Below are 72,089 nucleotides of genomic sequence, written 5' to 3'. Positions count from 1 at the left end.
CGTCAGGTTTCCTCTTGGCCGCGACCTTCCCGACGGGCCTGGGGGCTGACGGTGGGGTTGACTCTCCCCCAGCCTTCTCTTGCTGTTTCTTCTTGGCCGCAGCGGCAGCTCGAACCCTTTGTTTAGCTGACTCCATTTCTGCGAAAAATAAGGGTTAGAAAGAGACAGCGTCAGGATAAAGGCAAGAAGTTAAAAGACACTCACGACAACGAGAATAAGCGTTCAATTTGCAAGCTTCCTCCGTCGGTTCAGGACTCCCACAATATAAGTGAAGGGTATCTAACGTGATTAGATCCCGACACTTCCTCTCGTCCAAAGGAATGGCCGTCACTCGACGAATGAAATCCTCTTGCTCCTCGGTAATACGTGGACGATTGTTAGCTGCAATAAAAAGTGACGGGTTAGGATAGCAAAAAAAGTAGACGAGGTGAGAAAGGTTGACGGGATTAACCTGAATCTCTAACGTAAGCCCATGTGTTATCAAAACCATTGGGCATTGACTCCCACTCCTCTTGACGACATACCCAATTTGTTCCTTCTACAAAGAAGTATCTGCCCTTCCACTTCCTATTGGAGTCAGGCATATCTGACACTAACTTCAACTCCTTTTCCCTCACTGCAAAATGATACACTCCTTTTGACGAGGAAATGTGCTGAGGACGATAACACCAAAAGAACTCGTCCAAGGTCAGCTGACGGTTCCCACCACTCAGACGGCCCCATAAGATCTCGGCACCAATGAAGGTTCGCCAAGCATTGGGGGCAATCTGGCTGACGGATATCCCGAGGAAGTTAGCCAGCTGACGGTGTAATGCCGTCAGCGGCAGCCTTAGCCCTGCCGCGAACATGGCATCATACATGCCGACGTCCGCTGTTCGTCTCGAGTAACACCTCTCACCCTCCTCAGGAAGATGGATGGGAATGTCGTCTGGTATTTGGTAACGGGACCGCAAACTTTTGAAAACATTCTCCGACATCGTCGGGAGAAAATTGTTGACGGACCACTCTGAGGGTAAGATGAAGGGACGGTCATCACCAGAGGATCCCGAGGTGCTCTCTAAGGCTTCCTCGTCGCCGTTACTCTCACCCCCGTCATTGATACTTGCCTTTCCACGAACCCCCTAGTCTTCATCGGCTATCCCTTCTTCATCACTGCTCACCTCACTTCCTCTAGAACTCTCTACTTCACCGTCAGAAGGACCTGACGATTCTCTTTCTGACGACCAGGATAGGCCCTCCGCGAGCTCACGACCTGATTGGAAAACTTCGTCATAACCCGCTCCGTCGCGGATCGATGACTGATCACTCGGCGTCTCCCTAGACATCTGACTACCTACAAACGACGGGTTTTTTCTAAGATCCTAGGCAGACGACTTCACTAAAGGGCGTCACTAGGAAAAGTAAAAAGTAAAGTAACGAAAACTTACGTGTAGAAGGACGGTCTCAAGAAGCTGACGGCTGCACGATTGATGGCGTGATAAGATTGGCAGTGACGAATTCGTTCTTTCAAGATGAACAAGGCGAAAAAAGTGGGAAAAATGTAAATAGTGAAGTATATATAGGAGAGAGGAGGCTCGAAAGACGAAGCGGCACGCCCGTCCAGACGCGGAGCCAATCAGTTTATGCCATGTGTCCCACCATTTAATGAAGATGGCACGAATTACCATGCATGAACCATTTCCCCAATAACGATAACTCCATGACCCGTCATCCATAGTTGACGGGGTAATGGAGTGGGGGGCAGTTGATAGTGACGATTTCTACAGGCCGTCAATAAGTTAAGGAGGCTGACGAGAGCATACAACCCGTCAGCCTAGTCTCATTAGGATGCCTCCTTTTGGCATTCAAGGCCATACCCCTTACGTAGCGACGTTAAGCTGACGGACCACGCTGACGGATCAGGGCTGACGACCTTGGCTGTAAGGGTCCTTGACTGACGTTCTTTGTGGAGACATACATAAGCTGACGACAGTGTAAGAGGTACACGTGGGCTGACGACCTTGGCAGGTAAAAGCTGAAGGAGTAATCCAACCTTCATTTTTAGCCTATCTTGACTTCTGCTTATGTGAATATAAGGAAAGTTCTTGCGCTACACGTTCGACTTTAGTCAAGAAGATTCCTATAAGGAAAGGGCTCAATACAATAGGCAAAGATCCACGAATTACTCTTTTAAAAGGAAAGTTCTTCTTCACCAAGGCGCTTATTTCGGCCACATACCACTATATATACCCCAAAACCCTCATGACCCAAATGTACGCACAATTATCTCAACTCTGGCACTCTAGGGTTGTTTAAAAGACTCTAACTTGATCGTCGGAGGGTTTTTGGCCGGCACCACACCGGTGCTCTCTGTCGATCATCTATTTTCTCTTCGCAGGTGTTGCTTCAATCGGAGGAGTGCTTGCAGCTTACTGGTGATTTCTTCGGCATCATCACATTAAAATAACTTATTAAGCATCCAATAGACCATAACACCATCAAACTTTCAACTTACAAAAACAGAATCACAAGTTCAGCCCATAAAATCAGATTTGAGAACAAAGAAGGGAAAGCAATTAAACTATCAAAATACTCTAAAATCAAATAAGGTTTTAATTACTTTCCCACAAATTTGAAGCTGAAACTTTAGTTTTAGGCTCTTAATTCCTTCTTTAGAGTGTAATTTATTGATTTGTGAGAGAGGGAGAGAGATATGTTGCTGTGTGAAAGCGAAGAGAGAAGAAAACAAAGAAACAAAGAAAGATGACCCAAGAACCTGTTTTGGACCAGCAAAGAAAGATAAGAGAATTGACCTTGAGGGGGGTGTACGTGTATAGCAAAGGGGATAGTAGGTTGGTGGCTCACCTAACCATTTTTAAAAAAATTCCTTTCTACCCCTTAAAAGCTTATATTTCAAGAAAAGCCCAAAGAACAAGATAACTTTGCATATATATCCTTAACTTTATAAAACTCATTTCTAAAACATTAAAAGAGCATATATATTTAATAATATCACACCATCAAAGTTTTTATGCACTTAAATTAAAACGATATCAAGCATATAAACCCATAAATTAATTATGCCATTAAGTTGGGATGTTACACTAAATTTTCTCAAATTTAAAATTCCTTTATACCAACATATCTCATTTTGCTAATCTAGTTCAAAATATCCAATTTTTTAAGTGAACCATGTTTAATACATTATCTTTTAAATAAATAAATTATACAAGTTTCTAAAAATATTATCATTAATTAATTTTTTTTAAATGTGTATATATATGTGGGGGGGGGGGGGAGCCCGAGGAGAAGGAACCATCAACAGGACCCACCCGAAGTATATAATTGGGCCAACTATTCATCAAATTAGGCCCAGCCTAATCTAGACAACCTAAGTACTTGGTGAACAAGGAAGGCCGAGGGTTTCAACCCTCCTGAGGAGTCTGAGGAACAATTGCTACTCGAGAGACAGGAAGAGGGCCACAAGAGTTGAGTTTGAAAGGCCGAGGAGAACCAAGATGGTGCGCAGAAAAAAAGAAAGAAAACTTCTAGATCAAGCATTCATTACCTCCGCATTCAATACCCTACAACAACTTACTCTGCCGCATTAATGGTAGAATTAATGATCCCTGAATAGTGTCTTCACAGCCTGTAACCTACTCTACCACCACTAGTAAGGCAATAATGTGACAAGTATTCAAAAAAAGATCAACAGTCCTCCAAGTAAAAGGTTGGGATGCAATCCAAATGGCTATAAATAGGAAGGAAGATCATCCTTGAAGGAGAATTGGAAAAAGTTCAGAGAGAAAGAGACCTGTGTAATATCAAGAAGTGTATTTCTCAAGTAACGATTGCTCCTCAACCAGCTAGAGAAAGGAATTAAATAAGAATATCTTTTTTCCTACTTCATTTTTATCAAGTATTATCATTCTTGCTAATTCCATTTCTTTAATTATTAAGCCGTAGTCCTAAGGAATCAACAAGTTGGCCTTAACTACTCATTTCTACAAATTAGTTGTATTGGACCCCTATCTCAGCCTATTCTTAGCGAGTTGGGCTTGGTTTTTCAAATTCACCGGCACACACTTTTACATGTGCTGTATTTATTTATAAACGTATTTGTTTTATTAAATCTGTCCAACGTGGAAAAAGGTCATGTACTCATACTTAATCCATTAAGCTTCTTATTTCCAATCTTCTTGATATCATATAAATAATTTCCAAAGTAGTTTTTAATTCAAAACTAATTCATCATTTTGAAATTCACCGACACCGGCAAAAAATATATATTAAGAGATAACAGGAACTAGGAACTCAAATATTTGGATTGTTAGATGGTGTTTCCATTCAAAGCAACCCTAAGAAAGAAGCAAACAAGCGTTAGAAAAGGGTAATAGAGAGGTAATGGAATGTTGATGTTAGATTGTAGAAGCTTAAGGGATTTATACAAAGATATCTCTGGTATAAAAAAAATAATGTATTGAGCTGCTGTCTATAGACTGGTTATGTGTATATTGGAATTGCTAAGACTTCGGTTTTTCCTAATGATGTAACTCTTGGTGCCTAAAAAAGGGAGTAAAAATAAGCACACCAACTATTTGGCATTGAATGTATGTGAACTACTTAGCCTATATATTGCCACATCAAAGATCCGGAGTCAATACTTGAGCCTCATATTTATTTCGGGTCCATATATTGTAAGAAATACGTATAAGATACATTCCCATAATATGAGAAGCATGCTTTATGCATTATCTAACTAGTTTAATTATATGGTTTTTCACTTATGGTTTGACATTTATATAATTCCTATGTTCTTTTCCTTTTGGGTTTTACATTTTTTTCTTTCAATCTTACACAGTTCTTCTATTTCTTTCATAAAAAAAACTCTATCTATTAAAATACTTGTTATTGTATAGCCAACCAACTCGTTAAAATGAAAGGATTCGAACAAAAATCCTTTTTTACAACCATGAAAAGGGGCTTTCTAGATTTTGTTTCTAATTGAATTGTGGGAATACAATAATCTCAGACCAAGTATAAATATTTTTAATCAAAATTTGTAGATAATATTATTACATACTAATAATTTTTTTTTTCAAGTCCCACATGCATGAATGAAGCATCAACAGTTTGGTCATCAATTATGAACTAATAACTTCCAAAGAGGGCATTCTGTACTGTGCCCACTGGGTAACTACCAAGGACACGTACAAATTTTGTGAATTCCTGCCAAAATAAGAGAATGTTTCACTAATCAATCAATCCTTTTAATTACCTGTTTCATAGTTTTGACCATAATGTTATATAAAGGTGAAGTGAAGAGAGATTTTATACAAGGGAAAAGCATATCATGAGTCATGACATACGAACTGACCTGCAGATGTAGCAGCGCCTGTTGGGCACGAGGCTCTGCCATTGAAGCTTCAAAGTCCATGTAAAACATTCTCTCCATGTACCTTCCACAGGAAAACAGTTACCACTTTAGCATTGAGGGTCTATAGCTATAAACAATACAAAAGGAAATCTCAAACGAGTCAATGCTGAAAATGTTGGAGCTTGGATTTAACTTTAGGGAAAGACAAAATTCATATGCACATATTTGCGAGCACTTTATATATATATATATAATTTACTTGAGCAATATAAAATATAAATCATTCTTAAATATTATATTAATGTAAAAGAACTCACAAAGATATAATATTTACTATATTTTGTTTATTTGTTGAGGATTTTTATTTTTGGCATGAATATGCCCCTTCTTCTAAAATCAAAATTTTCCTTATAATTTGTAATTAATCTCAAATTTTATTGCTTAAACACAAATTTTTATGAAAAAGAATAAGTTATTACAATTTTTCTTTTTCATATAACTTTTGATAGATAGATGTGAAATCTCTCTCACACACACATTGTGAGAGATATGCTACATGCACCTAATACATAAAATGCCACATGTATCATATGCATTTCAAATAGAGGTTTATAAAATTTAATTCAAATTATTAGATTAATTCATTTCAAAACAGAAATGGTCATTTCCCAAATTTATGGAAGAAAACAAGAAGGTAAATATTATGGATATATATATATATATATATATATATATATATATATATATATATATGTAGAGTAAAAATATTTATTGTTGTTTTCCATGATGACAATGATTCTTTTATTGATTACTTTTGGCACTACCAACCAGGCTACTTTCGGTATCAAAGGCCGGTTTGATTCCTTCACGATATTACGCTCCTAATGCCCCTCACGGTTCTTGATATGAATAATAAAAAGTCACTATTCACTTTGTACTATTCACTGCTTTATTTACCTATATAAGGGGGGTTGTCCCTTATTGATAAACTCAGAATGATTTTAATGAAAAGAATATTCCTACTAAAGCTCGTCCTATTCAAATGAATATTGAATCTGTTAAATTTTGTAAAACTGAAATTATTGATTTACTTAAGAAAAGACTGATTAGGAATAGCAAATCTCCTTGGTCTTGTGCTGCTTTCTATATCCAGAAAAATGCTGAGCTTAAGAGAGGTACCCCTCGCCTTGTGATTAACAACAAACCTTTGTACAAAGTCTTATATATATATAAAAGGTAAATATTAATGGAATATTATTGATAAGTTAAAATAAATTAATAGATATCAAATCCCAATATTGCAATTGCAAATTCCAATTCAAAAGATAATAAAACTCACTTGATGCTTCCTTCATTAGAACCATCAACCATCAAAATGATGCTGATTATGTGGGTGTCTGTCAATCTGAAATTTCTCAGAAGCAAATCAAGTCAATCAAAGTCTATTGATACAATTTTAGAAATAATAATAATAATAATAATAATTGCAATTATAAAAGTTACCAATTATTTATTTATTTAGTTTTTGGGCTTGTAGTTACCTTTGTTAAATTAATGTTTCCGAGAGCAAACACTGCCAAAGCTTTGAATAACACACCAGGACCTTATTTTAAAATAAAAATAATGCTTGTCTATGTGAACAAAATTAACAAATATCTCGTCAGTTCAATGACAGTTTAGACATATAAATATGCAACAAAAGTTTATACCTTATATGGCCTGTCATCAATTCCTGGAATTATAGGTTCTCTTGAGAGTATCAGAAAACGAGTAATATTATTGTCAACATCCTGGCCAGTATAAGGTGGGAACAATTTAGTCATGTTGTATTTGGCACATTTCATGACAGTTTGACAATCTTCATAGTTGACAATAACAATGGGAAGAGACAAAGTCTGATAAGGACATTTAACATAAGCATGATTTCTGCCAAAGTAGTTATTAATTATTACATCTAAGAAAATATCCATGTAGAAATTAGTAAGTAATTATTGCATGTATCATAAGTCAAGGCATGTTTCCCAATAATTTAGAACTAGGGTCAGCATGTACACATGCAGCTATATATATATATAGCTGCAATAGAGTGGAGCAAAAGATGGGTAGGCACCAGAGCAATACAAAAGGGATTATAAGCTGCAATAGAGTGGACCAAAAGATTTGCAGAATTGACTTAAGTGAGAAATGGAGCAAATTAAATTAAAATTTTAAGGAAAAAAAAAAGCAGCGGTGTTAATGTCCTCTATAATTGAGGAGATAGATCACTGAGGAACAACAACAGAGTTCTGGATGTGATCAATAACATTGAAACCATATCCTTTCAAAATGCTATGGTCTAATACTAAATTTGTTGGATTATACATTATTCTCGATTAATTAATTCAATTACCTAAATTGATTAATTAAGTTAAATTATGTGTAAATTGTGGAAGCACACACAAATCACCAAATAAACTAAGTGCATCAGAAGATAAATTGATACAGTAATTTGTTAACTAATGAAGAAAACCTCTCAGAAGACAAAAACCTCACCGAGTGGTTTTCATGTCACCACTCCCAAGAATCACTAATCAAGAATCAAACGGTTATAGATACAAGGAATCTTATAACTACTTTGGACTATCCCAAAGTATCAATCTATAATTGAACCTTCACTCCAATCCCCAATTGAACTTGATCTTGTAGAGACTTCTTTCTTTTTGCATAGATCCCAGTACATGATTAACTTATTTACACGAATCCAAGTACGTAACTAACTCCACATCAACCCTTTGATTGTAGTAGTTGATTTGCAACAGCTATACATAAAAAAACAAATAAGATTTTCAATGGTTGGTATTAGAAACTTTGCTTGGTTACGGAACCCAAATGCACTCTTTCTTCTGTAGGAGGAGGCTAGGGTTTCAATAAGAAAACCTTATGAAGTTTTTAGGGTTGAGGTTTTTCTTCTCTACCATCATATTTATATAGGAGCTTAATGGACCTTTTAAATAGGCTTTCCTATTTTTATTAGGTTTTCACAAGCCCAGAAACAATAGCCAATTAGAATCCAAATTGTGTAAACTATATTCTGAAATCTCGTAGCTTGATAGATTGAGAGGGATCGAGTTTCATCAAATCTCGATAGATCGACAAGTATTGAAGAGATATCGGAACCTGTAGATTTAGTTTTTCTTGAGTAGTCTTCATGTCTTTAATGAAGCCACTTGTCATGATAATCTTGAACTCACTTAGATCTATCTAATTATAAGTAAAGTGCGATTTGTCATAAATTATGCCAATATATAAAAAATATGACCCTGACAATTTAATTAGGAGACAATAACAAGACCAATTTTAGTTTCAGCCGAAAGGGCTGTACACTATGAACATAGTATATGTGGGACAAAATATTTTGGTTCTCCTCATGATGAACTCACTCTTTTTTTCTCTCTTCTCATCCAAACATTTGGCTATTGCAAAGAAAAGTGTTTGGTTAACACTTTATTGTGCTCCAAAGTCATGTGGTGGCAATGGTTTGATTGTGACATGAGTCTTAAAGAGTCGAAGTGGAGATGTTTGGTGATGAGTGATGACAATGCTTTTTTAGATTGGTCTATGGTTATCAGCTGTTTGTTTGATTTATATGCCCGAGTCTTACAAATCTGAAGAGAAGGAAGTCTTACCTGGATCTTTTCAGCGAGTATGTCAAAGCCCATATATTTTTGCCGCTCTAGCACTTGCAACAGCTCCAGAATCTCTTAGCCCAGTTGAAGCCACCTTCTTTCCAAATAATCTATTCATCAGAGAATGCATACAGATTTAAAAGAAATTCAAATACAATTTATATGGAATATACTGAACTAGCATAGATAACCTGAGCAGCAATGGCAGTTTATCAGCAATAATTCTGACAACACCTAGCTTGCTTAGCGTCATATCACATTGAGCAAGAGCCTGCAAGTGACGACATTCTTAAAACAGCAACAGATCGAGAGAACTGTCGGGAACTTTGTCTTCCATCACAAATGAGGTTAATATTTGTGTAATACAAACAGCTTTATTCCATAAGGCAGCATATAAATCAAAAAAATGAGATGGCTAAAGTTTTGTATCAATAGCTTTTAACTAACTTTTAGTATTTTTACCACTACTTTCCATCCTATTTGACTGTTAATCATAAAAAGACTAGCGGAACCCAAATTAGTGGGACTAAGATTTTGTTGTTGTATACAAGGGATATAGCTTAGCTCCAGTGCTCTAATGCATTGGAACTAACATGATGTGGACATGTGACAAAAATCAAACATGTGTCTATATCGTGTTAGCTTTAGTATATTGGAACTAAATCTTACCTATATACACTAACTAATAAATCATGTTATGGATATTACAAATTTTATTACATTAAACATACAAAATGATGTGTCAACTTTTAAAACAATCAAAAATTTTAATTTTGAAATTTATTTATTATGTTATTGATGTAGCACTAATCACAATGTTTTATTTATTTATAATTTTATAGTTAGAAATGAGGGAATTTGAACCCCAAATATCTCTTCTAGAGACACTAAGAATTGCCAACCTGTTAAACTATATGGTTTTTGACAAGAATTTTCCTATTTGAGCAACATATATCCTAAAGCTTTTGCCACAGATGAAAGTGCCTAGCATTCATGTCGCTCGTACAGAACAGGCACGTTACATTCTCCTTCACAACAAAATTCTAGGAAGAAAGACAATGAAAAAGAAACAAAATAATCACTGACCTGAGGATGGCTCATAACACTTACTATCTCCAGCATTGTTACGCCGGACAGTCCTAGAAGGCAATGGTTAATTTGCAATTTCACCTCCCCGACTATGTTTAGCTTATGGGAAAGGAGCAAGTCGTAGTGACTGTAAATGCTTCCACCAATAGAATTCTCGATGGGAAGAACTGCTTTATCCACTAACAACATTTCAACAGCCTGTGAAATATTGAATATCAAGTTAACAATAATAGGTAAACAACTCATCAAGATACATCTTCAGCTTTAAAAAAATAAAAAGTAATGCTAATGATATTGTAAGTTTCACTTCATTACATAATTTTTACAAATGGACGGTATCTCCAATCACATCATATATTTATTTATTAGGTTGAATTAATATCAATCATATTCACAAGCCAGTGTATGTGCATTTTATAATGAAATTGTAATTACTTTAAGGAAAAAGTTTAGTTACAAAATTTGTTGCAGCCTAAAATTACAATCTTACTCAATAAAATAAACAGTATTATATATTTTGAAAATCTAACCGTTGAATTGCACATTTTGTACGCTTTTAATACACATGTCAAATTTTTTGTCAATCGGATATTATTTGCTATATAATTTATAAACTTATATTTTATGTATAATTTTAAACTACAAAAACTTGTAATTTAAACAATTTATTTAGGACATAGTTATTGGTTTTTAATTTTCTAGAAATTTCGCAAGCATGGAGAATGTAAAAAGAATGTGATTCAATGGTGAATTTGTCAAAATTCACCTCCAGTTAAAAGATATTGAGTAAGGTTATAGCATAAGGCTACGACCAATTTTGTAGCTAAACTTTATCCTTATTTTAATTATTTTATTTTAAAAAATCAAGACCAATAAACATTAAAAAAAATTAATGAATTGAACACCAATAAAAGTGCGTAATAATTAACATGTATTCATCAAAACAAATACATTATTCATGTAACATTTATTCAAACCTTAAGTGTTTCTTCAAACGTTCTACATGAGACAGTCTCACATTTGGGAAATGCCTTCATAGCGGCAGCCTCACTATATGCTCATGGTATTCCCTACATATCGGAAAGTACAACCCATATGAGAGCACAACAATATTACTACACACAACAAATTTCATAATTTCACGAGAAATGAAAATAATAAGAAATTTCATACAATATGTCTCTTTAATAATTGTAAAAAATATTATGAAATTTGTTCTCTTTTAATTTATTGATATGAGAAATGATAATAAGAAGAAATCAAGAATGCTATAGCCATTTGGGAGAAGAATTGACAAAAAGTGTGTACCTGATGGGCAACCATTACTTTTAAATCATTGCTTGTAGAAGATGAATAGTCATATGCACTGAACCGTTCTTCAACTTTTTCGTATATAAGCCATGAGATTACAAAGGAAAACGGAAAGAGAAGAACTTAGTAAAAAACGATCACTTGCATGAAGCAGAGTACCTTTTTACCGAAAACTTGGTCAAAATGAACTTTTGCCCTTTCTTTTAAAAAATTCAGTATAATGCCTCACGTCTAAAACTAATTAGAGAAATGTCCTTATTTTGAAATTCAATTTTCTAAAAATCGAATTTCAAATGTAAAACTTGATTTTTGGAATATCGAGTTATAGCGAACGTGGAGTTAAGAAAAATTGAGTTTTTTAATTTTTTAGTTTGTTATAACTCAATTATCCAAAAATCGAATTTCAAAACATGGGCATTTTCCTAATTAGTTTCAGATATAGAGAATTTTACTGAAAAGTTTTGGCAAAAGAGACAAATGCTCATTTTCTCCCCGAAAACTTATTTGTCAAGATTGATTTAAGTATAGTTATATCTAGACAAAATCATATTCTAAAAAGTCGTATATAAAATCATAAATAGATAAATTAAAAGGCCAAAAGAAAAAACTCGTAAAAAACATATTCCACAACTTAAGCCACTCAAAACCCACACAATCCAGGTTTGTACTTAAAAAAATTTGCAATCTATGAATAGTATGCAACCTTACTGTTCATAGATTGTAAAAAAAAAACAAATTGTTATTTTAATATGTGGTTGTGTGTGAAGAGAAAAGGTGAGTGAGGGAAAAAGAGAGAGAATAATAATTTTTATTATTTTATTAGGTAGTTTAGATTATTTTATTGAGTTGTATATAAAAATAAAAACTAAGACGTAGAATGAGTTGTAAAATAAATAAAGTAAGAGTAAACTACATAAATGGTCCCTATCCTTTACATTATATTTCAATTTAGTTCCTAACTTTTCAATTGTGTCAATTTAGTCCCTAACCTTTCAATGACGTGTTAATTTAGTCTCTGCCGTTATCTCTTGGATGGAAAAATCTGACGTGTCAAACAGCCTAAATATATAAATAAAAAATTGCCACGTCAACTGCTGCCTAGACTAACATATCAATTTTTTTTTTTTTTTTTTGGGTAGAGAACACGTAAGTTTTTTTTTTTTTTTTGAAAGCAACACGTCAGTTTAAAAAAAAAAAAACCCAAATCAAATCCTTTTAATTTGATTCAGAATTTTGTTATTTCATTAAACGTGTTGCTTTCAAAAAAAAAAAAAAATTGATATGTTAGTCTAGGCAGCAATTGACGTGGCAATTTTTTATTTATATATTTAGGCTGTTTGACACGTCAAATTTTTTCATCCAAGAGATAACGGCAAAGACTAAATTAACACGCTATTGAAAAGTTAGGGACCAAATTGACACAATTAAAAGGTTAGGGACTAAATTGAAATATAATGTAAAGAATAGCGACCATTTATGTAGTTTACCCATAAAGTAATATTTGAAAATATAAAATATGCTTTTTTTTGGCATTCTTGGATGCTAATGCTCTTAGACTTCATATTTTAATTTAAAAATTTTAAGCAATAAAATTTAATTTGTTTTTAATACAAGGGTTTTTTTTTTTTTTTTTGCAAGAGTGAGTCTTGTAGCTTAACCTATATTTAGATACTGTGATAAAGTTTCAATTTATTAGTAATATTGCTCTTTATCATCGGTTGGCCAACACATTATTTGATTTTTGGTGTATGATCATACCTTTTATTCCAGTGGAACAAACAAATGTACTTTAACTAAAAGAAAAGAACTGTCAAAATTTTTATTTTAAAATACAAAATATTTGGAGATTGAGTTAACTCACTAGGAAGAAGGTTCAAGGCCTTGTGATTCCCCTTGGACTCATTACCCTGAGTCTGCTCAATGGTCCTAGAAGACTCAACCCCAGGCACGTACGGTTTGTGATCTTCCACAGGAGAGGTATCTCTCTTAGCAAAAACACCAAGACAACAAAATTCCCATTTGCGAAACTTTTCCAAACGAAACCTCAGATTGAAAGCAAGCCCAGAATTCCTAGACAACCCCAAATCAGAACAAGTAGTTGTGGCACAGAACCTGATGGGTGCACCTTCAAGCGCCATTACAAAGAAACCAATACGGGAAACCAAGAACGCAAAGACTCACACAAATGTAAAGGTTGTGGGTTTTGTTGAGGTAAATTGATGATTGAAAGACAGACAAAGCTGCATTATTGAGGAGGTGGATGTGACAGCTAATTTTGTGAGTTTGGACCCACAAAACTGTTATAGTCGGTCGGTGTTTTGCACTGTGTGCTCAAAGCCTCAAATCAAACGAATCGGAATTATTACTATGAGAGAGAGAGAGAGAGCATGTGGAGTATATTTATACTAGGCTAAGGGTCCGTTTGGATAGAATTTATTGTTGAAAATTGAAAATACTGTAGCAAATAATTTTTAAATGTGTAAATAATGCTGCGGGACCCATTTTTAATAAAAAAATTGCTAAAAAAGTACATAAACAGTGCGTGCACAGTGCACGCACAGTACGCGCATAGTGCATGCACAGTGCATGCACTGCGCGCTTGTCCCTGCAGCAGAGAAAAAAAAAAAAAAAAAAAACCAAAACGTGAAAACTGAAACGTGAAAACGCAGCCACTGAATCCAAACGCCCTCTAAGAGTCAATGCATATTGCAGTGAGCATTATTTGGAAGTAAATTCCTGCACATGGCATAGCCCAATTAAGCAACGAGGTTCATGATCTCATGTATTGCAAAGTGCAAACTGACATGCATGATTGACATAGCCGATCACAACTCCATGCTCGGCCAGCCCGTCGAAAGAGAGTATATATCTCTTGATATTTATGGTCCGTTGGGATAGAACGTATTGCTGAAAACTGAAAACTGAAAACTGAAAATTCTGTAACAAAATAATTTTTAAATGTGTGAATAGTGCTGCGGGACCCATTTTTAATAAAAAATTGATGAAAAAGTATATGAATAGTGCCGCACAGTGTGCGCACTGCGCACATGTCCCCCCTGCAGCAGAAACAAAAAAAAAAAAAAAAGAGCAAAACATGAACGCGGAAATAATCTGAATCCAAACGCCCTCTTACTCACCCATCACACATTCCGATGAATAAAATTTTATATCATTCAGTTTTATGCTCTTTTGTCGGAATTGATCAACTACCCTCGTATGATATTTATTATATAGATAAAGATAAGAGTGATATTATAAAGTTTATTACAAAAACTTTACAAACTTTCATGTGTAATTCCCTTCCAAAAAAATAAAATAAAATAAGAGAAGACTTGTGTAACCAATCACACTAAAATAAAAAAATTAATATTCATTTATTGTGCCAATTAAATAGCACTCATCATAATTGTAAGTGCACAATTGCACCTGGACCCAAGAACAGTTATGGGCTCAGGCCCAATGAGCCTTAAACAATAAGAATTTGTAGAGTGTGGGCTTGAAACCCAGGTTAGAAGTATATGAAGATTAAATGACAAACTAAAGATCGCAAGTAATTGAAAACAACAAGGAATATTGTAACTGGGCCTCCTCGGACGTAAGTCATAGAGCTGTTCTTATATTATATCTCACCCTTTGTTTTTTTTTCTTTTTAGGTTACAAAAAGTTCTCTCCGTTTCTGTTTCAGGTCCCTCCTTAAATACTCCTCTTTTTAATACTTTATACACGTGTTGCCCCAATTCCTCCCTTAGCCTAGATATTTCTTTTCTTAGTGTCTTTGAACAGTAACTAGAAGTTTCCCTTCCACTGTTCAAGTGTCACCTCCCCATTAATGCAGCCAGGGTGGTAGGTGCAGGGTCTTTAATGTGGAAGTAAGTGCCTTTATTTTTGACATTTCTTCAACACCGTGCTCTGGCATTCTCGGGTTCACCCCCTTTAACCATTGGTCTTGACCGTGCCATTCCCTAACCCGTACCATGAAGTCCCGGTTCTTCGTGTCAGGGGAAAAGCATCCTCGACTCCGGTCCTCGGATCCTCGGCGTATGGGCCGACCTAGAGTATCAACAAGCCCTAAACCCAAGAGTAGGTCGGCCTTCCTTAGCAAGGCCCAATGGCCCATATCCCTATTAAGATATTTTTACTCCCCACAATAGCCCCTCAAAACTCTAATTTTCAACATCCGAGGAGAAAAATAGGGTTTTGATCCGACGAGAACCCGCTCTACACACTTTATAAGTGACGGCACGTGTGGAAATCGTTTCGCGTCCCGAAGATGACACTTGGCGGTTTCATTTTCGAAAACGCGCGCATTTATTACCGTAAGTTACTCTTTGTCTCCCACGCTCAACGGTGAGATGGGCATCCAACGGTTCTCCTCACTCCACGAAATTTTAGGCGGATGACATAATTTTCGAGGCCGCCTTTTCGCACGTCGTGACGCTTCGGGAACCCGCGCCTTCATTTAAGTCATCGGGGATCAATCCCATCAAAACAACAACAATCATTCTTCACCCAGAAAACCGTGGAAACCCGTACCTTCAACTTTGTAAGTTCTTGCTCTCTAGTCTTGACCTTTTCTCCTCGGATACGCCCTCGCCTACCAATACAATCACTCTCCCTTTTAAAGTTTAGTCTATCGTCTCTCTGTAATGGGAAGATTCAAGTGTCTAGTTGATACCGCCGCTGGGATTGAAGGCTTTAGAGCCAAATACCATATTCCCAGCGACGTAGGGTTAGAATACTGCCCGGCAACAACCGTGGCTGGTTCTAGGAAAGAGGGAGAGGTTATCATCCCTATGATAGCCTTCATAGAGGGTGGGATGACCCTACCAATGAAACCCGTAATGAGAGAGTATCTTCGCAACCACCGGTTGTGCCCCGACCAATGCCTTCCAAATGTTTTTAGAGTTTTAGGTAGTGTAGATGCTCTAAACGAGCAGATGAGTTTAAACCTCACATGGCACGATGTCGTGTTCCTATATGAGTCCCACAAACTCTCTAAGGTAGGCTATTATATGAAATCTCGGTCTAGCACCGTTAGGCTAATCTCCTGTCTGCCCAAATCAAACAAAGGCATGAAGGACGACTACCCGATCGTGTCCGGAACCGGCACGACGGCCTCTCCACCGCCCAGCGCCCGGGGGGGGATCCAGGTGCGACACCATAGGATTAATCTCCCCACAACACAACTTCTCCTAACACACACACGTAAATGCGTATTTGTATTTACTTAAATTCGTTAAATATTTGTGTGAATCGACCAGTTTGTTTGTTTTGACGTCTTTTTGCGTAGACAAGCAGGACGTGCGTCCTCGTTCGAGTCACCGTAACGTTGCCGATCTAAACCGAGTACTTCGCTCCGAGGTATTCGTTAGTGCGGAGACCTACAACTCCGGGCTGCTCATCTTATTCTAGGATACACCCCCTTTCCAAAGACTTCCAGAGATAGAGGACGCCATTATTGCCGCCGACCGAAGACGAAAGAGGATAAACGTAGCTCGGCCCCATTTTTTGGACGACCGTGACCCCCGGACGCTCCCGACACTATTTTGTACAACCGGCCGATAGCAAGTCCCCTCGCCATACACTCACAAACAACTGCGTTCCACAGAGGAGGTGTCTTCTTCACACACTCTTGACGACGAGATAGACCAATTCCATCTCGAAGACACCGAGAGACCTCGCGGAAACCAGCTTCGTGGTACTTTCCGACGAGGAGGAAGAAGCCACCGAGGCCTCTGAATCGGGAGGTTTGTAGCCGCCCCTTCCCGAGGACGAATCCGTAGAAGACATGGGACGAATGGAGGGTCTTCTCACTAATAGAGGGCTGCCAAAGTTGGAGAAGAAGAAAACGGGGACGTCCCGGTTCCCCCAGCTTTACCTCCTCCTCCTCATCTAGCTTAGCCAAAACTGCCAGCCGATTATCCCAAGATGAATAGAAAGGGGGGATAATGACGGGGCGATCACTAAAGACCCCAAGAAACCACGCCAACAACTCCCACCGCCCACAGAAGGCCGGACAAGTGCAAGGGTAGAGCACGTTCACCGAACTTGGGGAAATCGATGGGTGGAGTGCACCGAGCACCGGCCACCCGGTCCCGATCTAAGGCTCGGACGGCGCTCCTATCTGCCCAATCCGGATAAGGGCAAGCCAACAAGGCCACGCCCACCACCTGGCCGAGGTCCGGAACGCCTCTCTTCTCGCCGCCAAGGACATGGAGACCTTGGAAAAGATGGGCCAACCACAACTATTCCTCTCTAAAAAGAGACTTAGCACCGGTAAGTGTTTCTCCTTTTAACAATATTTATAAGTAAATTAGTTTTTGTTATTCCTAACTCCATCATGCTTTTTTACGTGCTATTCAGAGGTCTTTGTAGCCGAAAAGTTTATTAAAGACGCTCGGAAAGTAGCCAGGGCCGAGCTCGAAACTAGGGTGGAGACCGAGAAGACCTTAGGTACAAGCCCCTTGCCGAGAACGAGAAGCCGACCTCGGAGCTAGCGTAGGCCGGCAGGAGAGAGAAGAATGGGGTCGAGTCAAACTTGAAGACCATGAAGACCCAGAGAAGGACAACAAAACTCCTTAAGGAAAGAAATGAAGAGCTCTCCCAAGCTCAAAGGGAGTGCTCGGATTCTAAGAAACAACTGGCTCACGAAGGAAGAAGCCAGCTCCTTCCAACTCTCTCTTCAAGCCTCCAATGCAGGCAAGTTTTGACGAAGGGGTAGCGACCACCGAGGAACAGGCGAAAGAGGAATTCGCGGCTTTATGCCGCGAATACGTCAAAAAGCACGGGAAGCTTTAAACGTAGCAGAGTTCCCCAGGCTTCGGATTTGAGGAAGTCCGAGAACGTTTGGCTTCCCCTAGAAATACAGGAGATTGAAGAGGCTCCCCGCCGCTACTCCTACCCCCGAGACAACTCTTCCTGTCCTACCTCCGATGGTCCCACAAAGCAAATTCCTTCGATCCTACAGAACCTTCTCGGTTCCAATAAAGAAAAGGAAGGAGGAGTGGATGCAGAGAAGGACTTGAACCGTAGAAAGTGGAACCCAACGTCCTTCCAACAAAGACAATAAAGGAAAGCAGGTTATGACTCCTTTTGAGCTGGAGTTGAGAAAGACCGAGGGCACTAGTACCTCTCAGCAAGATCCTCCTCCAACAGCTTAGGACTTAGCTTAGGGCTTCTCTTTTTCCATTCTTTTTTTTTTTTGTTTTTGAATCATATATTGTAATGTATATTCACCTTGATTAATGAAGAACAATTTCGTTTGCTTTTCACTTGGATTGTGTCTGCTTTTTCTTTATTCTTTATGTACTTATTACAAAAGTTTTCCCATTAAGTCATATCAGAAGTTTCTCAGAGCATCAAAATCTAACTCCAAGGATTGCATAGTCATAACTTTCACATAATCATGCGTATATTATTAAAGATTTAATACAAGGTGACATGGTTAATTCATTTGAATAATACCTCGATTAAAAAAGGAAAGAGGACTTCATATAACAATTAAGCCCTTATAATGCATAACATTGTTTTTAGTAGGTTGTAAGATCCGAGGACCATTCCTTACACAAATTTCCTCAATACGTAGAGATATAAAACTTAAGATCCAAGTTAATAAACAGTAAGGTATTAACATCCAGACACAATCAGAAGTTAAGTTTAATCAAAGTCATAGTCCAAAGATAAATCTTAAGCAATCTTTCGTTTAATTCTTCAAAATTGTAACTGTAAATGATAAGACATCAATTTCCACAAGGTTTGTGGTCTGAGGACTACACTTAACCATGTTTCTGTTTGATTCTTTAAAACAATAACTTCAAATGTTAATTTTCCCAAAGTAGGAGGTCCGAAGACCCGACATAACTAAGGTTCTGTTTAACAAACGATAAGACATCAATTTCCACAAGGTTTGTGGTCCGAGGACTACACTTAACCAAGTTTCTGTTTGATTCTCAAAAATTGTAACTTCAAATGTTAATTTTCCCAAAGTAGGAGGTCCGAAGACCCGGCATAACTAAGGTTCGTTTAACAAATGATAAGACATCAATTTCCACAAGGTTTGTGGTCCGAGGACTACACTTAACCAAGTTTCGTTTGATTCTCAAAAATTGTAACTTCAAATGTTAATTTTCCCAAAGTAGGAGGTCCGAAGACCCGCATAACTAAGGTTCGTTTAACAAATGATAAGACATCAATTTCCACAAGGTTTGTGGTCCGAGGACTACACTTAACCAAGTTTTCGTTTGATTCTTAAGAATTGTAACTTCAAATGTTAATTTTCCCAAAGTAGGAGGTCCGAAGACCCGCATAACTAAGGTTCTGTTTAACAAATGATAAGACATCAATTTCCACAAGGTTTATGGTCCGAAGGACTACACTTAACCAAGTTTCTGTTTGATTCTCAAAAATTGTAACTTCAAATGTTAATTTTCCCAAAGTAGGAGGTCCGAAGACCCTGTGTAACTAAGGTTCCCGTTTAACAAATGATAAGACATCAATTTCCACAAGGTTTGTGGTCCGAGGACTACACTTAACCAAGTTTCGTTTCGATTCTCAAAAAATTGTAACTTCAAATGTTAATTTTCCCAAAGTAGGAGGTCCGAAGACCCGCATAACTAAGGTTGCCCGTTTAACAAATGATAAGACATCAATTTCCACAAGGTTTGTGGTCCGAGGACTACACTTAACCAAGTTTTCGCGATTCTTAAGAATTGTAACTTCAAACGTGAGAGCTAGCCATAACTTTGAAATATTAATTGACAAAAGCTTATTTGATTAATAATAATACCTTCTAAGATTATTTACATTCCATGGACGTGGTACAACTCGTTCATCTAGGTCGCTAGCCTATATGACCCTATGCCTCGCTATTGAAACAATGCGGGTAGGCCTTCCCCAGGGTCCTAGCTTACCCCATGCTGGGTTCTTAGAAGTGCCTACAACTTTCCTTAATACAAGATCACCAGTGCAAGTGGCCTTAGCTTCACGTGGGCATCATACCCTCGTTTTAGCTTCTGCGAGATAATACGCCAATTGGACCATAGCCGCCCACGCCGTTCCTCAAGTAAATCAAGATCTTTCTCTAGAAGTCCCTCGTTTTCTCCTCGGACTAAAAGAACTTGTCTTTAGAGTAGGAAAACCGGATTCCAAGTTGTATCACCGCCTCGGCCCCATAAGTCATAGAGAATGGAGTTTCTCCAGTGGACCTACGCGTGTGGTCCGATACGTCCACAGGACACGAGGGAGCTCTTCTACCCACCCGCCTTTCGCATCGTCTAACCTCTTCTTAAGCCCGTTGACTATGACCTTGTTAACGGCCTTGGCCCGCCCATTTCCTCGAGGATAAGCCGGAGTAGAGTATCTATTTATAATACCCATCTCACTACAAGGTATTGCCTAAAGGCCTTTGCCGTCAAATTGAACGCCATTGTCCGAGACGAGTGTATGTGGTATGCCGAATCTAGTAACAATATTTTTCCAGTATAAATTTCTTGGAATCAACATCTCGGATATTGGCCAAAGGCTCAGCCTCGACCCACTTAGTAAAGTAGTCTCCGTTCCCACGAGCAACCATCTTTTGTTTCCAAAGCTCAAAGGGCCCTACAATGTCCAAGCCCCCATCGCGCGAAAGGCCAAGGGCCGGAGAGAGGTTAAGAACCCCTCCAAAGTTGGTGGATATTAGGGCGAACCTCGACACCGATCACATTTTCTCTGCATAGTCCCGAGCCTCCTCTCGCATATGGGCCACCAATAACCCCGAGCTCGTAGAGCTCTATGGGCTAAGGACCTTCCTCCGATGTGGCTTCCACAAATTCCCTCATGCAATTCCTCCAAGAATGATTCCGTTGATTCAGGTGTACACACAACAAATACGGTCCCGAAAAGGATCGTTTGTATAGCTTCCTGTCCCTGGACAACCGTAAACGCCGGCGCCTTTCGACGTACCTTTCTCCGCTTCAACTTTGTCTTCGGAAGGATGTCATTTTTGAGAAAAGATATGATCGACTCCATCCAACTAGGACCTGTGCCTTATTAGATGGATGCGAGGTGCGTCGGCTATAAGAGAAGGTTCTACCGTATCCTCAACGAGAATCACCCTTGGTAGACCTTGAGCCGAGGATGTGGCCAATGTAGCTAAAGAATCCTGCATGAGTGTTTCCACTCCTAGAGACATGAGCTAAGGCAAATGAGTCGAATTCCAGCCCGCCGACGTTTAACCTGGGCCAAATATTCTTGCATTCTGGGTCTCTAGCCTCCATGGTCCCCATGACTTGGCCGACCACTAATTGAGAGTCCGAGAACACATGGATTTCCTTGCCACCCATCTTATGTACCATTCGCATGCCTACCAAGATCGCTTCATACTCGGCCTCATTATTAGTAGCCGAGAAAGCCAATCTCAAAGATTTTTCAAAGACAATTCCTTCAGGGGACATTAGAACAAGTCCAACGCCGACCCTTTATGATTAGCAGCCCCATCCACATAAACTTTCCAAGCCGAGGGCGATAACCGTGATCACACCAACCGATTTTCACCTACGTGCGCTCCCTTTGAAGTTTCTTCTAACAATGGTTCAGCAAACTCCGCCACCAAATCAGCGAGGACCCGACCTTTCACCGAGGTGCGAGGCTTGTACTTAACATCAAAGGCTCCCAAAATGGTTCCCCATTTTGCCACTCTGCCGTATAATCAGCACTACGCAACACGGCCGAGCGGGGCAATCGGGTCAAAACAACCACAGGATGAGATTGGAAATAATGAGGAAGTTTGCGCGTGGCGTGGACTACAGCCAACGAAGTGCTTTTTCCAAGGGCAAATAGCGCACCTCGGCTTCATTCAAGGACTTACTAACATAGTAGATCGGCCTCTCGCACTCCATCTTCATTCCTTCCTTATAAGGACTAGACTCACCGCATGAATAGCCACGGCCTAGAAGCGAATAAAACCTCGTCCACCTCGGGCGAGATAAAATGGGTGGCCGAGATAGATATTGCTTAAGCTGTTGGAAAGCCGACTCACAATCCTCGGTCCATCGAAACCCTTTCCACTTGTTCAACAACTCGAAAGAAAGGACGCACCTACCGACCGAGAAATAAAATCTGCTCAACGCAAAGAATCATTCCCACTTCGAATCTCCTTTCGGGTTCCGAGGCGGCCGCAAATTTTGAATAGCCCTAACCTGCACTCGGGTTCACCTCTATGCCCCTACGAGTGATCATATATCCTAAGAACTTTCCAGATCCCACGCCAAAAGAACACTTGGAGGCGTTAAGGCGCAACTTATACTTCCTCATTTGGAAGGTGTCAGCCAAATCCGTGGCATGTGCGAAGGTACCGTCTTACTCTTTACCACCATATCATCCACGTATACTTCTATGGTTTTCCCCAGCTTTGCCCGTTCAAACATTCGGTCATCATTCTTTGATAAGTAGCCCCAAGATTTTTTAACCCAAATGGCATGACCTTATAATGATAGTTCCCCATTGGAGTAATGAAAGTTAGCTTTTTCCCCGATCCTCTAACGCCAAGGGAATTTGGTGGTAACCCCGAAAGGCGTCCAGAAACTCATCCGAGGATGTCCAACAGGAGCATCTACCCATTGATCAATCCGTGGCATTGGGAAAGAATCTTTAGGACAGGCCTTGTTCGTATCGTAGGAAAGTCCACACATACTCTCCACCGCCGTTTTTCTTCTTAACGACAACAGAATGAGCCAACCATTCAGTGGTAGAAAACTTCTTTGATAGCCCCCGCCCTTTTGAGTTTAAGAACCTCTTCCTTCACAAAGCCTCGAATGTTCTCCTGAAGATCGCCGAGGTGGCTGCCTCCTCGGAACGATGGCCGGATTGACGTTTAAACGATAACAAATAAAGCTCGGATCTACGCCCTTAGCCTCATAAGGGTCCCACGCAAAGACATCTATATTGTCCTTCGTAAATTCCAACAACTCCATCTTCTCTTGGTATGGCAAAAGTATGCCAACTTGGAAGAACCTCTCGGATCATCTGCTATTACAAACTTCTCTAACTCCTCGCAAACAGCCTCATCTTTCCGTCATCGCTCCAGGTGCCTCCGAGCCGTTAATTGCTATGACTCCCGGATGGGCAAGGTTGATAACTCGACTTCTGACTGACGAAGTACTGCAGCGGAGATGCATTGTCTGGCCACTACCTGACTGCCGAGGATTTCCTCAACATGTTCCCCCGAGGGGAATTTAACCTTAACGTGCAAGGTAGAGGAGACGGCTCCTGTGGCGTGCAGCCATGGCCCCGGCTAGGATGGCTATATGGAGAGTACGCGTCAACCACAATGAAATCTACTTCAACCGTTTCTGTGATTGAACGGGTAAACGGATCTGTCCTTTTGGCACAACGGCTCTCCCTTCAAAGCTAATAAGAGGTGAGTCATAAGGAGTTAAATCTTCCAACTCCAACCTTAGCCCCTTAAATAGATCAGGGTACATGATATCTGCACCGCTGCCCTGATCTATCATCACCCTCTTCACGTCATAATTCCCTATTCTGAGGGTAACCACAAGAGCATCGCCACGGGGCCGGATAGTTCCTATTTTATCCTCCTCTTTTGAGAAACCCAAGCAGAAAGTGCTCTTTAATCTCTTCGGCCTACCACCCACATCCTCGGCCTCGCGGATGGAAACCGCCATGACCCTAGTGGGACCTCGAGCCGTCCTGACCAGGTGCGGCGAAGATAACATTAATTGTTCCCAATGCTGGCCGAGATGAATCGTTCCTTTGGTTGTTTGAACCAACTTGGATTGACCTGCCCAGTCTTGGGCCGACACAAATGCCGCTCAGCCTTTCCCTCTCCGACGAGCGCTCTAGATGGTTCCACAGGGTCCCATAGCTTGCAGGAGTGTGGCCCACATCCCGATGGTATTGACAAAAAAGGTTTTGATTTCTTCTCGTAGGGTCCCCCGCCATCTTGCCGGGCCATCTAAAGAAGGGCTCTTTACGAACTTTTTCTAATAACCGATGTACCGGTTCTCGAATACGCATTTACAATTGGGTGCCGCCGAGCCGGATTGTCCGAAATAATCCCTCCTCGGCTTGTTGTTGTGATATCTCGTCCGACGAAATCCCTTCTCTCCTGCGGGATAACCTTCTCCTTTCCTTTTCCCGTCGTTGGTCTTCCTCTACCCTTTTATATTCATCAATACGATCCATAAGACGACGTACGCCTTGGACGGGCTTTTTCGTCAAAGACTTTCTTAGGTCGTGATCGAGGGAGGCCTACCTTAAAGGTATTTAGCGCCATCTCATCAAAGTCGCCGTCTATTTCATTAAACATCTCCCAATATCTGTCCCGGAGTATGCTTTCGGTGTCTCCCCTTCCTTCATGACCATGGATAGCAATGAGTCCAAGGCCGAGGGACTCGCTACAAGTAATGAACCGAGAAGCAAATGCCCTAGTTAGTTCCCCAAACGAGCCTACAGACCCCGACTTGAGACCGTTGAACCATTTCTTAGCCACAGGTCCCAAATCGAGGGGAAGACTTTACACATCAAAGTCTCGTTGTGTGAGTGCACCGCCATCCTTTGGTCAAGTGACTCACGTGCTCCACCGATCGAGTCCGGCCATTATAGATGGTAAACGTGGGCCGGGTGAACCTCCCGGGGAGCCTCCCCTCTCAATCCTACGTGAAAACGGAGATTTAGAGAGTTGGTGCAACGCCCTACTCATGGTATCGTTGCCTAAACCCCTAGGACGAAGCTTCTTACGTCTCGCGGATTGGCTTGGTCGTTCTCCTCACCGCAGGATGTTGCACTCGGTGGGGGAATATGACCTTGAACCGTAGCCATGTCCCCCATCCTTCTCTCGAGGAAGAACTAGATGAGGACGGGGAAACCTTACGTTTAGCACGGGCGTAACTTCCTCTTCAAACGATTGATTTCCTTCTCGCATGGATTTAGAGCCCTCATCGTGGGTAGTGCTACCCCCTCCACGAGTATGACTAGCCCCCGGATATTTCGTATGGACGCTTCCCTCACGATCCCTACGATGTTCAAGACGTTCGAAATGATCTTCCGGTTGTGATCCCGTGACTCCGCATGGTGAGAGCCTAAGCCTGCCATAATATCCCTACTACTTCTAGACTAGATTTCCCACAGACGGCGCCAATTGTAAGTGCACAATTGCACCTGGACCCAAGAACAGTTATGGGCTCAGGCCCAATGAGCCTTAAACAATAAGAATTTGTAGAGTGTGGGCTTGAAACCCAGGTTAGAAGTATATGAAGATTAAATGACAAACTAAAGATCGCAAGTAATTGAAAACAACAAGGAATATTGTAACTGGGCCTCCTCGGACGTAAGCCGAGAGCTGTTCTTATATTATATCTCACCCTTTGTTTTTTTTTCTTTTTAGGTTACAAAAAGTTCTCTCCGTTTCTGTTTCAGGTCCCTCCTTAAATACTCCTCTTTTTAATACTTTATACACGTGTTGCCCCAATTCCTCCCTTAGCCTAGATATTTCTTTTCTTAGTGTCTTTGAACAGTAACTAGAAGTTTCCCTTCCACTGTTCAAGTGTCACCTCCCCATTAATGCAGCTGTGGTGGTAGGTGCATGGTCTTTAATGTGGAAGTAGCAGCCTTTATTTTTGACATTTCTTCAACACCGTGCTTCCCTGGGCATTCCTGGGTTCACCCCCTTTAACCATTGGTCTTGACCGTGCCATTCCCTAACCTGTACCATGAAGTCCCGGGTTCTTTGGTGTCAGTCCGAGGGGAAAAGCATCCTCGGCTCGGTCCTCGGATCCTCGGCGTATGGGCCGACCTAGAGTATCAACAAGCCCTAAACCCAAGAGTAGGTCGGCCTTCCTTAGCAAGGCCCAATGACCCATATCCCTATTAAGATATTTTTACTCCCCACAATAATCTTACTATATCAATTTATTTAAGTTTTTGAAACTTAAATTTCTAGTAGTTACTTTTATTTTTATTTTTATAGAAGATATAGTAGTTACCTGGAACAAGATAGAGTAATAAACTAAGAGAATGTTATAACTAAGGGTGTTCACGAAACCACTTAGACCGCATCTAAATCAACCAAAACCGCCTAGAAAATGGAGCAATTTGTGGTTTACTATTATGAAAGCCTCACAAAACCACACTATACCACACCCATTTATGTGTGAGTGTGTGTGTATGTGTTTTATCTATACTATTATTTAAGGAGTATTTCTTGTTTGGGATCTCAGTTTTTTGGTTAAAAAATAACGCTAAATTTTGAACAAAACTGGTGGACATTCCAATAAAATTACATTTCCAATTTCCAAAGGAAAAACGTTTATCAAACAAATAAAATAGAAAAACTACCAAATGTTAGGGCCTATTTGATAATGTTATTCTAATAATGTTGTTTAAGTGTTATGAAAATATGTGTGAGTGAAAAAGTGTTTTGAAAATACGTCTTGTGTTGTTTAAACAACGAAAACTGTTGTTTAACAACACAACCAAACACCCCCTAATCACAAAAAATTCCTTCCCCATGTACACAACCAAAACTACCCCACCTTCTATCCCCAAAAAAAAAGGAAAAAAAAAAGTTCTTATAAAAAATATTAAAAAAAAAATCTATCCCACATTCTAAAAAAATAAAATAAAATAAAAATACCCCATCTCATATAAAAAAAATATCTAAGAAAAAACCAATTTCAACTGCTTGTAAAATTATGAAACTAAAGTTGAGTTTGGATACAGCTTATATAGCGTCCGCGTCTGCTGCGTTTTCTGTTTTTTTTTTTTTTTTTTTCTTCTTCTGCTGCTGCACGGGTCAGGGGGGACAAAGGCTACTGTTCATGCTACTGTGCATGAACAGTAGCCGCATTTTGCTGACTTTTCAGCACATTTGTGGGTCTCGTGTACTGTTCACGAGACCCACAAACTTCACTTTACAGAATTATTTTTATTAAAAATAGGTCCCACGGCACTATTCATACATTTAAAAATTATTTTGGTACAATGTTTTCAGTTTTCAGCAATAAGCTCTATCCAAACAGACCCTAAATCTAAGAAATAAATAAAGAGCCTCATTGCGGGGGTGAAACACGTGTGATGAGGCTAGTTTTAAGTTTTTCAAAAAACCTACAAAAAACTGTCTTGCACCCCACCTATTAATATAAAAGCTTTATTTTATATTTCATATAGATTTTATAAATATTTAGCCTATATTAAATATATATTTAATAGGCATTTAGCATATATTAATACATTTACTATATTTGTAATATATAAGAAAACCAATCAAATTACACCGAATCACACTTTGTTGTGAGAGTTTTGGGATAACTACATTGCACTGTGTGATGTGGTACTAAATATGAACCAAAACTATATTAAGCTGCACCGTAGATACCCCTAATTATAACCTATAAGGTTCATATGCTATCTTTTAAAACCCGTTAAGGAATCTCATGTTATAATCTATCCGAGAGGAATATTATGTTATATATAACCACTAAAGTACATTAGCTTTCTATAAAAGCACAATAAAAAATAGTAAATACTTAATTATCAGAAAATTGTACTATTCAAAATATAAAATAAATAATGATTTATAATTGTGTTACACAATTCAATTTGTCTTTTCTTAATAAAAATAAAATTTAAATTTATATCATATCAATGATTTTATTGGTGGTGTACTTTTCTAAATTTCGTTGAAAGTACTTTTATACAATTTGTATAAGTTGACTTTATATCCTTAAAAAATTACAAATACAAATTAAAAAAAAAAGAGTCTAGTAATGATTTATTTATTGTGTACACAATTTAAATTTTAAATGGTTGCAAATGCAATTTAGAGTAATTAGCGATGGGTTCGAGCGATGCGCGAATAATGCTATAAGCTACCATGTAAGAATTTCTATATAAAACATTCAAAATATTTTAAAGTAATAACATGAAGTAATGTTGCGATAACATGAATAAGTTTTTATTAAATTAATGATATAATAAAAAATTAAGAGGATAAAGAATTTAGACTATAAAGTAAATATCTTTAAATTAGAAATTAGTTATTATGTGGTGTAATAAGTTGATTATTTGTTTAATCATAGTTTTTGTTTCTTTAATGTATTGGAGTCAACATTAATTTTTTTATAATATAATGTTAATTTAGTTGACTTATGGAAATATTATAGAAAATTTATGATGTCACGTTTAAATGAAAAATTATTCTCACAAAACACCACATGGCAAAAATTAATACATGATCTCCTACGTGAGGTTTTCGTTTTCTAACATAAAATTTCAAAAAGAAAAAAACATATAAAAGAAGATTAATATATATATATATATAGAGAAATGATATGTCCACAACATTTTTACAACATTTTTACAACAAATCCTAAGTGGCAGGATGTTACTGGTTGTTATTGTTGGAGCAAAAAAGTAATCTTAGTGTTAGGTTCAAATTTGAACCAATAACAACTAACCACCTATGATTTGTTGTAAAAATGTTGTAAAAATGTTGTGGACGTAGCACCTCTCATATATATATATAAAATTTTGTGGACATCTATAGTAATTAATATGTGCATTTGTTTCATTGATACATTTAATGAACTAAAAAATAGATATAAAAGCAAACTTTGATGAGGTGGAATCTTAAATGAGAGAGTCTAAAGGAATATGCCACTTAATAGAATCTCGTATTTTACCATATGAGCTCTCTACTTTTATATATATAATATATATTGATTAGCAAGTAAGACATTTCAAATAACACAACCCAATCCTCCGCGGGTGTATCTCTAAGGGGATCAAAAAGAAGGAAGCATCCTGTAAGTAATAGTTAGAACAATGGCCAAAGTCTTCATTATCTCTTGATATTCTCTAATTGCCAAGCTAAAATTAATTTATTATTTAGTTCGTTTACCTTCTAACTTGTCTCAATTTTGATTAAACAATCAAATGGATTATTCAAATCTATTGTTAATTTCAAATATAGTTCATTCATGGGATACTAAAGCTTGCCCCTATGTTAGTTGCCCCTTTCCTCATTTCATAACAAAAAGGTAAGAATTCAAACTTTGAAAGAAAGAGCCCTAATATAGTCACTGTTGTATATTATAATATTATATAACTACGAAAGCAACCTTTCGAGAAGTTCAAACTTACTTAGCAAACACACGACTCCACAGGACATGCAAATGGCGCTTAAAGTTGGATTCGGATGGTCTAGATTTTGGGGATTAAAAGGGGAAAAATGAAAAAATAGGGACCAAATGTAAATATGTAAAAATGTAGAGACGAAAAATATATTATTTTTATACAATAGGTTCATTAAAAAATATTTTGTAAAAGAATTATGTTTATTACCCATGTATAATCTATACTAGAGTTGACCACGGATTCGAAAAAAAACTTGACCCACTCGACGGACTTGGTCTAATCCGTTAGGTTGTGGGTGGTTTTGACTGAGTTTGGCAGTCAAATTCGAATTTTAGAGCATCCACACCAGTCCATTTATAGTCTTCTAAAATAGAAAAAAGTACAAATTTTACACATTTTGAGCAAAAAAACACCCACATCAGTGGGTGTAAAAATCTGTAAAGATGTGCAAATTTATAAATGAGCTACAGTAACCGTGTATATTTACACGGTTACTGTAGCTCGTTTATCCATTATTTTAATATTTGTTTCTTTCTCCTTCATCTCACTCTCTCAGCTTCTCACTCTCTCCTCTCTCTCGTTTTATCTCTCCCTCAATCTCACAGATCTCACCTCAGTCCAATCAATCCACCAATCTCATCTTAGTTCGATCACAAAAGCTTCGATATCACCTCAGTCTGATCACAAAAGCTCCAATCTCACCTCAGTCCGATCACATAAGCTCCAATCACAAAAGCTCTGATCACGTCGAACCCCTTCAAAGGCTCCGAGCATAAGCTTTGATCTCACCTCAGTCTGATCACATAAGCTCCGATCTCACCTCAGTTCGATCACAAAAGCTTCGATCTCACTGTTGCTGGTTTTTTTTTTTCTGGTTTTTTGGTTGATTATGGGTGTGGGTCAGTGGGTTTTGATCTTGATCGGCTTTTTTTTTTTTCCTGGTTCATTGGTAGGTTTTGATGATCTTGCCGCCGATTAGGTGCGTGATGATTTGGCTTGACTAGGTTTCGAGTTGGGTGGGTGATTAATGGGTTTGGGATTGAATGGGTTGGTTTTCCTTGATGATGCTAGTTGGGTGGTGATGATGGTGGTGATGGTGGCTGGGTGTGGAGTGATCATTGGTAGTGATGGACCGTGGCTTTGTGAGAGAGAGGGGCAGTGAAGGAGGGAATAATAAAAAATTGTAAAAGAATAAATATTTTATTGAATAAATGTGTAGAATAGATAAACTGATGTAGGTGTTTTGTAAAAGTAGATGTGTAAAATAGAAAAAGTAGGGTTTTTCTTGCAAAATAGACAGAAAATTTGGACGAACTGATGTGGTTGTACTTAGTGTGTGAAAGTTTGAGAGGATGCATATTAAATTGTATAAAGTAAAGTACAATAATCTACCTTGTAAATAAGTAAATAGTGTGTGTTGTAGAAGTACTATAACTGTGTATAAGAGACTTAGAACAATGGGCCAAAAGCCCATTTGCCATTTGGCTAATGGCCTATTATCCTGACACTTTGACCCATATACCTATATATAGAGATTTAGACCCCTTAACACAATATATTTAACCTAATATTATCTTAAATTGATTAACTAGTTTGTTAATTAACACTAGGTTGAATCACAATATGTAAAACAAATATAATGCATAAATATAAAGAACACAAAGATCTGATGACCCAAGAAAATCAAACCGGTAAAAAACTTGGGAAGGATTTAACCTAACTATCCTTAAGATAAAACAAATCCATTATGAAAGAATTGAAGTTTGTACAATAAGACTAGACTACTAAGATCCTATTGCTACCTCAAGTAAAAAACTTTCTACCACAATCACGTAACAGCTCCGAGTCCATAGACTACTTCTTTCTTTAACCCACTGTAAACACGAGTTCTCCTACTTGTGAATCTTGATCTTCTTGAATGTTCTTTGTGTAGCAACTAAAACGATCACCAAAATCTTGACATCAATCACGATTTTGATAACCCTCAATGTGTATAAAGGTAAACACCTCTAGATCTCACAAGAGATTCAAACACACAACATATCAAAAGTTTCTAAAACGTAGCTAGGGTTTTTCTTTTTATATGAGACATAACACATAAAACCCTACACGTCAAACGGGCTTAGGCTGAGTTGAAAATTCTATAGAAAAAAACAAACTGCATGAATTTCAATCGATCGAATCTAATTTTCGATCGATTGAGCCTTGTAGAATGTGACCAATAATTTATGCAATCACTCGATTCCAACTTTATAACAAAACATACTTTGAGCAAGCCTAAACCTAGATTCTATGGTTTGATCATGGCTTTTCAACACAATATACATTGAAATTCTAATACATTAGTCCCTAAGGTCTTAGAACCTAATAATTCCCCCTTTGGCAATCTGTGACAAAACACATCACAAACATGAAATGCTCAGGGTCTGTTTGGATAGAACTTATTTTGCTGAAACTGAAAACTGAAAACTGAAAACACTGTAGCAAAATAATTTTTAAATGTGTGAATAGTGGTGTGGGACCCATTTTTAATGAAAAAGTTGCTGAAAAGTGAAATTTGTGGGACCCGTGAACAGTGCATTTGTGCACTGTTCATCACTGAAAAGTCCATCTATGCGGCTGGGTTAAAATAAAAAATAAAAAAACCAAAAACGTGGACGTGGACGCCAGACTTGGATCCAAACGCCCTCTCAAAGTTACAAAATAGCCCATTTAAAATTAGAATGCCCTACACACAATTCAACCTAACTACTATTATCAGTTGCCAGTGTAGACAGCAGCCATGACTGAAATAACCTGTATATTCCTGAAATACTTCAACAAACACATAAATGCGTGTGTGGAAAATACAAGTAAGACAAAAAAAATTCTTGTTTTCACAACACAAAAAATAAAAGACATATACCATGAATAACCTTATAATATAAATCAATAACCAATGTATCATATATGAAACAAGAAACAATAATAGAAACATAAAACAAAGTATCTCCCCCTAACATATACAACTCATAAAAATAAATACATCATGAGCCAAATAAAAAGAAATATATCAAGGAAGCACCTAGATACAATCTAGCTCCAAAACAAAAACAACTCCCCCTATCAACAAAAACTCAAAACTCCCTATATCAACATGCGCATGCATATGTACTCTCCCCTTTTGTGACGAATTTCCAAAGGGCAATCAAGACTCATCAGCAAGAGGTGGAGGTGGAGAAGAATGTCTAGCACTCGCCAAATCCACTCGTAAAGCCTGAAGCTCAGTAAGTACATCCACCAAAATCTGTCCATGAGCTGCCTAAATGGTCATCACAGTATCCAACAAACTTTGTATAGAAGCATCACTAGATGAAGGTGGAGGATCAACAGCAACAGTAGGATCAACATATTCCTCAGCAGTAGAGTCGCCAGATGTAGGAGGCCAAGATGCACCTGTAGAAGACTCAACTCTAGGGCGTTTAAAGCTAGCTTTCATCTGAGCTACTCTTTGCCAAAGAAAGGTGGCACCTATGGAATCTATGATATGTACAGGCTCAGGTGCGAGAAAATCCTCTAAATCTAAGTCTAAAAGAATCCTATGAATAAAAACACGAAAAAAAAAGACCATGAGATTTTGCATTACTCCTATGAACCTCAACAATAGATCGAATAAAAAGAGTAGGAAAACTCATAGAAGCATCAGTAACTAAAGCATACAAAAATGCACATCTCTCAATAGGAATAGTACGAAAATGAGAGATAGGCTAAATAGAATGACAAACAATTCGAAAAAACAAATAATTGAGCTTAGTAAGCTCATGAGAAGTGATACGAGGATTAGTACCCCAACTAATGGTGGTACCAGTATTGAAAGACATGATGTCATCAAGAGGAGGGGACTCAGTGTATGGGTACACGGGCTGTTGTACCAAAGGTACACCAAGAGCAGAGGCCGCTACATACTTCATTTGGAAGCATCAGAGTGGATAGAGAAATTCAAATAGAACTCTCTAATCAAAGCAGCGGGAGGAGGATGCTCTACCTCTAAGAGTGATAACCAGCCCCTACACTTAAAGTTCCTTTATATCTCCGGATCTAACACATCAAGTATAACCTTACGTTTAGCCCAGATTGACCTAAAAATATTAAGTTTCTCATAGGTCTTTTGGTTTTTCTCGGTTTAAAACCCATCATTATCAAATGCAGGGGTAGAGGGGGTGGAGGTTTTCTTGTTTGCCCTAGTTTTCCTAACCATTGTGCTAAGAGAGTATACAAAAAGGAAAAACAAAACAAGAAAGAAACACAAGAGCAAACTGCATTAGACAAGGTTATAGCAACAAAAACAAATAACAATCTATATGATGCATGTAAGGAATGCACATATGATGCATGCTCTAATGCATTAAAATTTGTTCAATTTTACTTCATAACACATCAATTGACTTGAACCCAAAGGTTTAGAGCAAAACCCCCAAATTTTGAAAAAACCACTTTCAAAAAAGAACAATAAATTGATTAATTTATCATTACACTAGTTATATAACATCATATAATGACATAACCAATTACACAAGTCAATTTCATCAATTTTAGCTTAATTGAACAAAATTCCCAATTTCTTAAAATTTCAAGCCCTAGAAATTCCAATTTTTCCCAAATCACAAAATTAATCAGATTAAAGCATGGGAATCAAGTTTAGATCATCTAGGAACAAAAACCCATTGAAAAAATTTGATTAAAAATAATTGAAAAAACAAAAATTCCTACTCTCTTTTGTTCGAAAATCCCAATGAAAGATGCATGAAAATTGTGATTTTAATGAAAAAGAAGGGGTAAAAAGGTTTTACCTACACTTGAAGACAAAAACATTTGAGAAAATTTAGGAAGAAAACGACAAAAATTGGCTTGAAGTGGATCAATCAAAGAAGAATAGTGAGAAAGCTTTTGAAAAAGTATGAAAAATGTGATGAGAAAGTGAAAAATCACATTTTAAAAAACCTTCTGACTGAAATTCGATCTTTCGAAAATAAGCCTTGATCGATCAAAAACATATTCAATCGATCTAGCATCAATTGAGCAGCGATCAAGCTAGGCAGATTCAAACATAATTTTTTATCGCATTTTCGATTGGTCGAGAGACAGATTCGATCAATCGAAAATCTTGAAAAATCAAAATTTTGAAAAATATGTCTTTTTAATGCAGAAACTTCTCAAAACTCAATGTTTCACGAGTGGAATGTGGGAGAATGAGATAAAAAATTTTTCAAAAACAGTTGAACTTAACCCAGATCTTCCACAAACAAAATCTTCACACAATTTGTCCCCACAACTCAAACATCACACACATTTTGCATTAATATCAAGGAACAAATAATCTTGGATGGCCAAAACACATTCACACACAATATCACATACAAAGTTTAGCAAAGAATAACTTGTGTAGTGTGTGCAACTAGTAAAAACATGAGATACATGTGAGGTGATAAGTAGATAGTAATCAATCACATTTTCTACAGAATTCATCACATAAATTTGAAAGTGACTATCACCTAAAGAGTTCCATCATATAACTCTCACATCTCCTAGAAAACAAGCTTGCAATTATGGAAGTTTCTTATTTTGCCTCATAATGTACACACCAATTTTATTTCATTGTTGAATGATATTTAAACTAGATAATGTAGACACCAATTTTTTTTAAAAAAAATTATTATAACCGACGCTACACCTTATGTTCTTTTTGTGCATGTACTACACTTTCTTGAGCACAAAATCTTATGATATGCACTAAGGTGTTCATGATTGGCTAGTAAACAATGGTGAGATAATTATTTATACATTTCTTTTAGGATTTTTTAGTCCTTACATTCAAGAGCATATGACTTCAAAATTAAGATCATGTGATCAAAAAACTATGAACAATTCTCACACAACATGCACTACATAGCCAAAACTAACAAGGTGCAGTACAATTAAGTTCATCCAGGCTAAACAAGGTACACAACCATGTTATGTAAAAATACTATGGCCAACCTTGATTACAAAATCCAAGATATATAAAGCAAAACACATTTTTTCCTTTTCATTTTCCCCCTTTTTTTTTTTGGAAAAACAAAAACAACCTATCATGAAATGCATGAATGTTATGCAATGCAATTCCTAAAGGCAAAAAGGAAAAAAAAAATAGCAAAAGAAAAAATGGTTACTAGGAATTTAGAGATGAAGCACAGAGACTATGTCAGAATGACTCAATTAGATTAAGCCTTTTGCATCCAAAACTTTTTAGATGCAACTCTAGCATTGGAGTTATTATTCACATGAGAATTCTGAACAATTTCAAGATCGGTATAAAGGTTCAAAGCCTTTACCAATTCACCAATAAGTACCATAGAATCTTGTGCTTGAGGCACAAGTACTTTTGGCTTATTGGCAAGCTTGGCAGCTTGCAACTTGAAACAGTTTGGACGAATATGTCCAGTCTTTCCACAAAAATGACAAACCCACACCAGTCTATCATGCATCTTATCATTAGGTAGATTAGGATTCTTAGGCTTGGTCTCTTTAAGATCAACTCTAATATTCCTTAGAGGTGGTGTAACTTCTACTAGTTTGACTAGTGGTGTCCATGTAACCCGTTTACCCGACCAAACTAAAAAACCCCCTCGGACTAATCCGCTTACTGCCTAATCCAACGACTCTGGTAGTCGACAGTGAGTCTTAACCCTCTAAAACCACAGCCACCCGACCCACCTGACCACCACTTCATATGAACCCTGCTTCGTTCAAATCCGGCGATGATTCGCTTAGATCCGACGAGGATTTTTCTCAGATCTACTTAGATCCGAAGATTTTGGCTCAGATCTGGCAATATTTTTCAAAAAATCGCTCAGATCAGTGACGTTTAAGCTTGGATCAGTGACGTTTAAACTCAGATCGGTAACTTTGGGTTAGATCCAGTGATGTTTAGGTTTAGATCTGTGACGTTTCGCTCTCCTCCAACCAGATCTGATGACATTCCATTCTCCTCCACTTGTCGCCACCGTTCGTCAGTTTCAACCGAAGTTACCGATCGTTTTTCAGACTCCAATCCGACTCGACCCATGGTGATAGGCAGTCGGTTACAGATCTGATTCTCTCCCACCTGACCTGAGCGGGTAGAGTATGGGTTGAGTCCAAACTCGACCTGGACCGACCCGTGGTCAGCTCTAAGTTTGACACTTTCACTCTTGGGAGGTTCAGAAGAAGGAACAAAATTTGTGGAATGAGTTTTAGACATTGAGATACTTTCTATAAAATCTATACCATTTTTGTCTAAAGGAGACTTCTAAATACTTAACATGTGATCAAATTTAGAACTAGCAAGCCTATTAGTTTGTTCTTTAGTAACATATAATTCTAGTTCCAATTTCTTAATCTTTTCAATCAACACCATGTTCTCAGTCTTCACTTTATCAATTAAAGTGCTAGCATCAAGCAATTTTAACAACAAATCTTTCTTATCAGGTTCAAGAGAAGTAATTTTCTTTAAACCTTTATCAATATTTATTGCATCTTTTACAGTAACTTTGCATGGCTTATTGTAAACTTCTTGCAAATCAGCATATTCATAGAGTTCCCCATTAGAAGGGTTTTCTTCAACCACAACACTTTCATCAACTATAGTTGTAGCTGTGAAAGCAATGAAGTTTCCATTTTCATCACTACCAGATTTGTGATCAGAAACTTCATCATCACTAAGGGTTACAGCCATCCTTACCCTTTGATCTCAAGAATGTAGGACATTCTGATTTCACATGACCATACCCTTGACAACCAAAACATTGTTGTCCCAAAGAATTACTAGAGGGTTGACCTACTTTCTCTTTAGATTTATTAGTATTGTTCACTTCAGTGGGTTCATTCCTCTTAAAATTCCTAGGTTCAACATTGTTTTTACCTTTTGCCCTTTTGTTTTTATTTCTAAGAAAGTTTCTTAAGTTCTTGGCAAGATATGCAATCTCAGTAGAAGAGAGTTCATCATCAAATCCATTACTATCAACATCATCAACTAGCTCGAGAGCCATTGATTTAGATTTGTTTGTCTTGGGTAGGTCTAACTCATAGCTCTGATACCACTTGTAGAGATTTAGACCCCTTAACATAGTATGATTAACCTAATATTATCTCAAGTTGATTAACAAGTTTGTTAATTAACACTAGGTTGAATCACAATATGTAAAACAAATATAGTGCGGAAATATAAAGAATACAAAGATCTGATGATCCAGGAAAACCAAACCGGTAAAAAACCTAAGGAGGATTTAACCAAGCTATTCTCAAGGTAAAACAGATCCATTATGAAAGAATTGAAGTTTGTACAATAAAACTTAGATCACTAACAACCTATTATTACCTCGAGTAGAAAACTTACTACCAAGACCACGTGACAGCTCCAAGTCTATGGATTTCTTCTTTCTTTGATCCACTGTAAACATAAGTTCTCCTACTTGTGGATCTTGATCTTCTTGAATGTTTATTGTGCAGCAACTGAAATGATAAACTCTTGACATCAATCATGATCTTAATAACCCTAAGTATGTATGAAGGTAAACACCCCTAGAGCTCACAAGAGATTTAAACACACAACATGTCAAAAGTTTCTAAAACGTAGCTAAGGTTTTTCTTTTTATATGAGACATAACACATAAAACCCTACACGTCAAACGGGCTTGGGCTGAGTTGGAAATTCTGCTAAAAAAAAACAACTGCACGAATCTCGATCAATCGAATTTAATTTTCGATCGATTGAGCCTTGTAGAATGTGACCAATAATTTTTGCAATCACTCAATTCCAACTTTACAACAAAACATACTTTGAGCAAGCCTAAACCTAGACTCTATGTTTTTATCATGGTTTGCCAACACAATTCACATTGAAATTCTAATACATTAGTCCCTAAGGTCTTAGAACCTAACACTATACACATCTTTTGTTTTCGCGTAAATCTTGCACCTATGTTCTATGAAACTTCTAATGTATCCAAAATGAAAAGCCTTCCAACTTTACTATCTACGAGTGATCATATACAAAACAAGTAGAGGTGATGAATTAGTTGATTAGATAGTTGACTGGTTAAGTGAATGTCTACAAAAGTTAGAAGAGATTAGCTCAAAGGGGTATGAGTATCAATGTGGCATCAGCCTAATCGTTTTGATGCTTAAGTTAGTGGTGTATTTTGGTGGATCAATTAAACGAAATTGAGATAATATTTTTTTTAGTACCTATTCCAAATTTGGATATATTTTTATGAGTTTATTTGGATACCGCTTATTACTGAAAACTGAAAATTAAAAATACTGTAGCAAAATAATTTTTAAATGTGTGAATAGTGCCGTGAGACTTAGTTTTAAAAAAAAAGTTGCTAAAATTCGTACTTACGAGTCCCTTGAACAGTGCATGGGACGCACGGAAAAACATTGAACACAGCTAAAATCAAATTTCAGATCTATCTGAACATACACTATATATACATTCCCTAATGAAATTTTCCTTGATTTTGTCAATTTTTAAGGAGCATAATTACCTCCATCAAGGCCAAGATTCCAAATATATAACCGTTACTAGTAGTTCTCATAATAGGGGTAATGGTTTCTCGGATGTCGTGTTTGGTCTTTTTTTTTTTTGAACTTATCGTGTTTGGTCTTTTGCGCACGGGTTTGGGTGTTTGTCTCATTTCTCAGTTTTGCATTTGTGCTATTCCTTGAGTTCAAGTTTGAAAATGTAGTAAGGTCACGAGATTAGGCCATTAAACTAGTCGTCAAAGTCAAATGTTTGCGATGTAGTATGAGAGAATATTTTTTGTAACAAGAGGACTAAAAAAAATAATCTTAAGATCTAATTCATGTATTTGACCAACAAACAATATGATGGGTATTTTTTGTATTGTTTTGTTTTTTGAAATGAATAGACAACATGATGTGGAACCAGACCTTTATGTATGGATGGAAGATGCTGTTTCAAAATTTCAATTTGTAATTCTGGCAAATGTAGCCAATTTTTCTTAATCTTAATAAAAGTTATATCTTTTATGTCTTTCATTTCAAAAACATGTATACGAAAAATAAAAATAAAAGAGAGGTTGAACCTTTTTGAGTGGGCCAACATCGGATGGGTTGGACAACCACTAAAGTGCAAGATGTGAGCCTGGGCTAACCAACTAGCCCAACCAATTATCCAAACTACCTTAAAAACATGACACTTCCTAAAACCATTTGAAGCAGAACAGACCAAAGTAGTGAGAACTCAAATGCTTCTTCACAGATCTCACCCTCTCCTCCTCAAACCATTTTCGACTTCTTCAACTTCTCTCACTTGGAGAACCCAAATCAAACAAAACCAGCTTGCCTCCCAAATCTCATCTATTCTCTTACAAAGGCACAACTGGGTCCCTCTTCTCCAAGACCTCAATCTCTCCAGACTAACCCCATCTCTCTTCCTCCAAATCCTCCACAGAACTCAGAGCAACCCCCAAATCTCTCTCAGCTTCTTCAATTGGGCCAAATCAAATGTCGGGTTTCAACCAGATCTCAACTCTCACTGCCAAGTCATTCAACTCTCGCTTAGTTCGGGTCTTGTCCAACCCGTGAAGACCCTCTTGGATTCTCTGATTCAGTCCCACCCTGCATCAGTGCTTATACAGTGTCTGATTCGAGTTTGTAGAGGTAGAGATTCTCAGTCTAATGTGTTAAGCTTTGTTCTTGAATGGTATTCTCAAAAGGGTTTGTTTGTTGAGGGGTTAGAAGTGTTTAGGGAAATGAAAGTTCATGGCTTTACACCTTCAGTTTGTGCCTGCAATGCACTGCTTGATGCTTTATTGCGAAAAAATGAGATTAAACTTGCTTGGTGTTGTTATGGTGCGATAATTCGTTGTGGGGTTTTGCTGGACCGGTCTTTGTGGTCACTGGTTGCTCAGATTTTGTGTAAAAATGGAAAATTTGAGACAATTTTTAGATTGTTAGATTTGGGTATTTATAATTCTGTTATTTATAATCTTGTTATTGATTGTTATGGTAAAAGTGGGGATTTTGGAGCTGCATTTGCTACCTTGAATCAGATGTGTGAAAGAAAAATTGATCCAGGTTTTAGTACTTATAGCTCAATTCTTGATGGGGCATGTAAATATGAGAATGTTGAAGTCATTGAGAAGATAATGAGCATTATGGTGGAGAAGGAGCTGCTTCCAAAGACTCCTTTATCAGAATATGATTTAATAGTTCAGAAGCTTAGTGACTTGGGCAAGACTTTTGCAGCAGAGATGTTCTATAAGAGAGCTTGTGCTGAGAAGATTAGATTACAGGATGCCACTTATGGATGTATGTTAAGGGCATTGTCTAAGGAAGAGAGAGTAAAGGAGGCAATTTCAGTATATCGTTTGGTCTCAGAAAGGGGTATTACAGTGAATGATAAGAGTTATCAGGCCTTTCTAAATGTTCTTTGTATGGAAGATCAGTTGGAGGAAGGTTGTGAATTGTTAAGGGATGTCATAAGAAAAGGGTGCAGTACTTGTTCAAAGGAATTGTCTAAATTTGTAGCATCACAATGTAGTAAAGGTAGGTGGAAAGAGGCAGAGGAATTGGTGGATGTAATTTTTGATAAAGGGTTATTACTGGATTCTTCTTGTTGTTGCTTGTTGGTGAGGCGTTATTGCTCCAGCAGACGTATTGATTCAGCTATTGCATTGCATATTAAGATGGAAAGATTGAATGTGAGTTTGGATATAGCAACTTATAATGTGCTTCTCAATAGACTTTTCAGAGCAAGGAGGATTGAAGAAGCAGTCAGGGTATTTGATCTTATGAGAGGGAAGAATTTGGTGAGCAGTGAAAGTTTTACGATTGTGATTCGTGGGCTTTGTCGCGGAAAGGAACTCAGAAAAGCCATGAAATTTCATGATGAAATGTTGAACATGGGGCTTAAACCTGCTCAAGCAACGTACAAGCGTTTGATATCGGGGTTTAAGTAACAACCTGTTTTAGAAGACATTGGGGTTTAAGTAACCTCTTTCGAAAGACATTGCAATTAGTCTGGTTCTTGACATTATGGTTGGAGTCTGTACCAATTAGTCTGGTTCTTGACATTGTGGTTGGAGTCTGTACCAATTTTATTGTAACCATCCCTTGTAAATTGGCCAGCATAATCTGCAGACCATGGACTATAGTTATTATAATGTCATGAGTCTCTTTGTTTCTTTTCCAGAACACTCATCAGATTCAAATTAAAATATCCAAACATCTCTTGAGATGTGAGACAAAGAAGTTTACATGTATTCTGAGAACGAGTGAATGAAAGGTTCCGCTTCCTCGGTTCCTGTATATGTCCATGATTGCAGTACCAAGTGAGGCACATGTTAGCTTGCTCTCTCTGGTTCTTGCTTAATTCATTGCCTGTTGGGACAAATATGGGCATGCTCATAATCGCTCAATGAGACTGATTCAGAAGCAGCTTAAAATTATACGTGCATCTCCTAGAATTCAAACCCAGGATGCTGTCTGCAATTATGTGTGTAAATCTTTGCCCTCAACAAGAACAGTTATGTATGTATAAAAACAGTTGCCACACAAAGTAAACTGCAGTGCAAGTAGGAAAGGACCATAGCAACAATTTTTTTATGCCATCAACTTGGATCAACTCATTCTTTCTTATCAGTGCATTAATCGCTCTCCTTCGAACATAACTAAACCATCTCAAGTGAGGGGCTTCACTTATCTTTAAGCGGATTTCTTCATTTTGAATCCTATTTTTGGTGTATTTTTACTTATCTATCTTAACATTCTTATTTTAGTTACACTCATTTAGTGTGTGTTTGCCTAGCGTTTAAGTTGCGTTTGCATTTTTTTGGCTGGTCTTATGGCACTATTCATGGATCAGTCAAAGCACAAAAACGCATGAACAGTGTTTTGCTTTATAAAAATAATTTTACTATAGTGTATTTAGCAATAAGTTTTCAATTTTCAACAAAATAAGCAGTATCCAAACAGACCTTTAATGAATATATTTCTTTTTAAGAATCCAGTATCTTGTTGATATTGGCCTCACTCTGCATGCATAAGTTAGAGTGAGGTGGGTTCGAACTCTATATCTCTTATTTAATGACAAGAAATTTTACTATCTGAGCTAATTAGAATCTATGGCTATTATGACTTTAATACAAAATCATGATATATATGTAATCCCGGATTTGAATAAAAAGAGAGCGAGAGAGTTTAAAAAGATTAAAAAAAAAAAAAAATGAAAGGTTAAAAAACTCTCTAACTTTCACCTTGGGGCAATTCTGCAACAGACTCTCCATATGATGCAAATGTTTCACGTTTTAGTCAATATCAAGTACCTTTCCGTCAATAAAGGTCTTGCGAGAGATTTCAAAGAAATGTATGGGAAAAAAGGCAAATAAAACAGTAATTGCTCCTCGCATTCACAATCGTGATTCTCACAAACCAGAATCTTTGTACGATATATGTGGGAACTAGGGAAAAGAAGCAATGACTGCGCTGGTCATCCAAAATCAACATTAGGAAACCTGTTCGTTTGTTCAGCTTTGTTGTCTCGTGGAGTCAAAATCTCTAGCGTGCCCGTTTTCATTGGGTCCTATTAAAGGTCTTCCTACCCACCATGTTCGGTTAGCCATCTATATTGGTTTAAATAGATGATCGGGATATCCATATCCTCATAAAACCACACAAGCCAGGAGCATTGAACAAGTTATGGGACCTGTTCGAAATACAAGCATGCCAGCTCTTGTACTCTTGCTATGTTGCCTTTGTTTAGATTCTGGTTCAGCCTTAGACACCATTACATCTTTTCAACCCATCAGAGACTCTGACTACATAATCTCCAATGGGAGTGCTTTCAAACTGGGATTCTTCAGCCCTGTAAATTCTACCAACCGCTACCTCGGAATATGGTATAATAAAAAGTTTGTTCTACCTGCCCAATGGGTAGCTAACAAAGAAAAACCCCTCAAGGATTCTTCTGGGGTTCTTACTATATCTGAGGACGGAAATCTTGTGATATTAGCTGGACAAAAGGAGATTCTTTGGTCATCAAATGTTACAAACTCTGTTGCCAATTCAAGTGCCCAGCTCTTAGATTCGGGGAACTTAGTCTTGCGAGAAAGCACTACAGGGACAATCGTATGGGTGAGTTTCCAACATCCTTCTGATACACTCTTGCAAGGGATGAAATTTAGTACTAATGTAAGAACAGGTGAGAAAGTGCAATTTTCATCATGGAAAAGCCCTTCTGATCCATCCATTGGAAGCTTCTCCTCTGATCTTCAACCTCAAAGTCTTGTTCAACTATTCATTTGGAAAGACGGTAGCCCATTTTGGCGCATTGGCCCGTGGAACTCCAGGAGCTCTATTGAAAAACCAGAAATGAATTCTATATATCATGACGGATTTTGTCTCACAGAGGATGAAAATGGAACATATTATTTCAGTTGTTCTTATGTAAGCAATTCTTTGTTTCATTACGTCATTACTACAGAAGGAGATATAGCGGCAAGATATTGGGATTATGAGAAGGACGATTGGGGGATCTTGTGGAATGCTGTGAAGAGTGAGTGTGATGTTTATGGTATGTGTGGGGCATTTGGAAGCTGTAATTCACAAAGTTCGCCAATTTGCAGTTGTTTACCTGGGTTTGAGCCAAAGAACACAAAAGAATGGAACAGAGGAAATTGGACTAGTGGATGTGTGAGGAGGACACCGTTGTCACAGTGTGCGGTGGTGAACAGTAGCATTGAAGCCGTCAAAATGGATGGGCTTTTAAAACTGAAGAGGATGAAGGTGCCAGACTTTGCAGATTCATCACCTGCTCATGAAAATTTTGGAGGTTCATCTACTAAAAGTGAAGACTATTGCAGACAACAGTGTTTAGAGAATTGTTCTTGTATAGCTTATGCATATGATAGTGGCACTGGTTGTATGTCATGGACTAGAAGCTTAATTGACATATAGAAATTTTCCAGCCGCGGAGTTGATCTTTACATTCGTGTTGCCTATTCAGAACTTGGTAAGTTAGTTTTGTTATCATTTTCTAGATTTTAAATTTTCAAAATTAAGGTGATTTTTGGCAGCATAGTTTTAACACATTTTTATACATTTTAAATGACATTACACACATTTTCACATACATTTTCACCTACACGTATATCAAAAATATCCAAACAATATAACTCAAACTACTCTCCCAAACACCTCTTAAATAAAGATGAAAGGAGAGCAGACTCTCTTGCTGATGTTGGATTTCTGTAATGAATTTGTTTGGAAAGCTATTAATTCATATTTTAATTTTGATAGAGAAATTAAGAAGGAAAGATTTTGGGAGAAATTATACTTTACCACCCTAAACTATACATTATGTTACACTTCGTACTTTAAATTCTTTAAATGCACTTTTTGCACTCTAAAGTATGGCCCTTGTTACACTTTGCCTCTAATGTTAAGTGTCAGTTTGGATGTCACATTTGTTGCGTTTCACGTTTTCACTCTGTGGGACCCACGGCTACAGTACTTGGAACAAAAATGCCCAAAATACGTAGCTGTTTTTTTGTGTTCTTTGTGTTCTTACCAGCAATCTGGAACCCAGCAAAGTAGTGAAACCAAAACTGTTTTGGAAGTATTCGCTTTGGAAGAACATGACTATTCATGTTCTTGAGACCTAGCAAACCCATCAAAACAGAAGATCAAAACACTGAATCTAAGAAGCCACCAATTTGAGATTAAACTGATCAAACCCATATGAAAAAAAAAAAAAAAAAATCAAACAGATCAACCCATCAAACGCAAATCAAACCAATCAACAATATCAACCTCACCCAGTACCACTGAGTTCCCATATCAAACCCATCAAGCCTAGCACTGATCAACCCATCAAACCCCACCGAGTTCCCAAATCAAACCCATCAAACCTACTACCTATCAATCCATCAAACCCACCTCCAATCAACCCATCCACCACCACCGATTTCCCAAATCAAGAAACTAAAACGTTAGATCTTCATAAGACCAAACTCCATGGGAGAAAGAGAAAGGAAGCTCCACCTTGTGCATATCGAAGAGTACACTAGAGGGAACCCAATCTTCGTTGGCGTCGGACTAGGTTGTCTTCCTTGTGGATTTCTCTTCTAAGCTCTTTGTCGGTGTCGGACCAAGAGATCTTTGTCATGGATTTCTCTGGTGGGCGTGGAGTTCTCTTCTCAAAGACACAAATGTGAGGTGGGAGAAGAGTGAATAGAAGAAAAAAGAAAAAGAAAAAAAGAAGCTAAAACGCGTGCTTTTCAGCTAAGCTACAGTAATCGGCCCCAAAAATAATAAGCTGGCGTTTTAAAATTATTTGTTACAGTGTTTTCAGTTTTCAGTTTTTAGCAAAATCAGCAGTATCCAAACGGACCCTAAGTTTGCTGTTAACTTGAGTGGAAAAATATGACATCACGTGAAAAGACCTATTTGCCCATCTTCTCAATAGTTTAAAAACAAAAGATAAATTACACTTCACCATCTTAAATTATACTCCTTATTACACTTTGCACCCTAATTGAATTTTCATCCAAGTTAACAACAAACTTAACGGCAGGGTGCAAAGTGTAACATGAGTCATAGTTTAAAATGCAAAATGTGCATTCAAAAAGTTTAGAGTGCAAAGTATAACATGAGGTATAGTTTAGGGTGGTAAAGTGCAATTTCTCAAAGATTTTGTTCATCTTCCACTTCTCCATTTATTTGAGAGATTGAAAATTTTTACACTCTTAAACTTCTATAAATAGATTAAAACATTAACAAGGTGCACAACATTTGAAGAAAAAATAATTTCCATTGAATAAAAATTTTTGCACCATAAGAGAGATAGAAAATGCATTCTATCGACCAATAGAATGACCTTAATGTTTTTTTGTTTGTCTATTTTTTTTTTTTTTTTTTTAATTTTCCAGGTGGGCGGTCATTATTGTTGTTGTTGTTGTTGTTATTATTATTATTATTTGTATTTGGGGCTTTAGCCCATTTAATTGGCCTAATGATTGAGCTACCAGCCTGCCACTGGTCACAAGGTAATGAAATCCTTGTAACAAAAAATCTATTTGAACAAACAAAAGAAAAGGAAAATAATATTTTAGTAATCTATTTTTTGTTTGTATTGAAACTTGATAGATAGCTGAGGTCTTGATAATTATTTGTTGTGGGCAGCCAATAAAATTGAGTTTATATAATATAGAAATGGAAAAAGAAAATAAAAAATTATATAGGTAATGATTTATGTGGTTCCAGTAACAGGGCCAGAATTTTTGTTAGGAGGACCCCTATATATATATATATATATATATATATATATATATATATATATATATATATATATATATATATATATTATTCTTTAATTTATAATGGTTGAAAAAATTATCCCATTATTTGTAAACTATGAACTCTCTTTTTAACATTGCTGAGTAGAATTAATATTCTTTTGATGGTTGAATTAAAACTCTTAACCTATAAAAAAAAAAAAAAAAAACTCTTAACACACTCTCACACACGTTCGTGTGGCCTACCCAGAACTTGGTGAGTTGTTCTGTTTTTTGTGAAAATTATCCACTTCAGGTCCAGTTGCAAGGTTATTTAGTCTCACAACTTCAACCGAACTCCCATTACAACCCAGCTCCCCATGATAATGAAATTGTTGTAAAAAGACTTTATTTAACACCGTGTTGCAATCTGTTTTGTTTGAACAAGTGTTATACTTTTTTTTCACCCTTCTGATTTACAGATAAAGTGGGAGATGTGAAAAAAGTTGTCACAATCAGTGTGATCATAGGAGCAATTTTCATTTCCATCTGCACGTTTTTACGGTGGAGGTGGATGGCAAAACAAAAAGGTAATTATATTCACACTTAAATTAAATTAGCTCAGTGGACTAGGAAATGCTGCTATATATATTACATTACTTACTACTATAGTGAACAATAGCAAGGAAAAAGAAAGCGATGGAGATCTTATTTTTCAACAGAGGGGAAGCACAACAAAATTTTGACAGTGACAACCTGGCCCAAGTCAAAGTCCAAGAGCTACCGCTATTCAATGTTGAGAAGCTGGCTAAGGCAACAAACAACTTCCATTTATCTAACAAGCTTGGGCAGGGTGGATTTGGTCCCGTATACAGGGTAATGGATAGTTCCTCATGTATTTGACTCAATATCTGCTCTAATATCTTTCAGCCGATTAATTTCCATTTAAAAACAATAAAAGAGGTTCTCACATTTTTAATGTAGAAATAACATTTTATTAACTTCTTATCTTACATATTAACTCTCATAGTTTTACATTTATGTTATTATAATTATTCAATTTGATTATATAATATTAAAATGCTACATGTTTTACTAAATTTTTCTTGTCTAATAATTTGAATATATAATTAACCATCTGATGTTTGTTTACAGGGAGCATTGTCAGACGGACAAGAGGTAGCAGTAAAAAGACTTTCTAAAGCCTCTGGACAAGGGTTACAAGAATTTATGAATGAGGTGGTGGTAATTTCCAAACTTCAACATCAAAATCTTCTTCGGCTCCTTGGTTGCTGTGTTGAAGGAGAGGAAAAAATGTTGGTCTAAGAATACATGCCAAACAAAAGTTTGGATGCATTCCTATTCGGTCAGTTAATTTTGATATCCTTTCTTATATTTTAAAACAATACATTGTTAACTTTTCTGCCAGAAACACAGTCAGTGTAATATGATTTTGTAGACTATGGAACAATATTCTTTGTTGTGATACTTCACTTGAAACAGACTTTTCTAATTTTCTTATGACTTCACCACATGAACTTCATTTGCAAAATGCAAACTATATGTTCACTTACCTTGTGAGTTTCTTTCTCTTATTTCTTTTTGTTTAAACTTTATAGATCCACACAAAGAAAAACTACTAGATTGGAGAAAACGGTTTAACATTATTGAAGGAATTGGTCGAGGTCTACTCTACCTTCATCGAGATTCTAGATTAAGAATTATTCATAAGGATTTAAAGGCAGGTAACATCTTATTGGATAAAGAGCTAAATCCAAAAATATCAGATTTTGGAATGGCCAAGATTTTTAGAAGTAATGAAGACTAGGCCAATACCAATAGGGTCGTTGGAACTTAGTAAGTACCTTTGGTTTTGGCCAATTTAATTAGATACTAGTGCTAATATATGATGACAAGATTTGAATGTGTTTTTTTGTTGAAATTTAGTGGTTATATGTCTCCTAAATATGCAATGAAAGGGCGATTTTCAGAGAAATCAGACGTCTTCAGTTTTGGGGTGTTGTTACTAGAGATACTAAGTGGAAGAAGAAACTATAGTTTTTATCATGATGAAGAGTCCTTGAGTCTTCTAGGATTTGTAAGTCATCTTTATCTCATTGCCTTTTTTTTTTTATACCTCCAACGCTTGCCCATTTCTTGTAAGTTTCAATATTGATGCTAAGAATTTCAATAATTTTTTCATGTTTTTAGGCATGGAAATTGTGGAATGCAAGCAACATTGTAGCCTTAATAGACCCAATCATAAAATGAACCATGCTTTGAAATGGAGATTTTAAGATGCATACATGTTGGCCTGCTGTGTGTGCAAGAATTTGCCAAAGATAGACCAATTGTGTCTGTTGTTATTTCCATGCTTAAAAGTGAGATTGTTGATCTGCTTCATCCAAAGCAACCAGCATTTATTGAAAGACAGATTGCCTTAGATACCAAGTCCTCTCAACAAAGACAGAAAATGCTCTGATAACAATGTTACTATTACAATGATCCAAGGTCGATAAATAACATGTTTTGTTGACACAATCATGTTGTAGCTATATATTCATTTTGAATACTTTCACAAGAATCTTAAAAAACTTTTGTCAATATTCATGAAACTGAATGAATATTTCATACCATTGGTACAAATAATGTGCATCAATTTTTTTTTTTTTTTTTTTTCATAAGAGAACCTTAAGGGAATTTTGTATGTCGTACATATATAATATAAGTGGAAGTTCATTTTATACAAATAATATTCATTGTGGGTATCGATGGAGAAATGCTATGCATCTCAATCTTTCTTTAAGTCTTACAATTCAAGCATCAACATTGGACAACCAAGAGAGGAAATCTCTCTCTCATAATTTTTTGTAAAAATAAACTCCATTGCTGTCAACCTTGCAATAGCAGGAACACCTGTGATGAAGAGTATCCTATCCACCTCATTCCAGATGGTTTTGAACCAACCTATGAAGCAACAGTACACTCCACTCAAGCTCGAGAAACATCTCTCTCTTTTGATGTCATTGTTGGGCTTCCATTCAGTTTTTAAATATAACACCAAGAGTTTTTCGATATCCCATCTGAGAGCATGAAAACTGCCTTATTCAAAAAAAAAATTTCAAATCCAATTGTGGTTGCAGTGGCTCTCATCAATTCAAAGAACGTTTAGATTGATGTCCCAAACGTGAGTCCACACCAACTAATCAACAAAATGGTGATATTGTTGATCCTCACAGACCTAGGTCCGCTTGAAAAAATTTGTGTCAGACCCAATGATGCACGGACACGACACGGACACTGATACGGCGATACGGCAATTTTTGAAAAACAAGGACACGACTCGGCGTGGACACGGCAATTAAATAATTAATTAAATTTTATATTTAGGCATATTTTTAAATATTTTTAGACATAAAATATGTTTATGTCTAGAATTTAAATTATGTAAGAACTACAAATAAGTAAACTAACACTCAAAATAGTACAATAATACACAAAATGTTTAGAGTACAAACCAAAAATTTAAATAGGCTACATTCAAAAGCTACAATATTCATTTTCAATCAATATTTAAGTTTAACTTTAATAAATTAATAAAATTATAATAAGTGAGTGGGATTAAAAAAAAAAAAAAAATTTCACGTTGTCCTGATAATAAGTGAGTGTTTATAAGTAACCCACTCACCTATTACCAAACGGCCAAATATCTATAAAAAAATAAATAAAAAATAAAAACAGAGAAGAAGCTTAAAGAAAAGAGATCGGATCTGACGTCCACGCCGAGAGAGAGAGAGAGAGAGAGAGATCGGAAGGGACAGGGCACATCGGCGACGTCAATGGCGCTCGCCGATCGGCCCGATCTAGCTCTGGCGATGGACAGAGGGCAACGGCAGCGGAGCGGCTGCGGGCAGAGGGCACGGTAGCGGCGATGGACAGGGCACCGCAGCGGCAGCGCCGATCACCAATCTATGATTTTCTTCTCTCTCTCTCTTTTTTTTCACTCTTGGCGTGTCGGACGTGTTGGCGCTGCGTCGGAGCCGCGTCGGCGCTGCGTCGGGAAAAAAAAAAAAAAAAAAGAGACACTGCTTGGACACCGGAGTCCGGCGAATCGTACCGGTTCCAGTGTCCGATACGTGTCGGACACCGACACGATGCCAAAAATGGTGTGTCGGTGCAACCCAGGTTAGACCTAGTCACCTTCTCATCATCTGTTATCATCTCATGGACCACGAATGTGAAGGGAGAGTGACATGATCAAAGAAACTTGCAGGCTGCAGCAATGGTTGCAACATCTGGAGATTTCTTCAATGATGAAACATGGCACACATGGTCTGGCCTCTTCATACATCACATCAAGCCAAGCCAATCTATCCATTCACAATGAATAAATAGATAAATAATTGAGATTTATAAAAGTAAATTTGAATTTCACAATATATCTTAATTATTCGAAATCTTCTTCAAATCTTTCAACAAAAAATTAAAATCTAATTTAATCTAATGTCTAATCTACCTAATACTACTATATATAGTTATAGAAGCTCAACTCGAGGCTCTGCCATTTGTTGTGGGCAGCCAATAAAATTGAGTTTATATAATACAGAAATGGAAAAAGAAAATAAAAAATTATATAGGTAATGATTTATGTGGTTCCAGTAACAGGGCCAGAATTTTTGTTAGGAGGACCCCTATATATATATAAATATATATATATATATATATATTATTCTTTAATTTATATTGGTTGAAAAAATTATCCCATTATTTGTAAACTATGAACTTTCTTTTTAACATTGCTGAGTAGAATTAATATTCTTTTGATGGTTGAATAAAAACTCTTAACCTATCAAAAAAAAAAAACTCTCAACACACAGTCACACACGTTCGTGTGGCCTACTCAGAACTTGGTGAGTTGTTTTGGTTTTTGTGAAAATTATCCACTTCAGGTCCAGTTGCAAGGTTATTTAGTCTCACAACTTCAACCGAACTCCCATTACAACCCAGCTCCCTATGATAATGAAATTGTTATAGAAAGACTATTTATTTAACACCGTTTTGCAATCTGTTTTGTTTGAACAAGTGTTTTACTTTTTTTTACCCTTCTGATTTACAGATAAAGTGGGAGATGTGAAAAAAGTTGTCACAATCAGTGTGATCATAGGAGCAATTTTCATTTCCATCCGCACGTTTTTACGGTGGAGGTGGATGGCAAAACAAAAAGGTAATTATATTCACACTTAAATTAAATTAGCTCAGTGGACTAGGAAATGCTGCTATACATATTACATTACTTACTACTATAGTGAACAATAGCAAGGAAAAAGAAAGCGATGGAGATCTTATTTTTCAACATAGGGGAAGCACAACAAAATTTTGACAGTGACAACCTGGCCCAAGTCAAAGTCCAGGAGCTACCGCGCGCTATTCAATGTTGAGAAGCTGGCTAAGGCAACAAACAACTTCCATTTATCTGACAAGCTTGGGCAGGGTGGATTTGGTCCCGTATACAGGGTAATGGATAGTTCCTCATGTATTTGACTCAATATCTGCTCTAATATCTTTCAGCCGATTAATTTCCATTTAAAAAACAATAAAAGAGGTTCTCACATTTTTAATGTAGAATAACATTTTATTAACTTCTTATCTTACATATTAACTCTCATAGTTTTACATTTATGTTATTATAATTATTCAATTTGATTATATAATATTAAAATGCTACATGTTTTACTAAAGGTTTCCTCTCTAATAATTTGAATATCTAATTAATCATCTGATGATTGCTTATAGGGAACATGGTTAGATGGAAAAGAGGTAGCAGTAAAAAGACTTTCTAAAGCCTCTGGACAAGGGTTACAAGAATTTATGAATGAGGTGGTGGTAATTTCCAAACTTCAACACCGGAATCTTGTTCAGCTCCTTGGTTGCTGTGTTGAAGGAGAGGAAAAAATGCTGGTCTATGAATACATGCCAAACAAAAGTTTGGATGCATTCCTATTTGATCAGTTAATTTTGATACCCTTTCTTATATTAGAAATACAATACATTGTTAACTTTTCTACCAGAAACACAGTGTAATATGATTTTGTGGACTATGGAACAATATTCTTTGTTGTGATACTTCACTTGAAACAGACTTTTCTAATTTTCTTATGACTTTACCACAGGAATTCATTTGGAAAATGCAAACTATATGTTCACTTACCTTGTGAGTTTCTTTCTTTTATTTCTTTTTGTTTAAACTTTATAGATCCACACAAAGAAAAACGGCTAGATTGGAGAAAACGGTTCAACATTATTGAAGGAATTGGTCAAGGTCTACTCTACCTTCATCAGGATTCTAGATTAAGGATTATTCATAGGAATTTAAAGGCAGGTAACATCTTATTGGATAAAGAGCTAAACCCAAAAATATCAAATTTTGGAATGGCCAAGATTTTTAGAAGTAATGAAGACCAGGCCAATACCAGTACGGTCGTTGGAACTTAGTAAGTACCTTTGGTTTTGGTCAATTTAATTAGATACTAGTGCTAATATATGATGACAAGATTTGAATGTGTTTTTTTTTATTGAAATTTAGTGGCTATATGTCTCTTGAATATGCAATGGAAGGACGATTTTTAGAGAAATCAGATGTCTTCAGCTTTGGGATGTTGTTACTAGAGATACTAAGTGGAAGAAGAATCTCTAGTTTTTATCATGATGAGGAGTCCATGAGTCTTCTAGAATTTGTATGTCATCTTTATCTCATTGCCTTATTTTTTTTTTATACCTCCAATGCATGTTATAAGTTTCAAAATTGATGCTAAGAATTTCAATAATTTTTTCATGTTTCTAGGCATGGAAATTGTGGAATGCAAGCAACATTGTAGCCTTAATAGACCCAATCATATATGAACCATGCTTCGAAATGGAGATTTTAAGATGCATACATGTTGGCCTGTTGTGTGTGCAAGAATTCGCCAAAGATAGGCCGATTGTGTTTGTTGTTATTTCCATGCTTAAAGGTGAGATTGTTGATCTGCCTCATCCAAAGCAACCAGCATTTATTGAAAGACAGATTGCCTTAGATACCAAGTCCTCTCAACACAGGCAAAGAAAATGCTCTGATAACAATTTTACTATTAGAATGGTTCAAGATCGATAAATAAAATGTGTTGTTGACATAATCATGTTGTAGTTATATATTCATTTTGAACACTTTCACAAGAAGCTTAAAACTTTTGTCAATATTCATGAAACTGAATGAATATTTCATACCAATGGTACAAATAATATATATTAATTTTATTTATTTATTTATTTATCATAAGAGAACCTTAAGGGAATTTTGTATGTCATACCATGGTTTTAAAAACCAGACCAGACAAAGAATTGAAAAAGAGACTGATTGCCAGTTTTATGGTTCGACCGAGGTTGACCCGATTGTTGAACCGATGACATCATAATTAATATAATTAAAATATTAAAAAAAAAGCTTTTTTTTTTCCATACCACCTTTCTTTTCTTGTCAATAATGGTTGACAAAGAATAAACTACTTAGTATTTAAGCTTTATCTTTTAGTTTGTATAAATAATAGTATAACTTTAACTATTTATTTATTCAAGAAAATTTAAATTTAAAAAAAAAAAAAACCCCAAAGTTAGATGACTAGACAAGTCACTAACTTATTACTCCTTTACCAATTCACTTTCCCACTCCACCACTCCTAGCCACATATTTATTTTTGGTGCAAACACAATGATAATGAAAATAACAGAATAACAGAAGGAGAAATTGAATAATATTTCTAAAATTTATTAATTTAAAAAGAGAAATTACACAACACTATTTGGACTGAGGTGCGACACTTGCTCTCTTTAAGGAGATTCAAGCCCTTGGTTGACTAAATTTTGTAACCGGTGCAGACCTTCTCTGACTTGTCTCCTCCTAAATACAACAGCCCAACAAGTGTCGTATGACTAGAAAAACCTCTGCACAAAGTGTTCAATCCCAAAGCTCCAACAGAAAGAACACCCTTCCTTGCCAAGAACCTCTCTAATTTTTTTTTTTTTTTTGTATATTGGAGTAACTTGGATTGGGTCTGAATGAGTCTATTTATAAGCTCAATGGGCCTCACGAAATTACTATCCAAATTAATCTGATTAATTAGGTCTATTATTATGATGTAGTGGGTCTTAGAAGATTAATTGTTGGATATTAACCTGATGGGCTGGAGTTACACAATTAATGGTGATAAGGAGACTCTGAATAATGAAAAGGCCCAAACGGATAGTCCATTAAGTCGATTAATGGCTCATCATTTTCCATAATAAAAATAGAGTATTAATTTGGACCATTTACTCACCAACAAATATAGTAATTACTGATTTATTTCCATTTTTGATACCTCCACCCTTCACCTCCCCCTTGCGCATGTATCTAGCCTAATATCTGAGACAATTCATGTTAACTCATTAATCTCCACAATTAAAAGAATATAATAGTCTCTCTCTTTTTTAATGTGGAATTAAACATTTTCACTAACTCCTCATCTTTCATATTCACTCCCATATCTTTACATTTATATTGTAACATTTATTCATTTTAATTATTTAATATTAAAATGCTCCAACATTTACTCTTTCTTTAATCTTTTTTTTTTTCTAATGCATCTCATAAATCTAGCACTCCACTGAGTCCACTCCCCACTTTACTTACCATCAAAAGATTTTATTTTTCCAGTCTTGTGTGATTGAATCCTCCACAGGATCCACATTGCCTTCTCTCTCAGGAAGTTAGACCTATTGTTTAACTCTGCAATACCATCATCAGTTCCTCTCATTCCTCTTTTTCTCACTGGAGATTTGTAGATACCACTCCAAGATGCTAATTTCAACGCCAAGCATGAACATTCGGTCATTTTCTCTCTCTCAAGCATAGCCAATCTTAAGAAAAAAGACTTTATTGTAAAAATTTGTCCTCACCATCAGCAAATTTGAGAAAAAAGAAGATTTTTATTGCAAAAAAAGCTCCATTGCAGATCTGTTTCAGCAATTTTGCAAAACCAGTTCAACCATACCAATTTTCGATTTTCTAGTTGAAACCAGGCGGTTTCAGACTATTTCAGTTTTTAGCTCTTTTTCGATTATTTGTCATAACCGGACCGGATTAATGGCTGGTCCGGTCTAGTTTTTAAAACCATGTGTCATACATATATAATTTAAGTGGAAGTTCATTTTATACAAATAATATTCATTATGGGTATCGATGGAGAAATGCTATGCATCTCAATCTCTTTCTTTTAGTCTTACAATTCAAGCATCAACATTAGACAACCAAGAGAGGAAATCTCTCTATCATAATTTGTTGTAAAAATGAACTCCATTACTGTCAACCTCGCAATAGCAGGAACACCTGTGATGAAGAGTATCCTATCCACCTCATTCTAGATGGTTTTGAACCAACCTATGAAGCAACAGTACACTCCCTTCAAGCTCGAGAAACATCTCTCTCTTTTGATGTAATTGTTGGGCTTCCATTTAGTTTTTAAATATAACGCCAAGAGTTTTTGATATCCCATCTAACAGCATGAACACCACCTTATTCAAAAAAAAAATTTCAAATCCAATTGTGGTTGCAATGGCTTTCATCAATTCAAAGAACGTTTAGATCGATGTCCCAAACGTGAGTCCACACCAACTTATCAACAAAATGGTGATATTGTTGATCCTTACAGACCTAGGTCCGCTTGAAAATATTTGTTTTAGACCTAGTCCCCTTCTCATCATCTCATGGATCGCGAATGTGAAGGGAGAGTGACATGATCAAAGAAACTTGCAGGTTGCAGCAATGGTTGCAACATCTAGAGATTTCTCCAATGATGAAACATGGCACACATGGTCTGGCCTCTTCATACATCATATCGAGCCAAGCCAATCTATCCATTCACAATGAATAAATAGATAAATAATTAAGATTTATAAAAGTAAATTTGAATTTCACAATATATCTTAATTATTCAAAATCTTTTTCAAATCTTTCAAAAAAAATTAAAATCTAATTTAATCTAATGTCTAATCTACCTAATACTACTATATATAGTTACGAAAGCTCAACTCGAGGCTCTAGCATATGAGTTGTTTAGAGCTTCTTAGACTTCACATGTGGCAAATCTTCAATAAAATTTAGGATTACATGGACTAAACAGACAATTATATCCTTAAATCCCTTCATAAACTATTTAAGGAGAACTTCGGGTTTGAGTTTTATTTAGGAAAAAGAGCAAAAAAGTAAATAAAATATTATATAATTATTTTTTTCTAAATTTAAATATATATTAAATATAGATGGGTCGAGTCGTGTTAAGCAGATTTATGAATCTTATAACTTGAACTCATCTTGACCCACTATAAAAAAAAATTTTCATAACCCAACTCAATCCACCAACCCTTAAAAAGTGACACAACCCTGCGGGTTAGGTTAGATGGGGCTAGTTTTAGTGAGTTGGTGGGTTTGCTTCACACTCTTAAAACTAAGAACCGGACCATTTTTTGGTTCTCTTACCACAAATGCAAGTAAAATGACATGTAGCCATTCGTAACAAAGTCCAAAAGTCAAAGTCAAAGTCTCCTAAAAAAATCTCCATCCTCTCCAAACAAAAACAAACCAAACTCTCTATCTGTAACCCCAAAAAACCACAACCATGTCTCCTACTCACTCTCTCCTCCTCATTTCCTTTCTTCTCATCTCAACCTCAACTAGCTCCACAAACTCGGATTGAGTCTCAGAGCTCTAATCCTTCCAATCTTGATCCAAATACGACATTATCCACCTCACTGACCACTCCGTCTCTCGCTACCTCACATCCACAAAAACCCCTAGACCCTACTACCTCCTCATCTTCTTCAATGCCACCCAACTCCACGACAAGTCGGAGTTGCTTCCAAATACTCCATTATCTGAATATGATTTAATAGTTCAAAAGCTTAGTGACTTAGGCAAGACTTTTGCAACAGAGATATTCTATAAGAGAGCTTGTGCTGAGAAGATTGGATTACCGAATGCTACTTATCGATTGTCTAAGGAAGAGAGAGTGAAGGAGGCAATTTCAGTATATTGTTTGATCTCAGAAAGGGGTATTATTGTGAATGATAAAAAGTTATCAGGCCTTTTTAAATGTTCTTTGTATGGAAGATCAGTTGGAGAAAGGTTGTGAATTGTTAAGGGTTGTCATAAGAAAAGGGTTTAGTACTTGTTCATTGGAATTTTCTAAATTTGTAGCATCACAATGTAGTAAAGGTAGGTGGAAAGAGGCAGAGGAATTGGTGGATTTAATTTTTGATAAAGGGTTATTACTGGATTCTTCTTGTTGTTGCTTGTTGGTGAGACAATACTACTCTAGCAGTCAAATTAATTCAGCTATTACGTTGCATATTAAGATGGAAAGATTGAATGTAAGTTTGGATATAGCAACTCATTGTTGGGCTTTGTGGAACTTAGTTGTGTTTGATCCGGATGACGACCCGACCTGAAATGATGTTGCATGGTTTTTTAATGGGAGATTTTCTTGATGTTGTTTTTGAGAGAGAAAAAAAAAACTGTATTACCACACTTTGTATTTTTCCCTGATAATAGTGAAATCCCTACAAATCTATGGATGTAGGCGAATTGTCAAACCACGTAAATACTATCTTGTGCGTGTAATTATTATTTTTTCTTTAGCGTGTGTTTTTTCTCTATTTTGTTTCTCACAGGTTTGAGAATTTTGTGTTAATTCCCTTCAACTAGTATTAGAGTCTAGGGTTAGGTTTAAGTGGAAGCAGTGGTAGAGGAAGCAAGAAAGGCGTCTGGAATAGAAAAGTTCGATGGCATAGACTTTGGATTTTGGAGGATGCAAATTGAGGATTATCTTTATGGAAAAACTTGCTTCTGCCGCTTCTAGGGGAAAAACCTGCAACTATGAACGATGAGGAATGGGCTTTTCTTGACAAACAGGTACTAGGAGTCATCAGGTTAACTCTGTCTAGGTTTGTTGCATACAATGTTGTAAAAGAGAAGACCATAGCAGATTTGATGAAGGCTTTGTCTGGTATGTATGCAAAGCCATCAGCAAACAACAAGGTGCAATTGATGAAGAAACTGTTCAATTTGAAGATGGCAGAGAATGCATTAGTAGCACAACATCTGAACGAATTTAACACTATCACAAATCAACTATTGTCTGTAGAAATTGGTTTTGATGATGAGATCTGTGCACTGATTGTTTTGGCTTCTTTGCCAAACAGTTGGGAGGCAATGAGGATGGCAGTAAGAAATTCTACAAGAAAAGAAAAGCTGAAGTACAATGACATACGAGATTTAATTCGGGCTGAGGAGATTTACAGAAGAGATGTAGGTGAAACCTTAGGATCTGGTTTTGCCCTAAACCTTAAGACAAGAGACAGAGTTAATGACAGAAATTCAAATCGGGGCAAATCAAAATTTAGAAATTCTAATTGGAACAAAAGTAAATCTAGATCAGGCCAACAAGTACAATGTTGGAACTGTGGGAAAACAGGTCACTTTAGGAGGCAATGCAAAAGTTCTAAGAAGAAGAATGAAGATGATTGTGCTAATGTTGTAACAGAAGAGGTACATGATGCATTACTTCTTGCAATAGACAGTCCACTTGATGATTGTGTTTTGGACTCAGGAGCTTTGTTTCATACCACTCCACACCAAGAAATCATACAGAACTATGTTGCAGGTGATTTTGGTAAGGTGTATTTGGCTGATGGTACAGCCTTGGATGACGTTCGGATATTGTTGCCTAATGGGTCTATTTGGTTACTGAAGAAGATTCGACACATTCCTGACCTAAGGAAGAATCTGATTTCTGTTGGACAACTTCATGATGAAGGGCATGCAATACTGTTTGTTGATGGTACTTGGAAGGTTACAAAGAGAGTTAGAGTATTGGCCTATGGAAAGAAGACTGGTACTCTATATATGACCTTAAGTCCAAGAGACACAATTGTAGTTGCTGAAGCAAGTACTAATACAAGTCTATGGCACTGCAGACTTGATCACGTGAGTGAGAAAGTGATGAAGATGCTGCTGTCAAAAGGGAAACTACCAGAATTAAAGTCAGTTGATTTTGACATGTGTGAAAGCTGCATCTTAGGAAAGTAGAAAAAGGTGAGCTTCTTGAAAATTGGCAAGACACTGAAGGCTGAAAAATTAGAGTTAGTACACACTGATTTGTGGGGGCCTTCTCCGGCTGCATCCCTTGGAGGTTCAAGGCATTACATCACTTTCATTGATGACTCAAGCAGAAAGCTATGGGTTTATTTTCTAAAAAATAATCTAATGTATTTGAGGCTTTTAAGAAGTAGAAGGCTATGGTTGAGACAAATACAAGTCTGAAAGTAAAATGTTTGAGGTCATACATTGAAGGAGAGTACATAGATGGAGGGTTCAGTGAGTATTGTGCTGCAAAGGAATCAGGATGGAAAAGACTATTCTTGGGACACCACAGTAGAACGATGTGGTTGAGCGCATGAACAAAATTCTCCATGAGCGTGCTAGGAGTATGAGGTTGCATGCTAGATTACCAAAAACTTTTTGGGTTGATGCTGTTAGTACTGCAACTTTCCTGATAAACCGAGGGCCATTAGTTCCCATGGAGTTCAGACTTCTTAAAGAGGTTTGGAGCGGTAAAGAGGTAAAGTTTTCCCATTTAAAAGTTTTTGGTTGTGTTTCTTATGTTCATTTTGATTCTGTTGCTTGTAGTAAACTTGATGCAAAGTCTAAAATATGTTTTTTCATGGGCTATGGTGATGAGAAATTTGGCTATGTTTTGGGATGAACAAAACAAAAAAATCATCAGAAGTAGAAATGTGATATTTAATTAATAGGTTATGTACAAAGGCATGTCAACTGTAGTGCTAGATGTTACAGAGATATATCAAAAGAAATCTGAGTTTGTCAACTTAGATGAATTGACTGAAAGTATTGTCTAGAAAAGGGGTGAAGAAGCTAAGGAAAATGTAGATTCACAGGTAGATCAGAGTACACATGTAGTTGAAGTTTGTAGATCTTCCAGACCCATTAGACCTCCACAGCATTATTCACCCGCTCTAAATTATCTCCTGTTGACTGATGGTGGTGAGCCAGAGTGTTATGATGAAGCCTTGCAAGATGAAAATTCAAGCAAGTGGGAGTTAGCCATGAAGAATGAGATGGATTCCTTGTTAGGGAACTAAACATGGGAATTGACTAAATTGCTAGTAGGAAAGAAGGCTTTGTACAACGAGTGAGTATACAGAATAAAGAATGAGCATGATAGTAGCAAGCGTTACAAGGCCAGATTAGTTTTCAAAGGGTTCCAACAGAAGAAGGACATTGACTACTCAAAAATATTTTCTCTTAGTTGTGAAGATGTCAGCAATCAAACTGGTACTGGGAATGGTGGTTGTTGAAAATTTACATCTTGAGCAGTTAGATGTGAAGACGACATTCCTTCATGGTGACTTGCAGAAAGACATTTACATGATTAAGCCAAAAGGGTTCATTGTTCAGGGACAAGAGAATCTAGTTTGCAAACTAAGAAAGAGCTTGTATGGCCTAAAACAAGCTCCAAGACAGTGGTACAAGAAATTTGACAGTTTTATGTATAGAATTGGGTTCAAGAGATGTGAAGCTGATCACTGTTGCTATGTTAAGTTCTTTGGCAATTCTTACATCATTTTATTGTTGTATGTGGATGATATGCTTATTGCAAGGTCTAGCATTGAGGAGATTAATAATCTAAAGAAGCAATTGTCAAAACAGTTTGCAATGAAGGATTTGGGAGTTGTAAAACAAATCCTTGGTATGAGAATCATTAGAGACAAGGCTAATAGTACACTGAAGCTTTCACAGTCAGAGTATGTGAAGAAAATTCTCAGCAGGTTCAATATGAATGAAGCTAAACCAATGAGCACACCCTTGGGTAGTCATTTCAAACTAAGCAAAGAATAGTCACTGAAGACAGAAGAAGAAAGGGACCATATGAGCAAGGTGCCCTATGCCTTAGTTATTGGCAGCTTGATGTATGTTATGGTGTGTACAAAGCCAGACATTGCACATGCAGTGGGAGTTGTGAACAGATTCATGAGTAGGCCAGGAAAGCAGCATTGGAAGGCAGTCAAGGGGATTCTAAGATAACTAAGGGGTTCATTAGATACATGTCTTTGCTTCACAGGTGTAAGTTTGAAACTGCAGGGTTATGTAGATGCTGATTTTGCTGGTGATATTGATAGTAGAAAGAGTACTACTGGGTTTGAATTTACTTTGGGTGGTACAACTATATCCTGGGTTTCAAATGTACAAAAGATTGTTACTTTGTCTACTGCAAAAGTTGAGTATGTTGCAGCAACTAAAGCTGGAAAGAAGATGATTTGGCTATATAGCTTCTTAGATGAATTGGGTAAGAAGTAGGAGATGGGCATTCTACACAGTGACAGTCAGTGTGTAATTTTTCTTGCTAAAAATTCGGTTTTTCATTCAAAGTCGAAACATATACAGAAAAAATACCACTTTATCCGTTACCTTCTTAAAGATAAGCTGGAAATACTTGAGAAAATTTGTGGATTTAAGAACCCGGCAGATATGTTGACTAAGGGTGTCGCTATTGAGAAGCTGAAGCTGTGTGCAGCTTCAGTTGATCTTATAGCTTGAGGACAAGAGGATGAGTTGTAGGGATGAGGGATTGTTTTTGGAGGATTACGGTTGATGTTAGTGATTGAACTAGTCTCCAAGTGGAAGATTTGTTGGGCTTTGTGAAGCCTAGTTGTGTTTGATCTGGATGACGACCCCACCTGAAATGATGTCGCATGGTTTTTTAATGGAGGATTTTCTAAGGCTTAGTCCATGGAGCGGAAGCTTGGGCTGCTAGGCCCAAGCCGTAGCCCATTGTGAATCTATTTTGGCCCGTTTTGTAACTCATTGTGAATCTTGTGCGCAAGATATAAAAACCATTTTTTTGGTGATTAGGGTTTCTTGATTATGTTTTTGAGAGAGCGAAAAATCTGTAAAGCCGCACTTTGTATTTTTACTTGATAATAGTGAAATCCTTACAACTTCGTGGACATAGGCAAATTGCCAAACCACGTAAATACTGTTTTGTGCGTGTAATTATTTTTTTTCTTTGGCATGTGTTTTTTCTCTATTTTGTTTCTTACAGGTTTGGGAATTTTGTGTTAATTCCCTTCACTTATAATGTGCTTCTCAATAGACTTTTCAAAGCAAAGAGGATTGAAGAAGCAGTCAGGGTATTGGATCAGATGAGAGGGAAGAATTTGGTGAGCAATGAAAGTTTTACAATTGTGATTCGTGGACTTTTTCACGTAAAGGAACTAAGAAAAGCCAAAAAATTTCATGACGAAATGTTGAACATGGGGCTTAAACCTACTCAAGCAACACACAAGCGTTTGATATCGGAATTTAAGTAACAACCTGTTTCGAAAGACATCGGGGTTTAAGTAACAACCTCTTTCGGAAGACATTTGCAATTAGTCTGGTTCTTGACATTATGATTGGAGTCTTTACCAATTTTATTGAAACCATCCCTTGTAAATTGGCCAGCATAATCTGTAGACCAATTTTTATAATGCCATGAGTCTCTTTGTTTCTTTTCTAGAATACTCATGAGATTCAAATTAAAATATCCAAACATCTCGAGATCTGAGACAAAGAAGCGTACATGTATTCTAAGAAAGAGAGAATGAAAAGTTCCGCTTCCTCGGTTCCTGTATATAACCATGATTGTAGTACCAAGTGAGGCACATGTTAGCTTGTTCTCTCTGGTTCTTGCTTAATTCATTGCACGTTGGGACAAATATGGGCATGCTCATAATCACTCAATGAGACTAATAAAACCTCAGATTATTTGTTGTATATGATACCTTCCTCTTATCCAAGAGAAAAACTAGCAAAATGACCACTTCATTTTTCCTATGTTGAAATTAGAATTCAGATTCAGAAGTGACTTAAAATTATATGTGCATCTACTAGAATTTAAACCCAGGATGCTGTCTCCAATTAAGGTGCATTAGTTGCTCTCCTTTAAACATAACTAAATCATTTCAAGTGAGGGGCTTTACTTATCTTTAAGTGGATTTCCTCATTTTGAATCCTATTTTTTAGTGTATTTTTACTTATTTATCTTAACATTCTTATTTTAGTTACACTCATTTTATGAATATATTTCTTTCTAAGAATCCAATATGTTGTTGATATCAACCTCACTCTTTAAGCATAAGTTGGAATGAGGTGGGTTTGAACCTTATATCTTTTATTTAATGATAAGAAACTTTATTAATTGAGCTAATTAAAACCTACGGCTGTTATGACTTCAATACAAAATTAGGGTATATATGTAATCCCAGATTTGAATAAAAAGTGAGAGAGAGAGAGAGAGAGTTTAAAAAGATTTTTTTTAAAATTGAAAGGTTAAAAAACTCTCTAACTTTCATCTTGGCGCGATTCTACAACAAACTCTCCATATGTGATTTATCACGAGATGCAAATGTTTCACGTTTTAGTCACTATCAAAGGACCTTTCAGTCAATAAAGGTCTTGTGAGAGATTTCAAAGAAATGTATAAGAAAAGAGGCAAATAAAGCAATAACTGCTCCTTGTATTCAAAATCGTGATTCTCACAAACTAGAATCTTTGTTTGATATATGTGGGAACGGATTGAGATCAGAAGCAATACCTAGGGTATTGCACCTGATACAATTACTATCAATTGTTAAGATTGATAGTTGCAAAAAGCAACTTTCAATCTCAACCATTGATTAATAAAGATTAAGAAAAAGGAAAAAATAAAGTAAAAAGTTAAAGTAAAAAATAAAAACTTTTGTGACCGGATCCTAATCCATGTGGGAACTGGGGAAAAGAAGCAATGACTGCGCCTGTTATCCAAAATCAACATTAGGAAACCCGTTCGTTTGTCCAGCTTTGTTGTCTTGTTGAGTCAAAATCTTTAGCGTGCCCTTTTTCATTGGGTCCTATTAAAGGTCTCCCCACCCACCATGTTCGGTTTGCATCTATAATGGTCTGAATAGATGATTGGGGTATCCGTATCCGCATAAAACCACACAAGCCAGAAGCATTGAACAAGTTATGGAACTTGTTCGAAATAAAATCATGTCAGTTCTTCTAGTTTTGCTATGTTGCTTTTGTTTATATTCTGGCTCTGCCATAGACACCATTACATCTCTTCAACCCATCAAAGACTCCGACTACATAATCTCTAATGGGAGTGCTTTCAAAGTAGGATTCTTCAGCCCTGTAAATTCTACCAACCGCTACCTCGGAATATGGTATAATAAAAAGTCTGTTCTACCTGCCCAATGGGTAGCTAACAGAGAGAAACCCCTCAATTATTCTTCTGGGGTTCTTACTATATCTGAGGACGGAAATCTTGTAATAATAAATGGACGAAAGGAGATTCTTTGGTCATCAAATGTTAAAAACTCTGTTGCAAATTCAAGTGCCCAGCTTTTAGATTCGGGGAACTTAGTCTTGCAAGAAAGCACTACAGGGACAATCGTCTGGGAGAGTTTCCAACATCCTTCTGATACACTCTTGCAAAGGATGAAATTTAGTACTAACATAAGAACAGGTGAGAAAGTGCAATTTACATCATGGAAAAGCCCTTCTGATCCATCCACTGGAAGCTTCTCCTCTGGTATTCAACCTCAAACTCAAGGTCTTGTTCAAGCATTCATTTGGAAAGGTGGTAGCCCATTTTGGCGCAGTGGCCCGTGGAACTCAAGGAGCTTTATTGGAATACCAGAGATGTATTCAGTATATTATGATGGATTTAGTCTCCTAGAGGATCAAGATGGAACATATTATTTCAGTTGTTCTTATGTGACCAATTCTTCGATTCATTATGTCTTGACTATAGAAGGAGATGTAGTGGCAAGATATTGGGATTATGAGAAGGACGATTGGGGAATCTTTTGGAATGCTGTGAAGAGTGAGTGTGATGTTTATGGTATGTGTGGGGCATTTGGAAGCTGTAATTCACAAAGTTCGCTAATTTGCAGCTGTTTACCTGGGTTTGAGCCAAAGAACACAAAAGAATGGAACAGAGGAAATTGGACTAGTGGATGTGTGAGGAGGACACCATCGTCACAGTGTGCGGTGGTGAACAGTAGCATTGAAGCCGTCAAAATGGATGGGTTTTTAAAACTGAAGAGGATGAAGGTGCCAGACTTTGCAGATTCATCACTTGCTCAAGAAGACTATTGCAAACAACAGTGTTTAGAGAATTGTTCTTGTATAGCTTATGCATATGATAGTGGCACTGGTTGTATGTCATGGACTAGAAGCTTAATTGACACACAGAAATTGCCCAGCGGCGGAGTTGATCTTTACATTCGTGTTGCCTATTCAGAAGTTGGTGAGTTAGTTTTGTTATCACTGTCTAGATTTTGAGTTTTCAAAATTAAATAAAGATGAAAGGAGAGCAGACTCTCTTGCTGACGTTAATTCATATTTTAATTTTAATAGAGATACTAAGAAGGGAAGATTTTGTTCATCTTCCACTTCTCCATTTATTTGGGAGATTGAAAATTTTTACACTCTTAAACTTCTATTAATAGATTAAAACGCATTAATAGGGTGCACAACATTTGAAGAAAAAATAATTTTTATTGAATAAATCTTTTGGGTCTTAATTAAAATTTTTACACATTAACAGGGTGCACAACATTTGAAGAAAAAATAATTTTTAATGAATAAATCTTTTGGGTCTTAATTAAAATTTTTACACCATAAGAGAGATAGAAAATGCATTCTACTGACCAATAGAATGACCTAAATGTTTTTTTTTTTTTTGCGAAGTGGGTGGTCTTGTTGTTGCTGTTTTTATTATTATTATTATTATTATTATTACTTTTCTTTTTTTTTTTGTTGCATTTGGGGGCCTAGGTCATTTAATTGGCCTAATGAAATCCTTAATGGTTGATCCGCTAACACTCACAAGCTAATGAAATCCTTGCAGCATAAAAGTTATTCGAACAAAAAAAAAGAAAAGGAAAAGAACATTTTAGTAATCTTTTTTTTTTTTGTATTGAGACTTTTTTTTGATAATCTGTTTGTATTGAGACTTGATAGATAGTGAAGTCTTGATAATTATTTGCTGTGTGCAGCCAATAACAGTGAGATTATATAATATAGAAATGAAAAAAAAAATAAAAAATTATAAAGGTAATGATTTATGTGGTTCACAGAGCTAGAATTTTTGTTAGGAGGGCCCCTATATATATATATATTATTTTTGAATAAGTGTTATACTTTTTTTTACCCTTCTGATTTACAGATAAAGTGGGAGATGTGAAAAAAGTTGTCACAATCAGTGTGATTATTAGAGCAATTTTCATTTCCATCTGCACTTTTTTACTGTGGAGTTGGATGACAGATCAAAAAGGTAATTATATTCACAATCAGTGGACTAGGAAATGGTGCTATATATATTACATTACTCACTACTATGGTGAACAGTAGCAAGGAAAAAGGAAGCGATGGAGATATTATTTTTCAATAGAGGGGAAGCACAACAAAATTTTAGTAGTGACGACCTGGCCCAAGTCAAAGTCCAGGAGATACCGCTATTCAATGTTGAGAAGCTAGCTAAGGCAACAAATAACTTCCATTTATCTAACAAGCTTGGGCAGGGTGGATTTGGTCCCGTATACAGGGTAATGGATCCTTCCTCGTGTTTTGACCCAATATCTGCTCTAACACCTTTTAGCTCATTAATTTCTACATTTAAAAACAATAAAGGAGGCTGTCTCATTTTTAATGTAGGAATAAACATTTTGCTAATTGTCTAATTTATCTTACGTATTAACTCTCATACTTTTACATTTATGATGTTATATTTATTCATTTTAATTATATAATATTAAAATGCTACAACATGTTTTACTAAAGGTTTCTTGTCTAATAATTTGAATATCGAATTAACCATCTGATGTTTGTTTATAGGGAACATTGTCAGATGGACAAGAGGTAGCAGTAAAAAGACTTTCTAAAGCCTCTGGACAAGGGTTACAAGAATTTATGAATGAGGTGGTGGTAATTTCCAAACTTCAACACCGGAATCTTGTTCGGCTCCTTGGTCGCTGTGTTGAAGGAGAGGAAAACATGCTGCTCTATGAATACATGCCAAACAAAAGTTTGGATGCATTCCTATTCGGTTAGTTAATTTTGATACCCTTTCTTATAATAGAAATACAATACATTGTTAAATTTTCTGCCAGAAACACAATCAGTGTAATATGATTTTGTAGACTATGGAACAAGATTCTTTGTCGTGGTACTTCATTTGAAACAGACTTTCTAATTTTCTTATAACTTCACCACGTGAACTTCATTTGCAAAATGCAAACAATATGTTCACTTACCGTGTGAGTTTCTCTCTCTTATTTCTTTTTGCTTAAACTTGATAGCTCCACACAAAGAAAAACTACTAGATTGGAGAAAATGGTTCAACATTATTGAAGGAATTGGTCGAGGTCTACTCTACCTTCATCAGGATTCTAGATTAAGGATTATTCATAGGGATTTAAAGGCAAGTAACATCTTATTGGATAAAAAGCTAAATCCAAAAATATCAAATTTTGGAATGGCCAAGATTTTTAGATGTAATGAAGACCAGGCCAATACCAATAGGGTCGTTGGAACTTAGTAAGTACCTTTGGTTTTGGTCAATTTAATTAGATACTATTGCTAATATGTGATGACAAGATTTGAATGTGTTTTGTTGTTGAAATTTAGTGGTTATATGTCTCCTGAATATGCAATGGAAGGACGATTTTCAGAGAAATCAGATGTCTTCAGCTTTGGAGTGTTGTTACTAGAGATAATAAGTGGAAGAAGAAACTCTAGTTTTTATCATGATGAGTCCATGAGTCTTCTAGGATATGTAAGTCATCTTTATCTCATTGCCTTTTTTTTTTTTTTAATACCTCCAATGCTTGTCAATTTCTTATAAGTTTCAATATTGATGCTAAGAATTTCAATATTTTTTCATGTTTGTAGGCATGGAAATTGTGGAATGCAGGCAATATTGTAGCCTTAATAGACCCAAACATATCTGAACCTTGCTTTGAAATGGAGATTTTAAGATGCATACATGTTGGCCTGTTATGCGTGTAGGAATTTGCCAAAGATAGGCCGATTGTATTTGTTGTTATTTCCATGCTTAAAAGTGAGATTGTTGATCTGCCCCATCCAAAGCAACCGGCATTTACTGAAAGACAGATTGCCTTAGATACTAAGTCCTCTCAACACAGACAAATAAAATGCTCTGTTAACAATGTTACTATTACAATGGTTCAAGGTCGATAAATAGCATGTGTTATGTAGACATAATCATGTCCTAGTTATTTATTCATTTTAAACACTTTCACAAGAATCTTAAAACTTTTGTCAATATTCATGAAACGGAATGAATATTTCATACCATTGGTACAAATAATATACATTAATTTTTTTTTAATCATAAGAGAATTTCAAGGGAATTTTATGTCATACATAATTAAGTGGAAGTTCATTTTATACAAGGAAAATACATTGTGGTTGTGGGTATCGATGGAAAAATGCTATGCGTCTCAATCTCTTTCTTTCAGTCTTACAATTCAAGCTTCAACTTTAGACCACCAAGAGAGGAAATCTCTCTATCGTAATTTGTTGTTGTATGTTTTTAGACCCCTTAAATACAACCAGTTTAACCTAGTTATTTAGCCAAGTGATTGACTTAGGTAAATTATGCAGATCTAGGTTAATACATATAAATTAAATCATGCAAAGCAACGGAAATATAAAGAACGCAATGATATGATGACCCAAGAAAACCAAATCGGTAAAAAACCTGGGGAGGATTTAACCTAGTTATCCTCAAGGTAAAACTGAATCCACTATGAGAGAATTGAAATTTACACAATAGCGACTTAGACCACTAGCATCCTATTGCTACCTCGAGTAGGAAACTTACTACCACGACCACGTGACAGCTTCGAGTCCACGGACTACTTCTTTCTTGGATTCTCACCAAGCACAAGCATAAGCACTCCCGCTTGTATATCTTTAAGCTCTTGAATCTGCAACTGAAACGATCATCAAGTTCTTGACATAATCTTGATCCTTGATAACCCTAAGTATGTGTGAAGACAAACACCTCTAAATCTCACAGAAGATTCACACACACAGCATTAACAACTACTAAAAACAAGGCTAGAGTTTTCCATTTTATACCTAGGGCAAAACATAAAACCCTACACGTAAAATGGGTTTGGGCTGTGTTAGAAAATTCTACAAAAAAACAATCTGCACGACTTTCAATCGGTCGAGTCTAATTCTCGATCGATCGAGTCAGGCAGAATTGCACAGTAAATTCTGCAGCAACTCAATTCCAACTTTACATATAAGACACATACTTTGAGCAGTCTAAATAAGACTAAAACGTTTTGATCATGGTTTGTCAACATTACAAATTAATGTTCTAATACAATTAAATCTAAAAGTCTTAGAACCTAACAAACTCCCCTTTTGGCAATCCGTGACAAAACACAAACATAACAAAATGCTCAAAGTTTACATAAAAACAGCCCATTACAAAAACATAGTCCAACATAACAAATTCAACCTAACTACTATCCATCAGTTGCAAGTGTAGACAACAGCACGACTGAATCAACTTGTATATTCCTGAAACACTCAACAAACACATAAACGCATGTGTGAAAAATACAAGTAAACTAATATGAAACACAACATAAAAACAAAAGTAAACTAACTCTCCCCCTAAGTTAGATACATCAAAAAGTTTTTATATTCTCCCCTTTTTAAAAACAAATTCAACTTCCCCTAAACAAAACAAACAAACAGGAATCCCAAAGACATTTCATCTATTTCTCCCTATTTTTGTCACGAATTGACAAAGACAATCTAATCAGAAGTTAGACAGAAAACATACGCAACAAAAGTCAAGAGACAATAGAGAATTAAGGAAACAAGAGAATCCAGCTCTATAGAGAATAGAGAAAACTCCCCCTATGAAGAGCAAGGGTTAAAAAAAAAAAAAAAAACTTTTCTTCCCCTATAAAAATAGGAAAAAAAAATTGGAAAAAACAGTTTTGGGGAAAAATAGGAGGTGGGGATGAAAAAAAACACAAGCCAAACTCAAAATAAGTTGAGGATACACAATATTCTCTCTTTCAATAAATGCAAACTTGACACTGTATGACCCATAAACAGTTGCATGAGTGGAGAAAAATATTTTCACATTGATTATCCATCATATCTCTTAAGAAAAATATTTTCTGCAATTCACACATAAAAAATAGCATATACTAAAAGTACATAACTTAAAAATTAATCAATCAATTTTTAAATCAAGTTGAGTACCCAATTTAGCAAAGTGTATGCATGTTATGTGTGAAACCAATGAGAGATATGATTGCAAGACTGCAAGATGGATACAAAAAACAGTGCAATGCATGTGAATCCTAAACATAAATGATGCATAAAAAAAATTTGGTCAAATACTTAAAAACTGAAAATTTTTCAGTTTCGATCGATTGAGCATCGATCGAATACCAATTGAGTCAGGCAGAACCTAACCAAAAATTTTAACGCATTTTCGATTGATCAAAAAACACCATCGATCGATCGAAATTCTGGAAAACAATTATTTTTGAAAAACAATAAAAGATTTTGCAGAAACCACTCAAACCAAGTTATTTCATAGATGAAATGCATGAGAATGAGTTTAAAAGTTTTTCAAAAACACGAGTTTTCAACCCAAAACTTCAAAACAAAGTTTTTAACCAATTTGCCCTCAAAACACAAACTTTAAACACATTTTGCATCAAAATCAAGGAACATATAATCTTGGATGGCCAAAACAAATTCACACACAATAATATGTCCCAAGTTTAGCAAAGAGTAACTTTTGAAGTGTGTGCATTTAGCAAAAGTTTGAGATACATGTGAGGTGATAAGTAGATAGTAATCAATCACAATTTCTACAAAATTCATCATATAAATTCGAAAGAGACTATTATCTAAAGAATTACATCATATAACTCAATCACAATTTCTACAAAATTCATCACATAAATTCGAAAGAGACTATCATCTAAAGAGTTACATCATATAACTCTCACATTTCCTAGAATAAAAGCTTGCAAGCATGTAAGTTTCTTGATTTG

At 36.5% G+C, this 72,089-nt stretch overlaps 1 protein-coding gene and 3 pseudogenes across 1 annotated transcript; 3 read left to right on the top strand and 1 right to left on the bottom strand.

Moving 5' to 3' along the window:
- Positions 1–6,719: 6,719 nt before the first annotated feature.
- LOC142635697 (arogenate dehydratase/prephenate dehydratase 1, chloroplastic-like) lies at positions 6,720–11,245 on the bottom strand (annotated as a pseudogene).
- A 28,524-nt stretch (positions 11,246–39,769) lies between these two features.
- Positions 39,770–41,840, top strand: LOC142633860 (pentatricopeptide repeat-containing protein At4g21170). Its single transcript, XM_075808112.1, has one exon. The coding sequence runs from the start codon at positions 39,822–39,824 to the stop codon at positions 41,535–41,537; it is 1,716 nt and encodes a 571-aa protein (XP_075664227.1). The 5' UTR covers positions 39,770–39,821; the 3' UTR covers positions 41,538–41,840.
- Positions 41,841–43,275: 1,435 nt separating this feature from the next.
- LOC142633464 (G-type lectin S-receptor-like serine/threonine-protein kinase At1g11300) lies at positions 43,276–54,000 on the top strand (annotated as a pseudogene).
- A 10,974-nt stretch (positions 54,001–64,974) lies between these two features.
- On the top strand, positions 64,975–69,225 carry LOC142637348 (G-type lectin S-receptor-like serine/threonine-protein kinase At1g11300; annotated as a pseudogene).
- The last annotated feature ends 2,864 nt before the right edge of the window (positions 69,226–72,089 follow it).

The sequence above is a fragment of the Castanea sativa genome, chromosome 5 (assembly GCF_040712315.1).
Source record: "Castanea sativa cultivar Marrone di Chiusa Pesio chromosome 5, ASM4071231v1".
Taxonomy (NCBI): domain Eukaryota; kingdom Viridiplantae; phylum Streptophyta; class Magnoliopsida; order Fagales; family Fagaceae; genus Castanea; species Castanea sativa.
This window is presented reverse-complemented; position numbering and strand designations above follow the sequence as displayed.

What these genes read in the sequence shown, in the direction of transcription:
- LOC142633860 (XM_075808112.1), top strand. Translation starts at nt 39,822, where the DNA reads ATGCTTCTTCACAGATCTCACCCTCTCCTCCTCAAACCATTTTCGACT.